At 45.5% G+C, this 71,424-nt stretch overlaps 1 protein-coding gene and 1 pseudogene across 1 annotated transcript; one reads left to right on the top strand and one right to left on the bottom strand.

Moving 5' to 3' along the window:
• The first annotated feature begins 27,180 nt into the window (after positions 1 to 27,180).
• On the top strand, positions 27,181 to 36,856 carry SRSF3 (serine and arginine rich splicing factor 3). The gene is made up of 6 exons (XM_025383652.1): positions 27,181 to 28,000; positions 30,244 to 30,451; positions 32,300 to 32,434; positions 34,589 to 34,627; positions 35,147 to 35,233; positions 35,391 to 36,856. Exons 2-6 carry the CDS (start codon positions 30,246 to 30,248, stop codon positions 35,416 to 35,418), a joined length of 495 nt encoding a protein of 164 aa, XP_025239437.1. The 5' UTR covers positions 27,181 to 28,000; positions 30,244 to 30,245; the 3' UTR covers positions 35,419 to 36,856.
• A 2,357-nt stretch (positions 36,857 to 39,213) lies between these two features.
• Positions 39,214 to 39,758, bottom strand: LOC112623311 (annotated as a pseudogene).
• Between the last annotated feature and the right edge of the window lie 31,666 nt (positions 39,759 to 71,424).

A 71,424-nucleotide genomic window follows, 5' to 3' on the forward strand; every position in this document is an offset into this window, starting at 1 on the left:
CACCGTCTTCGCGCACACTAGATTAAAGTGATCTGAATGTTCCCCCTCATTCTCACAAATTTTCATTTTTTCCGTGTTTCTTTGTTAATGGACTGTTTGCATGCAAATTTCCCTGTGTTTTTCCAGACATTGTCCAAAGTCATAATTGGAAATTATTAAAGCAGCAATCCCCCACGGTGGCCTGATAGTGGCCACACACCCTCCTTGTACAAGATTTCACCTAACAACCACTGAAGACACCAAAACAGTTTTCAGGGAATTCCTCTCATCCCCATTCCTAATTCCCAGGTGCAGTTATGTGGGGGCACAGCCCAGGGCCTGGGAGCCACAAGCTTCTGAATTCTCCAGTCACCTTCCCCTCAGTCCGAGAACCTGATCTCATCTGGAGGTAGATTCCTGCAAGCTTCATGTGTTGTCTTTGAGCGTGAGTCCTTTCTCTTTCCCACAGGATTGTGGTCCAAAAGCCAACAAAAGACTCCTTTCTCTTTGGTTTCACATTGTCCTAAGTTGAGACAACTTAGTTCACTGGGGAAAGGCTATGGAGAAAAGAAAATCCTGGGGATGAAACCCATAGTTGATATGCTAAAATAGCATCAGGGCACCATGCGTGTACTGTGGATATTGAGAATCTAGGGAAAACGGGCTTGGAGACAATAGATGAATCCAATTCTTACTTCTTAAGAACATGAATCCCCATGTTCTTAAGAAGTAAACAAATAGGTATAGCAGGAGGAGAAAGGATCATTTTGCTAGAGATTAGAAAAAAAAGTCTTGGCTGGGTGTGGTGGCTCACGCTTGTAATCCTAGCACTTTGGGAGGACGAAGAAGGCAAATCATGAGGCCAGGAGTTAGACACCAGCCTGGCCAACATGGTGAAAACCCGCCTCTACTAAAAATACAAAAATTAGCCAGGTGTGGTGGCGGGTGCCTGTAATCCCAAGTACTCGGGAAGCTGAGGCAGGAGAATTTCTTGAACCCCAGAGGCAGAGGTTGCAGTGAGCTGAGATCTCGCCACTGCACTCCAGCGTGGGTGACACAGCAAGACTCCATCTTGAAAAAAAAAAAGAAAAGAAAAAGAAAAAGAAGGTCTGTTTCATCTTCAATATTACAAAGAGGAATTTCTGAGGAGAAATGTGAATATTTTGTGATTGTTGAGTAGCAAAGGGTATAAGTCATTTGTAAATATTAACAAAAATAAGACATGTACTGATGCCTAAATGTAGCTAGCAACAAAGTTAATAATCACCCACAGATGTCCCTTTAATTACCTAATTAATCTAATTGCCTCCTACCTACGACCTTTCTCGTCCACATACCCCATTTATTTTTTCTTATCCAAACAAAACCCAATCACGCTAAACAAAAAGCCCACAGATAACCAAGAGAAGCCACAAGGTAGGGGAGGACTCCTATCATGTTGTTTTTGAAATCTGAATTAAGATACCTCCTTTTTAAGAAACTCAAACCCTAGGAAGAGAATATAAGATGTAAGTGGAAACTTTTCTGCAAATACTCTTGGTTCTCTAGAGGCAGGAACCGACCCCAGGGGCCTCTTACTTTTAGATAATCCCTCAGGACACAGCAGAATAAGTGCCAAGAGTCTGCCTGCAGGTGACTAAGAACTTGAAGCTGCAGGATAGTGTCTATCCAGCTGCCTTCTCTCGCAACACCAAAATGCACCTTGAAATCTGCCTTCCTTAGGCTGAGAAAGACTACAAAGGTGTGAAATGGTTAAGTATCTTTTCTTATTGACATCTACATGGTAGAAATCTGGCCTTTTGAGGCTCCTGCAAATGACTCTCTCCCATAATACTCTATCTGCCTTTGTTTTTTTGTTTATTTTTTGTTTTTTGAGACATTTTCGCTCTTGTCGCCCAGGCTGGAGTGCAGTGGTGCAATCTCAGCTTACTGCAACCTCCACCTCCTGGGTTCAAGAGATTCTCCTGCCTTAGCCAAGTAGCTGGGACTATAGGCGCCCACCACCAAGCCTGACTAATTTTTGTTTTTGTTTTGAGACGGAATCTCTCCCTGTTGCCCAGGCTGGAGTACAGTGGCAGGATCTCGACTCACTGCAACCTCTGCCTCCCGGGTTCAAGCGATTCTCCTGCCTCAGCCTCCCAAGTAGCTGGGATTATGGGCGCCCGCCACTATGACCTGCTAATTTTTGTATTTTTAGTAGAGACGGGGTTTCACCATGTTGGCCAGGCTGGTCTCGATCTCCTGACCTCACCATCCACCTACCTTGGCCTCCCAAAGTGCTGGGATTACAGACGTGAGTCACCGCGCCCAGCATAATTTTTGTATTTTTAGTAGAGACGGGGTTTCACCATGTTGGTCAGGCTGGTCTCGAACTCCTGACCTCAGGTGATCTTCCCGCCTTGGCCTCCCAAGTGCTGGGATTACAGACATGAGCCACCACGCCTGGCTGCCTTTGTTCTTGGATGCTGTATTTTCTTGTCTCACTTAGTGTTCTCTCTGGAGAGGCAGCTTCGGATAAACCAAAATAATTAGCCTCTAGAGAGAGCAGTTGCAGAGCTGAAGTGTAAATGAACTGACAAAATAATTTTTCTCCATATTATGTTCTTATCTCAAAACCATGATTAAAAACTGGCTTCTGGCTGGGTGCAGTGACTCATGCCTGTAATCTCAGCACTTTGGGATGCCAAGGTGGGTGGATGACCTGAGGTTAGGAGTTCAAGATCGGCCTGGCCAACATGATGAAACCCCGTCTGTACTAAAAATACAAAAAAATTAGCTGGGCGTGGTGATGGGTGCCCTGTAATCCCGACTACTCGGGAGGCTCAGCCAGGAGAATTGCTTGATCCTGGGAGGCAGAGGTTGCAGTGAGATGAGATTGTGTCACTGCAACTAGCCTGGGCAACAAGAGTGAAACTCCATCTCAAACAAGCAAGCAACAAAACAACTGGCCTCTAATTGAAGTATTTTATTATTTATTACCATTATTATTATTGTCAACAATCATATATTGAGTGCCTGCTCCATGAACATTGTACTAGGCCCTTCAGTTAGGTTGTCTCAGTTGATCTTCTGACAACCATGAGAAATAGGAATTTTTACCCTTATTTCAGAGATTAGAAACCAAGTGTCAGAAATGAATGGCAGATAGGCACAGATTAACCAGAAAGCAAATGAAGCTCAAGCCTCAAGCACTCTTCATTAGATAGGCTCTATTCAAGGCCCTATACCTAATTCTGTATCCATCATTTTGTTTTTTGTTGTTTTTGTCTTTGTTTTTTGAGACAGCGTCCTGCTCTGCTGCCCAGGCTGGAGTGCAGTGGTGCCATCTTGGCTCACTGCAACCTCTGCCTCCTGGGTTAAAGTGATTATCCTGCCACAGCCTCCAGAGTAGCTAGGATTACAGGCATGCGCCACCACACCTGGCTAATTTTTGTATTTTTAGTAGAGATGGGGTTTCACCATGTTGACCAGGCCGGTCTCAAACTCCCGAGCTCAAGTGATCCGCCCACCTCACCCTCCCAAAGTGTTGGAATTACAGGTGTGAGCCACCATGCCTGGCCTATTCTTCTTAAGAGGAGCTTTCAAAATTGCATAAGCTTTAGTCCCCACAGAATCTGGATCTGTCCCTGGTGTGGAGCCAGTATTTGAACCCAGCATTATCTGACTTTGAAGTCTGTGCTCTTTGCACAGTAGTACTGTTCATCATGAAATAGAAAAGTGAGAAAATACGACCTCTGCTCCCTAAATCTGCTGTAACTTGAATACTCCAACAAATTTAACAGAGCTCTCTGTTAAAATATTACTTGCATCACCCCTTTGGAGGGTCAAATATGTATCAGCAGATATTTATGTATTTGTTTATTTTTGAGACGGAGTTTCACTCTTGTTGCCCAGACTGGAGTGCAATGGCATGATCTCGGCTCACTGCAACCTCTGCCTCCTGGGTTCAAGCAATTCTCCTGCCTCAGCCTCCTGAGTAGGTGGGGTTACAGGTGCCCTTCACCACACCGAGCTAATTTTTTGTATTTTTCAATAGAGACGGGGTTTCACTATGTTGGCTAGACTGGTTTCAAACTCCTGACCTTAGGTGATCCACCCACCTCGGCCTCCCAATGTGCTGAGATTACAAGCATGAGCCACTGCACCCGGCCCAAGCAGATATTTATTTATCAACATGTGCCTGATAGGATGAGAGAGCCTCTGTGAGACAGGACAGACTGTTCAAAGGACAGACTTTGGACCTGGCTCCCTGGGTTGGAACCCTGTTTCTCCTACTTAGCAGTGTATGCTTAGGCAAGTTATTTAACCTCTTCATGCCAGAATTTCCTCTTCTGAAAAATTGGTGCAATAATAGTTCTTACCTCATAGGGGTTTGTATGTGTCTGTGTGTACACATATTAAATTAGTTTTAAAAGAGTCTTCCAAACTGTAGGTCAAGACCCATTAGTGGGCCATGAGATTGATTTAATAGATCAACCAGATTTAAAAAAAAAATAAAATAGAATTGGATAGAATATAATCAAATACAAGAACTCAGAATGTGTTACATAGTCAGGGCAGGTAATTATTTTCTGAAAGCTTTTATTTCTGTTGTGTACGGTATGAAAGTATGTGCAGGCTGGGCACGGTAGCTCACAACTGTAATCTCAGCACTCGGGAGGCCAAGGTGGGTGGATCACTTGAGCTCAGGAGTTTGAGACCTGTCTGGACAAAATGGCAAAACCCCATCTCCAGAGAAAAATATGAAAATCAGCCAGGTGTGGTGGCGTACACCTGTAGTCCTGGTTACTCAGGAGGGTGAGGTGGGAGGATGACTTAAGCCTGGGAGGTTGAGGCTGCAGTGAGCCAAGATTGCACCACTGCGCCATGGCCTGGGTGACAGAGCCAGAACCTGTCTCAAAAAAAAAAAAAAAAAAAGAAATAAATAAAAGAAAAGGAAGTATATAAGTATGTGTGTATGCATGAGTGTACTGCATTGCTCTGTAAACTGTATTTTTTTTTTTTTTGAGACAGAGTCTCGCTCTGTCACCCAGCCTGGAGTGCAGTGGTGTGATCTCGGCTGACTATAACCTCTGCCTCCTGAGTTCAAGCAATTCTGTAATTGCTGGTGCCTGTAATCCCAGCCTCCCGAGTTTCTGGGATTACAAGTGCCTGCCACCACGCCCAGCTAATTTTTGTATTTTTTGGTAGAGACGGAGTTTCACCATATTGGCCAGGCTGGTCTCAAACTCCTAACCTCAAGTGATTCACCTACCTCGGCCTCCCAAAGTGTGGAGATTACAGGTGTGAGCCCCCGTGCCTGGCCTGGACTTTTTCAATGCACATTTTTTTCACCCAAATAAAATCATAAGCTTTGTACTATTTTGTAACCTTTCTTTTTTGGTCAACAAACTCTTCCTTTTTACTCTTGTAAACTTTCACTTTATCTAATATCTATACCATATTCAGATCTCCCCCAAAATGTCCTTTAGTAGTAGTAGTAGTAGTATTTTATCTGTTTGTTGTTTTCTTTTTTTGTTTTGTGTTTTTTTGTTTGAGACGGAGTCTCGCTGGGTTGCTCAGGCTGGTTGGAGTGCAGTAGCGCGATCTCGGTTCACTGCAAGCTCTGCCTCCCAGGTTCACGCCATTCCCCTGCCTCAGCCTCCTGAGTAGCTGGGACTACAGGCACCCACCACCACGCACGGCTAACTTTTTTCTTTTTTAGTAGAGACAGCGTCTCATCGTGTTAGCCAGGATGGGCTCTATCTCCTGACCTTGTGATCCGCCCGCCTCGGCCTCCCAAAGTGCTAGGATTATAGGCATGAGTCACCGTGCCCAGCCCCAAAATGTCCTTTAGATCAAATCTGTTGAAATCAGTTTTTGTTGTTGTTGTTGAGATGGAGTCTCTCTGTCGCCCAGGCTGGAGTGCACTGGCGCAATCTTGGCTCACTGTAACCTTGCCGCTCGGGTTCAAGCAATTCTCCTGCCTCAGCCTCCCGAGTAGCTAGGGCTACAGGCTGGCACCACCATGCCCCGCTAACTTTGGTATCTTTACAAGAGACAAGTTTTCACCATGTTGGCCAAGCTGGTCTGGAACTCCTGACCTCAGGTGATCCGTCCACCTCGGCCTCCCAAAGTGCTGGAATTACAAGCATAAGCTACTGCGCCTGACCTGAAACCAGTATTGATGTAGGACTATTTGTTGATCTAATTGTCATGGCCTTTAGTCTCTTCTAATGCTTTTGTCATGATATTGACTTTCCAAGAGACCAGGCTCTGAGGCAGAATTTATTTCTTGCTTTTCCTAGCTTTTAGAGGCTGCCCACATTCCTTGGCTCATGGCCCCTTCCTCCATCTTAAAAGTTAGCAGTGTTGCATCTCTCTGATCATTCCTTTTTTCTTTTTTTTTTTGAGACAGGATCTGTTGCCCTGGCTGGAATTCAGTGGCACAATTACAGCTTACTGCAGCCTTGACCTCCTGGGCTCAAGCAATCCTCCCACCTCAGCTTCCCGAGTAGCTGGGACTACAGGTGTGTGCCACCATGCCCAGCTAATTTTTGTATTTTTTGTAGAAATGGGGTTGCACCATGTTGCCCAGACTGGTCTCAAACTTCCGAGCTTAAGTGATCCACTTGCCTCAGCCTCCCAAAGTGCTGGGGTTATAGGTGTGAGTCACCACAAATGGCTTTCAATTCTGTTTTTGAAGCCTTTCAACTAATTGAATCAGACCCACTCAGATTGGATAATCTTTCTTACTGAAAGTCGACTGATTATGGAATTTATAGCTACAAAAGACCATCACAGCAACACCTAGATATATTTGGCTGAATAACTGGCACTATAGCCTCGCTAAATTGACACTTCAAAAGGACGATCACAGGTACAATTTGATACGTTTTGATATACAGTCATGCAGTTCGTGGCAACGTTTCAGTCAATGACAGGCCACGTATAAGATGGTGGTCTAGATGGGTGCGATGGCCCATGCCTGTAATTCCGGCACTTTGGGAGGCCGAGGCGGGCAGATCATCTGAGGTCAGGAGTTCGAGACCAGCCTGGCCAACATGGTGAAACTCCATCTGTACTAAACATACAAAAAAATTTGCCAGGCATGGTGGCGCATACCTGTAATCCCAGCTACTCCAGAGGCTGAGGCAGGAGAATCACTTGAACCTAGGAGGCGGAGGTTGGAATGAGCCGAGATTGCACCACTGTACTCTAGCCTGAGTGAGAGTGAGACTCTGTCTCCAAAAAAAAAAAGACACACACACGCACACAAAAAAGATGGTCTGGCATGGTGGTTCATGCCTGTAATCCCAGCACTTTGGGAGGCCGAGGCTGGTGGGTCACCTGAGGTCAGGAGTTCAAGATCAGCCTGGCCAACATGGCGAAACCCCGTCTCTACTAAAAATACAAAAATTAGCCCAGCATGATAGTGGGCACCTATAATCCCAGCTATTTGAGAGGCTGAGGCAGGAGAACCATTTGAACCCGGGAGGGGGAGGTTGCAGTGAGCTGAGATCATGCCACTTCACTCCAGCCTGAGCAAAAGAGCAAAGTTCTGTCTCAAAAAAAAAAAAAAAACTTATAAAAGTAGCACACCTGGCACTATGGCTCATGCCTGTAATTCCAGCACTTTGAGAGACCGAGGCAGGAGGATGTCTTGAGTCTATGAGTTTGAGACCAGCCTTGGCAACACAGGGAGACCCCATCTCGCCAAAAAAAAAAAAATTAGCTGGGCCTGGTGGCACATGCTGTAGTCCCAGCTACTCCGGAGGCTGAGGTGGGAGGATCCCTTGACCACAAGGGTTCGAGGCTGCAGTGAGCTATGATCGCGCCACTGATTTCCAGCTTGGGCAACAGAGCAAGACCCTGTCTCTTAAAAAAAAAAAAAAAAAGTATAAAAAGTAAAAAAAAAGTTATAGTAAGGTAAGGTTAATTTATTACTGAAGAAAGAAAAAAAATTAAATAAATCTAGTGTAGCCTAAATGTACAGTGTTTATAAAGTCTACAGTAGTGTCCTAGGTCTTCACACTCACTCACTGACTCACCCAGAGCAACTTCCAGTCCTGCAAGCCCCATTCCTGACATATGCCCTATAGAAGTGTGCAATTTTAAAATCTTTTTTACTGTGTTTTTGTGTACCTCTCCTGTGCTAAAATATGTCTAGATATACAAATACCATTGTGTTAAAATTGCCTATAGTATTCAGTAAGTAACATGCTGCATAGGTTTGTTGCCTAGGAGGAATAGGCTATACCATATAATCTAGGTATGTGATACTCTATACCATCTAGGTTTGTTAAGTACATTCTTTTTTTTTTTTTTTTTTAGACAGTCTTGCTCTGTCGCCCAGGCTGGAGTGCAATGGCACAATCTCAGCTCACTGCAGCCTCTGCCCCCCAGGTTCCAGTGATTCTCCTGCCTCAGCCTCCTGGATAGCTGGAGTTATAGGCACACGCCACCACACCTGGCTAATTTTTGTATTTTTAGTAGAGATGGGGTTTCGCCATTTTGGCCAGGCTGGGCTTGAACTCCTGACCTCAGATGATCCGCCCACCTCAGCCTCCCAAAGTGCTGGGATTACAGGCATGAGCCACCGCACCTGGCCTGTGTAACTACATTCTATGATGTTCCCACAATGAGGAAATCATCTGACAATGTGTTTCTCAGAATGTACCTCTGTCCTTAAGCAATGCATGACTGTGTGTGTGTGTGTGTGTGTGTGTGTATTCCATCACCCCCAATAGTTTTCTCTTGCCCCTTAATAATTCTTTGCTTCAGCCGGGTATGGCCAAGATGGCGAAACCCCGTCTCTACTAAAAATACAAAAAGTAGCCGGGTGTGGTGTCAGGCGCCTGTAATCCCAGCTACTTGGGAGGTTGAGGCAGGGGAATCACTTGAACCCAGGAGGCCGAGGTTGCAGTCAGCCAAGGTTGCACCATTGCACTCCAGCCTGGGCAACAAGAGTGAAACTCTGCCTCAAAAAATAAATAAATAAATAAATAATAACAATTCCTTGCTTCTGCTCCTCCCACTCCACATCCTCAAATAGCCACTAATCTGTTTCCTGTCACTATAGATTAGTTTGCATTTCTAGAGTTTTATGTAAATGGAATCATGCACCTTTCTTTGACTTCTTTCACTCAGCATATTTTAAGATTGATCCATGTTGTTGCATATAATAGTAGTTCATTCCTTTTATTGCTAAGTGATATCCCAAATATACCACATTATCCATTTACCTACTAAATTATATTTGGGTTGATTCCTTTTTTTTCTTTTTTGGCTATTACATGTAAAGCTGCTATGAACATTCATGTACAAGTCTTTGTGTGGACATATGCTTTCATTTCTCTTGAGCAAATATCAAGGAGTAGAATGCCTGGGTCACAAAGTAAGTGTATGTTTAACTTTTTAAGAAATTGCCGAACTGTTTTCCAGTGTGGCTGTACCATTTTACATTTATACCAGCAATGCTTGAGGGTTTCATTTCATCCGTATCCTCACCAACACTTAGTATGGTCAAGCTTTCACATTTTAATTTGACCTAAATAGGTAGGTCACTTCATGATTTAAAAACCTATGGACAATTCTTGCTTGAAGGATTGCAAAATGCTTGCAATGCAAAATACTGATTTTGTATTTCTAACATTATTTCTCTATGGATTACCTGGCATTCTTTGATAAAATAGAGCCTTCTTTCATCAACTGATATGATGTAGTTACCCTAAATATATTTCCCACTGGAAAGGAAGGTAACATGTCTTTTTAATTACCAGTTTTCAAAATAAAGAGTTGTTTTAATCTTCACATACCTTTTTGATTCAGGTGGGTCATTCATTTTCTCTCTCTCTCTCTTTTTTTTTTTTTTAAGACAATCTTGCTCCGTCACCCAGGCTGGAATGCAGTGGTGTGTGATCTTGGTTCACTGTAACCTCGACCTCCCGGGTTCAAGCAATTCTCATGCCTCAGCCACCTGAGTAGCTGGGATTACAGGCATGCCCCACCATGTCCAGCTAATTTTTTGTATTTTCAGTAGAGATGGGGTTTTGCCATGTTGGTCAGGATGGTCTCGAACTCCTGGCCTCAAGTGATCCACCTGCCGTGACCTCCCAAAGTGCTGGGATTACAGGCGTAAGCCACTGTGCGTGGCCCTTATTTTTTATTTTTATTCTTTTTTGAGACAGGGTCTCGCTCTATCACAAAGGCTTCAGTGCAATGGCACAATCTTGGCTCAATGTAGCCTTGACCTCCTGGGCTAAAACAATCCTCTCACCTCAGTTTCCCAAGTAGCTGAGACCAGCACGCCTGGCTAATTTTTGTATTATTTGTAGAGATGGGATTTCACCACATTGCCCAGGTTGGTCTCAACTTCTGAACTCAAGCAATTTCCCTGCCTTGGCCTCGCAAAGTGTTGAGATTACAGGCATCAGCCCAGCTTTAGGTCGTTCTTGTTTTCTCCTTTTACAATACAAAATATATGACAATGAGACTCAAAAGAGTTTAAAGAAGTTGCTTGGCAGGGCGCGGTGGCTCACGCCTGTAATCCCAGCACTTTGGGAGGCCGAGACAGGAAGATCACAAGGTCAGGAGTTCGAGACCAGCCTGGCCAATATGGTGAAACCCTAGCTCTACTAAAACTATGAAAATTAGCTGGGCGTAGTGGCAAGCACCTGTAATCCCAGCTACTCGGGAGACTGAGGCAGGAGAATTGCTTGAACTCGTGAGGCGGAGGTTGCAGTGGGCCAAGATCGCACCACCATACTCCAGCCTGGGTGACAGAGCAAGACTCCTTCTCAAAAAAAAAAAAAGGAGTTGCTCAAGGTTTTAATCCCAGCCAACAACCAAGAATCCTGATAAGAATTTGCTTCTAAAATAAAAGCTCTCGGTTGGGTGCGGTGGCTCACATCTGTAATCCCAGCCCTTTGGGAGACCAAGGCAGGATCACTTGAGGTCAGGAGTTCAAGACTAGCCTGGCCAACACGGTGAAACCTTGTCTCTACTAAAAATACAAAAATTAGCCAGGTGTAGTGGTACACGCCTGTAATCCCAGCTATTTGGGAAACTGAGGCACGAGAATTGCTTGAACCCAGGAGGCGGAGGTTGCAGTGAGTTAAGATCATGCCACTGCACTCCAGCCTGGGTGACAGAGCAAGACTCTGTCTCAAATAATAATAATAATAAATAAAATAAAAGCTCTCGGTTGCCAAGGTACTTTGAAGATTTGTAACTGCATGCCTGTTACTGGACACCTGCTTCCTAGTAACATGGTCAGAGTCTAGTGAGAAACATTCACCTCCCTGCCATGAACTCCCTCATCTGGGCAAGGCCTCTACAGTCCTGTGTCTCACAGGCTGTTGTGTTCCCCTTTCCAGCACCTGCTGGCATAAGACAGAAACTGAACACTATTACCCAACAGGCCTTTCTCATGAAAGCCCTGTTCATTGTTTTCTGTTTTTCTTTCAGAAATTAAAATTAATTAGACCTCCTGGGCTCTTTTCCAAGCAAGAATAGAGGTAGAAAATAGTGGCCGGGTGCGGTGGCTCATGCCTGTAATCCTGGCACTTTGGGAGGCCGAGGCGGGTGGATTGCCTGAGCTCAGGAGTTCGAAACCAGCCTCGGCAACACAGTGAAACCCCATTTCTACTAAAATACAAAAAATTAGTCAGGCGTGGTGGAGTCCACCTGTAATCCTGGCTACTTGGGAGGCTGAGGCAGGAGAATTGCTAGAACCCGGGAGGCAGAGGTTGCAGTGAGCCGAGATCGTGCCACTGCACTCCAGCTTGGGCAACAGAGCAAGACTCCATCTCGTTACAAAAAAAAAAAAGTAGCAAGTGGCAGAAAAGCCAGGAATCTGAAAGAGGGACTAGATGGTGGAGTCAGCGAGGGACTCAGAAGCTAAGCGGGAGGGAGTTTCTGAGCCTGCCCTGGCTCAGAAGGCTGCCTGTGGGGGGGGGGGGGGGGGGGGGGAAAAAAAAGAAGCTAAAGGGTGGACAGGGTGATGGGAAGGCTCTGGAACAGAGTAGCAATTATTAAAATATTCAAATAGTTGTGTGTTCATTGGTAGATAGCAGCTGCTCTGAGACCTCACGCCAGTGCTTATCTTCCACCCATCCCCAGCACCCAGTCTCTTCTCTTGCCACCCTCTGATGACTGTTTTGATTAGTTAGGGTCCAGGCTGAACTGTGGTTAAATATTTTGAATAACTTCCTTGGGTGTGGACACAAACCAGATTGGAATTCTAACTAGTGTGATCTGGCAACGGTATTCTTTTTTTTTTTTTTTTCTTTTTGAGACGAGTCTCCCTCTGTTGCCCAGGCTAGAGTGCAGTGACGTGATCTCTGCTCACTGCAGCCTCCTTCTCCTGGGTTCAAGTGATTCTCCTGCCTCAGCCTCCCAAGTAGTTGGGACTACAGGTGCGTGCCACCACACTCGGCTAATTTTTTTGTATTTTTAGTAGAGAGGGGTTTCACCACATTGGCCAGGCTGGTCTTGAACTCCTGATCCATCCGCCTCGGCCTCCCAGAGTGCTGGGATTACAGGCGTGAGCTACCGTGCTTGGCCTGGCAACGGTATTCTAATTTGAACACAGTGTCACCAACCACTGTTTGCGAACATTCAGACAGCCTCAACTCTGTCTACCCTTGGGTCACAGACTTTTAGGTACTGGTGATGTCATATGTATTTCTCACTGTTGTGATCAAAAAGTTTGAAAAATCCAGATTAGAGTATTCCAGGTACAGAGGACTGAATGCAGAGATACACAGCTTGTTTCTGGAGAGGAAATATGAGATGCCTTGGAGGTAGGCAGGGGCCAGGTATGAAGGCCATGAGGCCCAGTGGAGAGTGCCAGGAGGCAGTGACACTCTGATATGGGACACAGAATAGAAAGATGGTGAATTGGGGCTCTGAAGCATGTTGGGGATGTGAAAAAGAAGCATGTGTGTTGGATGTATGGCTCGGGGTCAGGGAGAGCCCCTACTCCTCCAAAGATAAAGCAGAGAACAGAGGTCCTAAAAGCAGATGAAGTCCTTCATGGAGAGAGGCACACAGGGAGCTGGGAAGGGGCATGGGAGGGAATCCTATGGGCCCCCTGCATTAGCAGGCAGAGGAGGAAGAGCACTCTGGAGGGCACTGAGGAAGAGGTGCCCGAGAGATGGGAACGTGGAAACTGGGAGGGAGAATTAACCAGCTGAGATGCTGTGGGTCCAGTAAGATAAGGACTCAGACATCTGCTGGGCCCCAGAGGCAGTATGGGTCTATGGTTAGGTAGCCTGACTGCAGGGGTCAAATCTGGCTCTGGTAATTCTGAGCTCTGTGACTTTCGGCAAGTGTTTTAACCTCTTGTGCCTCCGTTTTTTTCCTTTATAAAATGGAGATAATAACATTTACCTGAGTTTCAAGGATTGGATGAGTGTGTGTGTGTGTGTGTGTGCATGCATGTGTGCGTGTGTAGAGGAGGGAGTGAGAAAAAGATAGAGACTGAAAGCCAGAAAGAGAGGGAGATTGAGAGAGAGATGCTCTGAACCAGGTTTAAAAAGTAGTAAATGAGCCAGGCGTGGTGGTTCACACCTGTAATCCCAGCATTTTGGGAGGCCAAGGTGAGCGGATCACCTGAGGTCAGGAGTTCAAGACTAGCCTGGCCAACATGGTGAGACCCCATCTCTACTTAAAATACAAAAAATTAGCCAGGCGTGATGTTGCACACCTATAATCCCAGCTACTTGGAGGCTGAGGCAGGAGAATCTCTTGAACCCAGGAGGCAGAGGTTGCAGTGAGCTGAGATTGCATCACTGCATTCCAGCCTGGGTAACAGAGTGAGACTCCATCACAAGAAAAAAAAAAAAAAAAGTAGCAAATGGGCCAGGCGCAGTGGCTCATACCTGTAATCCCAGCACTTTGGGAGTCCGAGGTGGGTATATCACTTGAGGTCAGTAATTGGGAGACCAGCCTGGCTAACATGGTGAAACCTCATCTCTACTAAAAATACAAAAATTAGCCAGGTGTGGGGGCAGGCGCCTGTAATCTCAGCTACTCGGGAGGCTGAGGCAGTAGAATCACTTGAACCTGCCATTACTGGGCATATACCCAAAGGATTATATATCATGCTGCTATAAAGACACATAAACACATATGTTTATTGAGGCACTATTCACTTTGTTCCAAAGATTTGGAACCAACCCAAATGTCCATCAATGATAGACTGGATTAAGAAAATGCAGCACATATACACTATGGAATACTATGCAGCCATAAAAAAGGATGAGTTCATGTCCTTTATAGGAACATGGACGAAGCTGGAAACCATCATTCTGAGCAAACTATCACAAGGACAGAAAACCAAACACCGCATGTTCTCACTCATAGATGGGAACTGAACAATGAGAACACATGGACACAGGGTGGGGAACATCACACACTGGGGCCAGCCGAGAGGTGGGGGAGGGGGGGATGGCATTAGGAGATATACCTAATGTAAATGATGAGTTAACAGATGCAGCACACCAACATGGCACATGTGAATATATGTAACAAACCTGCACATTGCACACATGTACCCTAGAACTTAAAGTAAAATAATAAAAAATAAAAATAAAAACAATAGAATACTTAAAAAGAAAGAAAGAAAAAAGAATCGCTTGAACCTGGGAAGTGGAGGTTGCAGTGATCGGACACTGCATTCCAGCCCAGGCGACAGAGACTCCATATCAAAAAAAAAAAAAAAAAGTGATAAATGCTACATACAAGCTTATGCTAAATTATGACAGCTATCACTTGCTGGGCCTGAGTTTTCTTGGCTACAAACTAGATTAGTGTGTAAACTCTAGAAACTCAGGGGAAAACAAGAAAAGAAAGAAAGCCATACTGGAGCTAAATAGACAAATATCTTTCAAAACACAGGATTAAGCACACACTAAAGATTGTGACATCTTGACATCTCTACTCTGCCCTCTTCAGTTGCTTCTTGTGGTTGCTTTTGAGGCTAAACTTACTTCCCTGTATTTGTGAGTTCCAGAGTGCCAGCTAGGGTCACCGAAACAAAGGTTTCTCATCTTCCAGCTGCACAAGCAATCCTTTTATTCTAGCCTGGATCCTTTGCCAGACCTCTTTGTAGGTCTGAGAACCAAATAAGGTAACACACACGAGGCAGGCATTGAAGTCCAGGCGCCACTGAGGGGGAAAAGAGGGTGGGGCTGAAATCGAAACCGGGAAGAGTCTTGGAGCTTAGGAACTGTGCTGCCTCAGAGGGCCCAGCACGCGAGGAAGGACGTCTGTCCATGTAACGTGGTGTTCCTTAGGGCTCTCTGAAGGAAAGGGGGGGCTGAAAAAGCAAACGGACATCCCCCAGAGACACCAAACGCAGGCAATTTCCAAGCATTGTTGCTTTCTTTTACTTTCTTTTTTTTTTTTTTTTTTTGTTTTTTTGAGACAGAGTCCCTCTGTTGCCCAGGCTGGAGTACAGGGGTGTGATCTCAGCTCACTGCAACCTCCCTTATGGCTGGGCTCAAGCGATTCTCCTGAGTTAGCCTCCCGAGTAGCTGGGACCACAGGCATGCACCACCATGACCAGCTATATATATATTTTTTTTTTGGTAGAGAGAGGGTTTTGCCATGTTGGTCAGGCTGTTGTCCAACTCCTGAGTTCAAGCAATCCAGCCACCTTGGCCTGCCAAAGTACTAGGATTACAGGTGTGAACCACTGCGCCTGGCCCAATCATAGCTGCTTTCTGCTTCTCAAGTGGACATCAGGCTCCAGAGTCTCACCTGGAATTTGAATCCCACCTTCATCCTTTTTTTTTTTTTTTTTTTTGAGACAGAGTTTCACTCTTGTTGCCCAGGCTGGAGTGCAATGGCACGATCTTGGCTGACCGCAACCTCTGCCTCCCAAGTTCAAGCGATTCTCCTGCCTCAGCCTCCCAAGTAGCTGGGATTACAGGCATGTACCACAATGCCTGGCTACTTTTCTATTTTTAGTAAAGATGGGGTTTCTCCATGTTTCTCAGGCTGGTCTCAAACTCCTAACCTCAGATGATCCGCCTGACTCGGCCTCCCAAAGTGCTGGGGTTATAGGCGTGAGCCACTGAGCCCGGTCTCCACCTTCGTCCTTTATAAACTGTGAGACCTTGGGCAAATTACTTAACTTCTCTGTGTCCTAGTTTTCATTTGTTTCAAGTACTACAATTACATTTTATAAATCAAGTACATTCCAGGAAAAACGACAGGGTGAAAATTAGTGTGTGTGCATGTGTGTGTCGGGGTGGGGTGTGGTTGCATGTGGAGAAATGTGTTGAGGGGGCGGTGTGTCAGGAAAGTAGAATTACCCAAATGTGCCCAGAAAACTCCCACACTTCGGTGTTTGTGAGATTCCCATTCCCAGATTGGCAGAAATAAGAGAATTAACTAACAATAGTTGGAAACTAATTGTGGACCAATTTAAAATGAAAGTTGTAAAGCCAACCTATTCTTTTAGGTGTTTTGGCTCTCTACTTCAGTAGAAAGAACTTTTATTAATTTTGCACCAAAATCTAATCATAGAAAATTAGGCTGGATATGGTGGCTCATGCCTGTAATCCCAGCACTTTGAAAGGCTGAGGCAGGGCTGGGCATGGTGGCTCATGCCTGTAATCCCAGCACTTTGGGAGGCCAAGGTGGGTGAATCACTTGAGGTCAGGAGTTGGAGACCAGCCTGGCCAACATGGTGAAACCCCATCTCTACTAAAAATACACAAATTAGCTGGGTGTGGTGGTGGTGCCTGTAATCCCAGCTACTGGGGAGGCTGAGGCAGGAGAATTGCTTAAACCCAGGAGGCGGAGGTTGCAGTGAGCCAAGATTGCGCTACTGTACTCCAGCCTGGGTGAAGAAGCAAGACTCAGTCTTGGAAAAAAAAAAAGAAAGACAGACTGAGGCGGGAGGATTGCTTGAACCCAGGAGTCAAGACCACCTTGAGCAATATGGTGAGACCTCGTCTTTACAAAAAGTGAAAAAATTAGCTGGGTGTGGTGGTGCATGCCTGTAGTCTCAGCTACTCCGAAGGCTGAGGTGGGAGGATTGCTTGAGCCCAGGAGGTTGAGGCTGTAGTGAGCTGTGATTATGCCACTGCATTCCAGCCTGGGTGACAGGGCAAGATCCGCTCTCCAAAAAGGAAAACAAGAAACAAGAAAAACAAAAATTAGACCAAACAGAAAACAGGAAAAAAAAAAAAAATTCCTCAACTGTCTTATCATCTAGAGCTAAGTGTTAAACTTTCATACCTTTTTTCTGTGTCTATATGTATGTACATAGGGACATACATATACACATATAAATACTGTATATTTGGAAAGCGGATCATGCCTGCATTGTTCTGCACCCTTTGAGGGGGAATGGTGAAAAGAGCTCTGAATTGCCAGACGTGGTAGCTCACGACTATCATTCCAGCACTTTGGGAGGCCGAGGCAGGCAGATCACCTGAGGTCAGGAGTTCAAGACAGCCTGGCCAACATGGTGAAACCCCATCTCTACTAAAAATACAAAAAATTAGCTGGACATGGTGGCGGATGCCTGTAATCCCAGCTACTTGGGAAGCTGAGGCAGGGGAATAACTTGAACCCAGGAGGCAGAGGTTGCAGTGAGCCGAGATCGTGCCATTGTGTTCCAGCCTGTGCAACAAGAGCAAAACTTTGTTTCAAAAGAAAATAAAAGAAGAACTCTGAATCTTCTTAAAACTCACTCAAGGCTGGGAGTGGTGGCCCACGCCTGTAATGCCAGCACTTTCGGAGGCCAAGTCAGGTGGATCACTGAGCTCAGGAGTTCAAGACCAGCCTGGGCAACATGATGAAACCCCCGTCTCTACAAAAAATAAAACACACACCCCCCAAAAAAATTAGCTGGATGTGGTGGCTCGAGCCTGTATTCCCAGCTGCTTAGGAGACTGAGGCAGGAAGATGGCTTGAGCCCAGGAGGCAGAGGTTGCAGTAAGCTGAAATTTCACCAGTGCACTCCAGCCTGGGCGACAGAGTGAGACCCTTCTCAAAACAAACAAACAAGCGAACCCACTCAGTGGCCCCTAACCTTGCCAGTTTCCTCACATACATAAATCCTCTTTTGCTGATTCAATGTTTTCTAATATTTTGATTCTATAATATACTTCGAGACGACTACACTTTCACAGGACACAACATGGTAAATGACAGGAAGTATAATTTGAATAGAATCATAAACTATAATCCGAAATGACGAGCCCTCATATGCTGACCCCATCCTTAAAATGTTAAAACAAAAACAAATATCAACAAGAACACTTTGTAAAGCAAGTTATAGGTTTCTGGCTATAGAATAAAGATCTGGGTAAATTTGTAATTTAAATTTAAAAACGTGACAAGCAATCAGATGCTATCAAGATGTTTTTGAATAGAACAGAAAGAAACAGGGAGCAAAGGTACAATCACTATGGGTCCTTGCATCAGTCTCTGTTCTAAAACCAAGGCTTACAGGATTGTGGCAAAGTCTCCGGGGAAGACTGTGAATGAGAGCTTTCATTTACTCATTTTTTGATGAACTTTTTAAAAAATTGGGCTGGCAAATGACTCACGCCTGTAATCCCAGCACTTTGCGAGGCCGAGGTGGGCAGATCACCTGAGGTTAAATTCAAGACCAGCCTGGCCAACATGGTGAAACCTCGTCTCTACCAAAAATACAAAAGTTAGCCAGGCATGGTGGCGCTTACCTGTAAGTGCCTTGGGAGGGTGAGGCAGGAGAATCATTTAAAACCGTAGCTATTCGGGAGGTGGAGGTTGCAGTGAGCCGAGATTATGCCACTGCACTCCAGCCTGGGCGACAGAGTGACTCCGTCTCAAAAATAAAAATAAAAATACTTACAAAACAATAAGGGAAATTTGAAAACTGATTGAATATTTGGTAATACGGAATTATTGTTTATTATTTTCGGTATAATAAACTTGAACTCCTGACCTCAGGTGATCTGCCCTCCTCAGCCTCCCAAAGTGTTGGGATTGCAGATGTGAACCACTGCGCCCAGCTGAAATTAATTTTAATATCGTTTACTTTTGTTTTTATTTTTTTTGAGACAGCGTATCTCTCTGTTGTCTAGGCTGGAGTGCAGTGGCGTGATCTCGGCTCACTGCAATCTCTGCCTCCCGAGTTCAAGTGATCCTCCCACCTCAACCTCCCTAGTAGCTTGGATTACAGGTGTTTGCCACCATGCCTAGCTAATTTTTGTATTTTTGATAGAGATGGGGTTTCACCATGTTGCCCAGCTGGTCTCAAACTCCTGAGCTCAAGCGAACTGCCTGCCTCGGTCTCCCAAAGTGCTGGGATTAGATGTGTGAGCCACTGTACTCAGCCCTTAATCTAGTTTTTTAACTCAGTACATCAAAACTATTTGAACTTGAAATCAAATGAAATAATTTATTATTTTTTAATACAAAGTCTTTGAAATCCAGCATGTATTTTTCATTTACAGCACATCTCAATTAGGACTAAACTTGCCACAGGTACCTGTGGCTACATATCAGACAGCACAATCCTAGATCAGTTCTCTAGGCTTCTCAGCCCTGCTCTGTGCCCTGGCCAACCAACCTCTAGACTTGTATCACTCAGCTCTCTTGCCCTCAGGCTTCCAGTTGGTTTTGAGCAAAAAATGTCACCATTAAAAGATGGGACAATGGAGAGAGTGGTTCTAGCCCCACACCCCCAAAACTGGGCTGCCACAGTTCCTCTATCTAAAGCTATAATAGCTCATCTCCCATGGCTACAGCACCTGGCTGCTTTTGGTAACCCTGCTCCCTTCCTTGCCCCATTGGGCCTAAGAGCTGCCTTTGGGATTGCCCTTTCTCCTATGGGTTTCCTTAACTCTGCCCACATCCCTGTACATAATTCCCTATATGGTTAACCGTTTAAGTGTGCCATCTGTTTCCTGCCAGGATCTTGACTGAACCATGTCGTTAGTGAACTGTTGTGATGGTTCATGCTCTTTTTTTTTTCTTTTTCTTTTTCTTTTTTTTTTTTAGATAGAGTCTCACTCTGTGGCCCAGGCTGGAGTGCAGTGGCACAACCTTGGCTCACTGCAACCTCTGCCTCCCGGGTTCAAGAGATTCTGCCTCAGCCTCCAGAGTAGCTGTGATTACAGGTGTGAGCCACCATGCCCGGCTAATTTTTGAGTTTTTTTTTTTTTTATTTTTTTGAGATGGAGTCTCTCTTTGTTGCCTAGGTTGGAGTGCAGTGGTATGATCTCAGCTCACTGCAACCTCCACCTCCTCGGTTCAAGCGATTCTCCTGCCTCAGCCTCCCTAGTAGCTGAGACTACAGGCGTGTGCCACCACACCAAGCTAATTTTTTGTATTTTGAGTAGAGATGGGGTTTCACAGTGTTAGAATGGTCTCGATCTCCTGACCTTGTGATCTGCCTGCCTCGGCCTCTCAAAGTACTGGGATTACAGGCGTAAGCCACTGTGCCCAGCCAATTTTTGTATTTTTTAGTAGAGATGGGGTTTCACCATGTTGGCCAGGCTGGTCTCGAACTCCTGACCTCAGGTGACCTACCTGCCTTGGCCTCTCAAAGTGCTGAGATTACAGGCATGAGTCACCATGCCCAGCCTGTGAAGGTTCATACTCTTTAAGACTTTCCTTCATGGGTACTTGAAGTCAATCACAATACTTAAAACATTAAATATTGTATTATTTATTTATTTGTTTTGAGACGGAGTCTCACTCTGTTGCCCAGGCTGGAGTGCAGTGGTGTGATCTTGGCTCATTGCAACCTCTGCCTCTGGGTTCAAGCGATTCTCCTGCCTCAGTCTCGCAAGTAGCTGGGATTACAGGCACGCACCATTATGCCTGGCTAATTTTTGCATTTTTAGTAGAGACGGGGTTTTGTCATGTTGGCCAGGGTGGTCACGAACTCATTAAAAGATGAGACACCTCAGGTGATCTGCCCGCCTCAGCCTGCCACAGTGCTGGAATTACAGCCACATTTTTTTTTTTTTTTTTTGAGACAGGGTCTTGCTCTGTTGCCCAAGTTGGAGTGCAGTGAAACAATCATAGCCCACTGCAGCTTCAAACACCTGTACTCAAGAGATTCTTGCCGTCTCAGCCTCTTGAGTAGCTAGAACTACAGGCACACAGCACCACTTTGCTAACTTTTTAAAAAAAAATTTTGTAGAGATAATAACAAAACTGCTGGTCTCAGAATCCCTGGCCTTAAGCGATTATCCCATCTTGGCCCCCCGAAACATAAAACATTAAACCAGGCTGGGCATGGTGGTTCATGCCTGTAATCCCAGCACTTTGGGAGGCTGAGGCGGGCAGATAACGGGGTCAGGAGATCGAGACTATCCTGGCCAACATAGTGAAACCCCGTCTCTACTAAAAAATACAAAAATTAGCTGGACGTGGTGGCGGGGGCCTGTCGTCCCAGCTACTTGAGAGGCTGAGGCAGGAGAATCGCTTGCAACTGGGAGGTGGAGGTTGGAGTGAGCCAAGATCACGCCACTGAACTCCAGCCTGGCGACAGAGCAAGAATCTGTCCCAAACAAACAACAACAACAAAAACATTAATCCTTATACAAAACTCTTAGTGCCTGGCCATCAGTAATTTATTTCTTTTCTGAAAATATTTTTTTTTGTGAGACAGAGTCTCACTATGTGCCCCAGGCTAGAGTGAAGTGGTGCAATCTCAGCTCACTGCCACCTCTACCTCCCAGGCTCAAGTGATCTTCCCATCTCAGCCTCCTGAGTAGCTGGGACTATAGGCGCACAACACCATGCCCAGCTAATTTTTGTATTTTTTTGTAGGTGTGCGGGGGGCGTTTTGCTATGTTGTCCAGGCCAGTCTCAAACTCCCAGTCTGAAGTGGTCCTCTCGCCTCAGCCGTCCAAAGTACTGGAATTACAGGCACAAACCACTGTGCTCAGCATTTTTTGTTTTAAATTTTAAATTAAAAAAAAAAAAATATATATATATATATATATATATGCGGCCAGGTGCGGTGGCTCACACCTGTAATCCCAGTACTTTGGGAGTGGGGAGTCTGAGGCGGGTGGATCACTTGAGGTCAGGAATTCCAGACCAGCCTGGCCATGATGGCGAAACCCTGTCTCTACTAAAAACAATTAGTTGGGCGTTGTGGCAAATGCCTGTAATCCCAGCTACTTGGGAGGCTGAGGCAGAAGAATCGCTTGAACCCAGGAGCCAGAGGTTGCAGTGAGCCAAGATCACGCCACTGAACTCCAGCCTGGGCAACAGAGTGAGACTCCATCTCAAAAACAAACAAACAAACAAATCTTAGATGTAGTGAACTGGTAACAGGTGAATTTTAGAATTGGAAGATAACTTAGTACCACGCTCTCAACTTGAGATAGTGAGAAGTCTGTGTCAGAATAATTTTTGTATTTGAAATCTTGGCTTGGTGTGGTGGCCATTTTGGGAGGCAGAGGCAGGAGGATCACTTGAGCCCAGGAGTTCAAGACCAGCCTGGTCAACATAGCAGGACCCCCACCTCTGTAAAATAAAATAAAAAAGAATTTTTGTATTTAGAATCTTTCTGATGGCAAGTGACAAGAAAAAACCCACCTCAAAGTGGCTCAAGCTACTTTGAGGAAACTGTAGGAACTTGTATGGTGATCTCTCTGTGGTAGTAAGTCTGGTTCCAGGACCCCTGAGGATACCAAAATCCGAGGATGCACAAGTCCCTTATATAAAATGTAGTATTTGCATGTAATCTATGCACATCCTCCCTTATAATTTAAATCAACTCTACATTAATTATAGCTAACACAATATAGGTAAATGGTTGTTATGCTGTATTGATACTGTTGTATTATTTTTTATTCTTTTAAAAAATATTTTTGATCTGCAGTTGGTTGCGGGAACCTGAGGATACAGAGGGCTGACTGTACGTTCAAATAACTGGGAATTCAGGCTGGGCTTCGTGGCTCACACCTGTAATCCCAGCACTTTGGGAGGCTGAGGCAGGCAGATCACCTGAGGTCAGGAGTTGGAGACCAGCCTGGCCAACACGGTGAAACCCCGTCTCTACTAAAAATAACAAACATTAGCCAGGTGTGGTGGTGCATGCCTGTAATCCCAGCTACTCAGGAGGCTGAGGCACAAGAATTGCTTGAACTTGGGAGGCGGAGGTTGCAGTGAGCTGAGACCTCGCTGCTGCACTCCGGACTATGCAACAGAGCAAGACTCCAACTCAAAAAAAAAGAAAAGAAAAGAAAAAAGAAAAAGAAAGAAGAAAGAAAAAGAAAAAATAATTGGGAATTAAGAAAGTGGAGCTGGGTTCAAGGCTTCTTAAACAAGACTCTCCATGGCTCCTTATTTCCCACCTTGCAGTTCTCCTTCCCACTGTGTTAGGTCTACCTCAGGCTGCTTCTTCCCTCCTGGAAACAGGCTGGCTGCCCAGGTCAGGACTGTGCTAATCAGGGGAAATAGCACACCTCTCTCTGGTTGGCCTGTGAACAGTGCTGGACTCAGCAGCTGACTGGTCTGACTGGATTACTCATCCTCATTCCTAATGGTAGGGGAGGCGCAAGGGAGGGACTAAGAACTTGGGTGATTTAATTAATCCAGAATGGTTACCTCCCTACCCCTGAAAAAGAGGGGTATAGGACCCAACCACATTCAAATCAATAATATGTACTACTTGTGAGAAGGGTGGTTTCCCAAAGAAAATCAAGAGATATTCCTACAACATAATGATTCCCATTCTGTGTCTGTACCAAAAACTCTGATATGTCTCCTTGAAGCTTCACATATTCGAGGGTCCAGACAAGAGTTGTGGTCATATAAGTTTAAAGGAAGATTAAAATACTCCACAGGACCAGGTGTGATGGCTCACATCTGTAATCCCAGTACTTTGGGAGACCAAGGTGGGCAGATCACTTGAAGCCAGGAGTTTGAGACCACCCTGGCCAACATGATGAAACCCCATCTCTACTAAAAACACAAAAATCAGCCCGGCGTGGTGGTGCACACCTGTAGTCCCAGCTACTCGGGAGGTTGAGGTAGGGGAATTGCGTGAACCCGGGAGGTGGAGGTTGCAGTGAGCCAAGATTGTGCCACTGCACTCCAGCCTGGGCAACAGAGTGAGACCGAAAAAAAAAAAAAAAAAAAAAGAAAGAAAAGAAAAAAAACCTCTACAGCAAGTGGACAATTTATTTGTCTGAAGTCACTAGAAGATGAAAAGCTGTGGATGGCCAGGGGAGGTTCAGAATGTTTTCGTTACTAGAGGTGGAGGGATTAAGAGAGTTCCACTGAAAGACAACACACTTGACTAGCACCACACACACAAACAAACAAAAAATAGGAAAAGTGGTAGGAAAGAATGGGAAAATGAGATGGTCAAAGTTTTAAAAGGCCAGCATGTATGTATGTATTTATTTATTTATAAGACAGAGTCTCATTCGACTGCACTGGAATGCACTGGAGTGCAGTGGCACGATCTTGGCTTACTGCAGCCTCAACTTCTCGGGTTCAGGCGATTCCCCCACCTCAGCTTTCCGATTAGCTGGACTACAGGTTCCCATCACCACGGTTAATTTTTTGTATTTTTAGTAGAGACAGGTTCTCCCCATGTTGCCTAGGCTGGTCTCAAACTCTTGGTCTAAAGTGGTCCACCAGCCTAGGCCTCCCAAAGTGCTGCGATTACAGGTGTGAGCCACTGCACCCAGCCGGCCAGCAGTTTGAAAAGCAGTGATTGTGCCAGACGATTTACATACATCATTTCTCTTAATTAAATAATTTAACAGCCCAGCGCGGTGGCTCATGCCTATAATCCCAGCATTTCCGGAGACTTGTTTGAGGTCAGGAATTAGAGACCAATCTCAGGAGTTGGATTGATCTCAAACAACTCAAACAACTCTCCCAAGGCAGTAGAATTGTTTGAGGCCAGGAGTTCGAGACCAACCTAGGCAACAAAGTGAGACTCCTCTATAAAAAGTCAAAAAATTAGCCAGGCACGGTGGCTAATTTTAACCTATGAGGTCCAGCCCACGAGGTCCAGGTTGTGGTGTGTGAAGTTTGCTCCAATGCCCTCCTGCCTGAGTAAGAGAGTAAGACCTTGTCTCAAAATAAATAAATAAATAAGTAAATGAAAGAAAGAAAGGAAAAAAAAAAAAAAAAAAGCCCAGGTGCTGTGGCTCACGGCTGTACTCCCAGCACTTTGGGAGATAGAGGATGGTGGACGGTTTTGAGCTAAGGAGTTTCAGATCAGCCTGGGCAACATGGTGAAATCCTGTCTCTACAAAAAATACAAAAATTAGCTGGGCGTTTGTGCTCGCGCCTGTGGTCCTAGTTGTTGGGGAGGCTGAGGCAGGAGAACTGCTTGAGCCTGGGAGGTGGAGGTTGCCGTGAGGCAAGAACGAACCACTGCACTCCAGCCTGGGTGACATAGCCAGACCCAGAGTCTCAAAAATAAATAAATAAATAAAAATAAACAACTATGTATTGCTTGACTGCTGTGTCGTTTCCAAGCCCTGGGGATGCAGGTGTGACCACAATTGGCCAAAGTGACAAAACCTAACAGCTGTAACCCTGCAAGACTGGGGTTATTTTATACAGAGGAAACACAGAAGTTAAACATTCTTCTCAGGACGCTTCAGCTAGTAACTAGCAGTGGGGGCTGGGGCCAAATCCAGGACTGCCTGACTCCAGAGCCTTTGATTTGATAGAAGGAAAGAAAATGAAAAAGAGGAGAAAAGCTTACATAGAGGAGGGGAACAAATCAAGGCAAATATAAATGAACCAGAAAAAAAAAAAAAAATCCAGATGAGAGAGAAATAAGAAAAGGTTTGCTAGGAACCCCTACCCCCCTTTTACAGGTGAGGAAACTAGGCTGAGATGTAATAAATCTGTATTTTTCCTTTGCTGTAGATAAACCTTTAGAACCACAATAAGAGGTAAGGCTTCAAAAGAAAAATATCTGGGAAAGTTAAAACATAATAATTGGCTGGCCAGGTGTTGTGGCTGAGGCCTGTAATCCCAGCACTTTGGGAGGCCGAGGCGGGCAGATCGCTTGAGGTGGGGAGTTCGAGACCAGCCTGACCAGCATGGTGAAACTCCGTCTCTACTAAAAATACAAAAATTAGCCGGGTGTGTTTACAGATGCCTGTAATCCCAGCTACTCAGGAAGCTGAGGGAGGAGAATTGCTTGAATCCGGGAAGCGGAGGTTGCAGTGAGCCGAAGTCACGCCATTGCACTCCAGCCTAGGCTACAGAGCAAGACTCTCTCTCTAAAAAAACAAAAAACAAAAAACGGAAAAACGTAATAATTGGCATATCTTTCAGCTAAGAGGGTATAAATAAAAACACAGGTTCTTTTTCTCTCTCTTTTTTTTTTGAGACGGAGTCTCGCTCTGTCACCCAGGCTGGAGTGCAATGGAATGATCTCAACTCACTGCAACCTCTGCCTCTCGGGTTCAAACAATTCTCTTCTCTCAGCCTCCCGAGTAGCTGGGATTACAGGTGCGTGCCACCACGCCGGACTAATTTTTGTGTTTTTAGTAGAGATGGGGTTTCACCATATTGGCCAGGCTGGTCTTGAACTCCTGACCTCAGGTGATGGGCCCGCCTTGGCCTCCCAAAGTGCTGGGATTACAGGCGTAAACCATCACACCCAGCCTTTTTCTCATTTTTTTTTAGAGCAGATATAACAAGTAAATTTAGCAATACGTCAGACTAGAGTGAAAGGGGTTTAGGGTGGGGGTATATTTGGGGGCAGGAGACTAGCTGAACTGTTCAGGAAATCTTGGTGATTTTTATTTTCTTCCTTTTTTTTTGACACGAAGTCTCGCTCTGTGGCCCAGGCTGGAGTGCTGTGGGAGGATCTCAGCTCACAGCAACCTCCACCTCCTAGGTTCAAGTGATTCTTCTGCTCTCCTCCCAAGTAGCTGGGATTACAGGCGCCCGCCACCACGCCCGACCAATATTTGTATTTTTAGTAGAGACGGGATTTCAGCCTGTTGGCCAGGCTGGTTTTGAACTCTTGACCATGTTGGCCAGGCTAGTTTTGAACTCTTGACCTCAAGTGATCTGCCTGCCTCGGCCTCCCAAAGTGCTGGGATTACAGGCGTGAGCCCGGCGCCCGGCCCTAGGTGATTTTTCTAAGCTTATCACAGTCTCTCTCCCCTTAGAGTTAATTATTCTTGTGGCTCTGTCTTTCTAAGGGAAGTGGTCCGGACAAAATACATGCCAGGCAGTGCAAGGGCTGCTAGGAGAAAGGCCCGAGATACCCCTCCCGGCATTCGCTTGGGGGCCCACAATTTACATTCAATCTTCTTCAGAAACTTCCTTTTCCCGGTGTTTGCTAAAGGTGATAGTTTCCAGGTCACCTGACCGGTCTCCTTTGCTGTCAGCGCCAAGTCCTGCAAGTTTGCGTGAGAGGCGAGAAACCAGCAAGAGTTGGGCAAACTTTTCAAACCAGGTTTTTCCTTCAGGGTGGAATCTAGGCGGCCACAGTCTGGTGCCAGCTGGGTCACAAACAGCTCCGTGACCTGTTTGTAAACGCGATGCTCTTAGGTCCAGCCTAACCGCTCACAAGGGTGAAGCACTTAATTAATTCATCTCTTAATCTTGTTAGGAGCCAACGGCTCCTATTAGTGTTTGGGCGTGACGGGGACGGTGCTGTTTATGAAGTCCCAGCCCATTTGGAGGTTAGGAAGAGGGGTCTGTGGGTAACTTGAAGGTCGACACATTAGGAAGAACGCTCGAGGGAGCGCCAGGCCTGTTACAACGAGCGCGCGCCGGCGCACTTCTCCACCCACCCGGCGCAACCGCCAGAGCGCGCTCCCAGCAACCGCGGCTCTCGCTGCGTTTGTAGCCACTACGTCACGGCCTCTTCTGCTTCTCATTGGGCGAGTCCGTCCAATCATGTGATTCCAGTATGGCGTATAAATAAAGGCGAGGAGAAGGCGGTGGTCCGCCATTTCGTGGACGCCGGGTGAGCGAGAGCATTGGTGGGTGTTGGGCCGGAGGAAAGCAGGAAGACCCATCGGAGCGTGTGGATTTGAGCCGCCGCATTTTTTAACCCTAGATCTCGGTAAGAGACCAGCGAAAGAGGGAGTGAGGTGGAAGTGGAATTTAACCGTACCAAAGAGGAGCCAGGCCCAATGGCGGCGCCAGATTGAGACAAAGAGGCGCCGCCGCCATTTTGTGACGTTCAGCACGGGGCGGTGGCGGGGGTTCCCGGCCCATCAGAGGGTTTCCTAGTCTTGGGGTGGAGGTGTTTATATTCCTCAGTGGGTGATGAGCCAGGATAGGGGGTTACCCGGGAGTTGGGAACCACAAAGGGGACCGATAGCCGAGTTGTATTCCAGGTCGCGGCCTTTTTATGTTTATGGCGCCTTTTTTTTGGGCCCATCATTTAATTGGGAAGCTCCTCGGAATGCTTTTGTAAAGTCACTAACCAAGACTGGACCTTTTAGTTCATGTTAAATGGCCCCCGTAATCACCTTTACTTTCATGTAGTTTCAGTTTTTGCAGCCTGAATCTAATCACTTTTTTCTAAGACCGAACGATCTTCCTTGAACTTAAGATTCGTTCTTTCAGCCGCCTCCCATTAAAATGTAGGCTTAAGACAGGTGCCAGCAGTGTTTTTAAAGATTTTCACCAGTGGTTTGATCTTAGAACTCCTGGGCACAGGGTGTGGTCACAGCAAGTAGGATGTGTCTGGACTGGATATTTTAATTAGACAAGCCCAGAGTAAGAAGAACGTGGTGTTTATGGAAAGCACTTCAGCTAAATTATTGAGTATATGGTTTTTATGTAATTGAAACTGGTCTACAAGTTTATCAGATTCATCGCCGAAGTGACGACTAAGTAATAAAGCTTAATCAAATGTAAGTCCGCCAAGGAAAAACAAAAAAATAAGTCCCCAAAGTGCAGTGAATTTTTGAGTAGCAAATACCTCTTTGTAACTTTTTATTAAAGTAAAATTATCTCAAAGTGGTATTCAGTATAATCAGTGTTGTGTAATCATCACTTACACGTAGTTCCAAAACATTTCCGTCACCCCCCACCGCCCCCAGGAGACTCCTACCCATTGAGCCCTTACTCCCAGTTTCCCTGTCCCACTTCCTCCAGTCACTAGCCACCACTAATCTGTCTCTCTGAACTTAGCTATTTTAGATATTTAGTATTTATGGAATCGTGTATTTTTATGTCTGGCTTCTTTAGCGTAATGTTTTCAAGATTTTCCAACGTTGGAGCATTTGTCAGTACATCATTCTGAACAATACTCATTTTATGTCTATACCACATTTTGCTTATCCGTTTCTGTTGATGGACATTTGGGTTAACACCTTTTGGCTACTGTGAATAAGTGCTGCTATGAGCTTACGTTTAAAAAAAAAACTGGAAAGTTGGTCTCGTTGCTTGAGAAATTCTTACTGCATAAGACTTTGGTCTATTTAATGACATGTGATAGCAGCCTTGTTCCTATGATTTCAAATGACCAAAATAGGCATGCATTTATTTATTTTTATTTTTTTGATGATGGAACCTCGCTCTGTCGCCCAGACTGGAGTACAGTGGCGCGATCTGGCTCACTGCCACCTCCGCTTCCCGGGTTCAAGCGATTGTTCTGCCTGAGCCTCCCGAGTAGCTGGGACTAAAGGTGTGCGCCACCATGCCCGGCTAATTTCTGTATTTTTAATTGAGACGGAGTTTCACCATATTGGCTAGGCTGGTCTCGAACTCCTGACCTCGTGATCTGCCTGCCTCGGCTTCCCAAAAGTGCTGGGATTACAGGCGTGAGCCCGGTCCATGGGCATTTTTTTTTTTTTAATGAAAAGTTGGCTTTTTATTAAAGCTGATACGTTTTGGCTTATGTAGGCACTTTGAATCCCTTTCCTGGTAGTGTAACCTAAAGGACTAGCTTTCTTCATCATTGTTGTATTTGGTTTTGAGTCCCCAACAGAACTCTTTTATACTTTTCTAGAAATGCTTTATTTTGGGGATTAAATAAAATAACAGGTTAAGTCTTTAACTCACGGCCCAGATGATGGTAAATGCTCCTCCAGTGTTCTCACGTTCCAAGGAAGCTGTTTTTTCCTTCACTAATTGCTGGCTTCCTGAGGGTCAGGAGAGTAAAAGTTATGGGGGAATGGGTGCTTAGCAGTAACATTTCTTGTTTGGTTTCTAGCATTTTGGAATTAAGTTTTTTTTCTCTTTACATGCTACCTTAAACTCTTTTGTGCACCATAATGGAATTCTTTCTAAGGATCTGTGGTTTTAACTGTAGATGTTTAGATAAATGAATATTTTTGGTATTTTTCATTACAGAAATGCATCGTGATTCCTGTCCATTGGACTGTAAGGTTTATGTAGGCAATCTTGGAAACAATGGCAACAAGACCGAATTGGAACGGGCTTTTGGCTACTATGGACCACTCCGAAGTGTGTGGGTTGCTAGAAACCCACCCGGCTTTGCTTTTGTTGAATTTGAAGATCCCCGAGATGCAGCTGATGCGGTCCGAGAGCTAGATGGAAGGTGATTTAAATTGATACAAATGTATTGCTTGTATTTTTCATATTTAAAATGTACAGGATATGTGGCTCTTAGATCTGGCTTTCCCAATCACCGGCCAATTGTATCTTTAGATACAATTGGGATTTTTTTTTTTTTGAGACGAGTCTTGCTCTGTCACCTGGGCTGGAGTGCAGTGGTACGATCTCGGCTCACCGCAGCCTCCGCCTCCTGGGTTCAGGTGATTCTCCTCCCTCAGCCTGCTGAGTAACTGGGACTATAGGCGTGTGCCATTATGCGGGGCTGATTTTTGTATTTCTAGCAAAGATACGGTTTCACCATGTTGACCAGGCAGGTCTCGAACTCCCGACCTCAGGTGGTCTGCCTGCCTGGGTCTCTCTCCCAAAGTGCTGGAATTACAGGTGTGAGCCACTCTGCCCAGCCAGGATCAAATATTTTTAAGAGTAGTTGTGAACTGATACTTGTTTAAAAAATTGTTTTCAAAATGGTTACGCGGGTTTGTTGTATCTTTACTTTTATGTGTTTGAAATACTTATTCCAGAAAGTGAATCAGTTACTATCTCCCTTTGTGTTAATAGTGTCCTGTTAGCTGGCTAAGTAAGGCCTGAGTATTGACCTTCATGCCCACACCCCCCTTTCCTCATCTTTGGAAATATAATGGAAAAAAGGGTCTGAGTGTTCACTGTAAAGCTACATGAAAGGTTGGTCAATTCAAGCAGGTCGTAGTAAAGTTTTCCAGGGCTCACCTCTTCCCAGTCACTGTCCAAATATGATAGCTTATCTAAATGTAATGACTGGTTGTATGAAGGGTGAGAAGTAATGGTCTTTTCTACTACTCTGAGCTATAATTTCTTTTTTTAAAAAAATGTATATTATTTAAAAAATAATACAGATGGCGGTCTATGTTGCCCGGGCTGACTTCAAGCTCCTGGGCTCAAGCCATCCTCCTACCTCAGTCTGTCTGAGCGCTGGTATTACAGGAGTGAGCCACCTCACCTGGCCACAGCTATAATTTGTTCTGTGCTGACTATTGAGGGGAGAGGGTACTGTAAAATGGCCAAAATGGTTGTCTTGTCTTGAGCCCATTTTTTACTTGGAGTTGGGCGGGGGGAGACCAATAAATACAGCCTGACAAGTAACTGAAATAAGTGCTGGGACCTCAAAGGAAGAAGTCGTAATGAAGATACAGAAGAACTTGTTTTTCAAGGATAAGTGGATCTTCACACTTAAATTGCAACTGTTAACAAATTAATATTGAGCTCAGTAGTCAGACTGGCTCTAACAATTAGGCAATTAAAATAGAAGTTGGCTTCCTTGTGAATTGGTACTTTAGAAAATCCTATTTAATTGTTTAATTTGAAATTAATTGAAATTTTAATTTGAAACTGAGAAACAAACTTATTTTGTTTTTCAAGACAGAGTCTTGCTCTGTTCCCCAGGCTGGAGTGCAGTGGCGTGATCTTGGCTCACTGCAACCTCTGCCTACTGGGTTTGAGCGATTCTCCTGCCTCAGCCTCCTGAGTGGGATTACAGGCATGTGCCACCACACCTGGCTATTTTTTGTATTTTTAGTAGAGCCAGGGTTTCACCATGTTGGCCAGGATGGTGTCGAACTCTTGACCTAGTGATCCGCCTACCTCAGCCTCACAAAGTGTTGGGATTACAGGCGTGTACCACCATGCCCGGCCAAAGCTCACTTTATATTAGTAAAAATAAGGGAGCTAGAAATTTGGTATTAAATTTCACATTCAGATGTGTTCTTTGCAGAATAGCCAACTGGGAGTACTTTTGGCTTTAATACACAAGTCAGAAAGTTAGGCTGTTTTAAGTTTAATATCTTTGCTTCCTCAGAACACTATGTGGCTGCCGTGTAAGAGTGGAACTGTCGAATGGTGAAAAAAGAAGTAGAAACCGTGGCCCACCTCCCTCTTGGGGTCGTCGCCCTCGAGATGATTATCGTAGGAGGAGTCCTCCACCTCGTCGCAGGTACTTGAGAGAAAGCTTGTTTAGAGGTATTGGTGTAATGGAGTAGCTAGTAGGAGCAGGTATTTCTCTTAAAAGTTTGTTGGTGGGTTTTAAACTTTGGAAGAATCGGAGGTTTCTATGAAACATTTGTTGGGTGTAGTTTGGGGTATGTGAGTTGTGCTGAGTGTTGGCTTTTGTCTTTAGGTCACTGTTCATGTTGGTAGTCAGTAACTTCTATCTTGGATCTGTCTTCTAGTTCATCTTTCTAGTTGCATCTTTCCAAATCTTCCCTTATACTTCAATTTAGGCCTTTTTCCATTTCTTGGCTCCATAATGACAAACATTACATTCAACTCTAGCTCTTCACAAATTTGTGTTTTCTACTACTAGCACAATTGTAATATTTATCAAACAGGCAGCTGTTTTAATGTTACAACTGGTAAAGTAGAAATCATTCTGAAACTAACTTAAGTCACTGACCAATAAAGGGGGCTAAAAAAGACGTAATCCCAGTCATCTGTTCTTCAATCCCAAATAGGAGAAAATTCAGTTTTTTTATAATTGAAAATGGCATCATTCTTGGACCAGGCAGTATTGTCTGGTTGCTAACTCCACATCTCCTCAGACCTCCAAAATAGTTTCTATAGGACTAAATTTGCCTCTTACAGGTGAGTGGAGTCCTTCTAGGAGACAGGAGTTCAAAATCTTGCCCCTTTTGCTATTTTGAAAAACAACAGCACACTGTTGCCCATCATAATAAAGAGTATTTGTTAGCTAATAGATGGTTGTACTGATGGCTTGTTTTTCATTTTTTTTTGTGCTTTTTGGTCCATCTATTAATAAAAATGAACCCCGTTACAGAGTCACCATCATGTCTCTTCTCACCACCCTCTGAATCTGCATTAGCCAGTCAACTAGCCCTTTCAGCGTCATGTGACCAGCGCGCCCCATTCAGCTTGGCTGGTGTCGTTTCACATGACCCAGGCTGGCCAGTCGTCAGGTTGCACCGCCCTTTGGTTCCCGAGCATGCTGTTTTCTCTCAGCCTTCTCTCCAACCTTAACCAAATCGGCAGCAGCCACCTCGACCGCCCACACATTCCTGGCCAATCAGCTCAGCTGTTTATTTACCAAATGTCTTCACAACAACTACAGCAGCAGCCTTCGGCTAACAAAAAAGCAGGAAAAATCCACAACACCCCCTTCGCCAACCAACTAAATCCAACGCAACATCTGGCAAAACCTTTTCAGCAAATTCTTCCTGGCCGTCAGTCCGGCAGCCTCACCTCACCATTTCTAGCTTGTTGAAACCCAAAACTAGTAAGTTTTTCCTGCTTATACAGTTTACTGCTGGTTAAAATAAGGAGTAAGCGGCTTAAAGTAATTCTTTTTTCTGGATCAAAGGCTGGCTGTGCATAATTGAATGGTAACGTACATATATATTGCTTGAAAAACTTTTAAGGGTGATAGGGAACTCGTAATGTAACTAGACCTTCAAGTGAAACTTATTTGCATGTGCGAGATGCCAAACTAAAAAATTTTAATATCTCTAACAGATTAGCTTTCTTTTCTGGCAAAAATTTGTTGAATCCTATCACCTTTAAATGGTTTTACTAACAGTTTCAAAATTTAAAATTTTGGGGTTGAAGTGTGGGCCAAGCTAAGGTAATTTTGGTAAGCCTAAACACACTCTTAAATGTGACGATCACAAATGCAGTTCTAATGTACCACTTAATGGCATCAATATTTACACCTACCGCGTTTTCACAAAATTACACTATCCACCTGGTACCTAAGTCTTGTCATGGACTTACAGGTTTGCATGGGTTCCAAATACTGGTTTATGGTACTGTTTTTGGAACTACTTGTGGGACTATATTTTGGTGTGGTGTTTGGGTAGTGAGGTTAGTTTGACATGAAGTTTTGCATTGGACAGATCTGCTGTGAAGCATTCTTTGTTAAAGTGAATCCATGGTTGGAATACCTGCTTTTCACTTGAGCTTTTTGTTCCTTAATCCTTCTGTGCCTTTTTTTTCTTTTCTTTTTTTTTTTTGGACGATGGGTGCCAGTTCTTCGGCACATTCACTGGGCCCAACAGTGAGATTGAAAAGTTGGGAAATGCCTCACGCCATAAATACTAATTGATGATGAGCCTAATTTTCCTGTTTCTGCTTTTAGATCTCCAAGAAGGAGAAGCTTCTCTCGCAGCCGAAGCAGGTAAACGACTACCTTTTTTGGCTACATTCTTAGAAATGGCGGTGTTTCTGCTGTTCTTAAACTTTTCCAGATGGCTTGGTTAATGGGAATAAACCTTGGCTTTAATAGTGAACAGGTTGTAAGGATGAGTCACTTTTCTTTGAGTTTTCAAAGACTTTTTAGAAAGTATTTAGTTTTTTTGAAAAAGAGGGTCTGTCACCCAGGCTGGAGTGCAGTGGTGTGATTATAGCTCACTGTGTCCTTTAACTCCTGTCCTTGGAGTGATTCTACCTCTTCAGCCTCCTGAGTAGCTCAGACTACAGGCACATACTATCACACCTGGCTAATTTATTTTTTGTGGAGATGGGATCGATCTTTGTTGTCCACTCTGTTCTCAAATTCTTGGCTTCAAGTGAGCTTCCTGCCTCTGCCTCCCAAAACATTGGAATTATTGGCATGAGTCACCATGCCAGATCAAGAGAATATTTACGTATAATTTTATCATACCTCATTGGTCCTAATGTTTTTTCTGTCGTTTAGGTCCCTTTCTAGAGATAGGAGAAGAGAGAGATCGCTGTCTCGGGAGAGAAATCACAAGCCGTCCCGATCCTTCTCTAGGTCTCGTAGGTAAGATCTTAAGATAATTTATATTTAAGACTTTGCATACATAGTATGCTAAGACCTTTTTTGTAAGCCATGAATTTTTTACTTTAAAAGTCTATTTTGATACATCACTAAGTGTTACCAAGTTACAAATGTAATGTTTTGTTTTCTGTTTTTTTAGCCGATCTAGGTCAAATGAAAGGAAATAGAAGACAGTTTGCAAGAGAAGTGGTGTACAGGAAATTACTTCATTTGACGGGAGTATGTACAGGAAATTCAAGTTTTGTTTGAGACTTCATAAGCTTGGTGCATTTTTAAGATGTTTTAGCTGTTCAAAATCTGTTTGTCTCTTGAAACAGTGACACAAAGGTGTGATTCTCTATGGTTTGAAATGGATCATATGAGGCATGTAATACCAAGAATTGTTACTTTACAATGTTCCCTTAAGCAAAATTGAATTTGCTTTGAACTTTAGTTATGCATAGACTGATAATAAACCTCTAAACCTGCCCAGCAGAAGTCTGATTTTTTTTTTTAAATACAGAAACAACTGGCAAAAAAACTAAGATTTACTTTTTTTCCATAGCTGGGATATAGGATGCAGCTATAGTTGAATAAGCAGTCTTTAAAAACTGCTGTGAAACACAAGCCATCAGGTAAAAAGAAACGCTGAACTATTAAATTAGAGGTTTTTGAAAAACCCAACTTTCATCCTGGGCAGAGGTTGCCTAGTTGGTATAGAATCTGTTATTCAAGAAAGTTTACCTTTGCTTTAGGTCATAAGTTCCTTATTTGATTGCTGTATATGGATACATGGCTGTTCGTGACATTCTTTATGTGCAAATTTGAGATTTCAAAAAATGTCCTGCCAGTTTAAGGGTACATTGTAGAGCCGAACTTTGAGTTACTGTGCGAGATTTTTTTTCATGCTGTCATTTGTAATATGTTTTGTGAGAATCCTTGGGATTAAAGTTTTGGTTACAAATTATTGTTTAACTTGAAAGCCTGTTTTTCCTTGCAAACTCAAATCTGTGAGCTTGGTACCAAGTCCAGGTATAACATTCCTATTGGAAGCCATACTTATATTTTCTTGTAAAGTGCTTTTGAATTAATAAAATATTAGCATAATGGTGTAATAGTCAGTTGAACCCACTGTTAACCATTGTTCTTATCCCATGGGAAGCAGTTGGTTACACGATTCTTATTTTATAAGAAACACAGCTGAGAGGCACTATGGATTAGTCTTCTGAAGTGAAGGGAATATAGATGTCACCTAAGTGATAGTTAACACTTTTTTTTTTTTTTTTAAGGAGTAGAAGCCAGTTCAGGGTCCATGTTATTTAGTGACCAACATTTTAAAGTATAGCAGCAACCTGGTACTTAAACACAAAGTAAATTGCCCATTAACAATCATTTTTATCTTTAGCATGAAAACTTTCCACAGGTCTAAAAATTGCTTCCATTTTTTAATTTGAGGTGTTGCATGGGAATTCTAAGCTGATCCATCATGATGTAAAGTTCACAATATGGTTCAAATGTAACAGTGCAGAATTGAATATGGAGGCATGCATAACCTTCCTCTTAGAAAATGGGAGGAGTTGTAATTTCAAATTTTTGTGCAATTAGATTAAATCATAATGCAACAGTCTTGTGGCTTAGTTTCCTTAAATATGCTCTTTCAAGATAGTTTTGGATTATGCTGTATTGACTGTCTTAAATATGAAAGATAAGTCATTGCATTAAGAGTTCAAGCTATATGAATATATTAAGATACATGGCCGAAATAATTATTAAATTATTTCCACGTTTTACACAAATCTCGCGGGGAGAATTGGTGTCAGGAAGATTCAGCCTTGAAGTTAAGCATGTTAACTTTAAGAGCTGAGATCTAGCTACTTCACTCCAGCCTGAGTGAAAGCATGTTCAAGAAAGACACTTTTCAGACTGCCTGTTGATTTACTGCGAACTCTAGCATTGGACATTTTGTCTTTCAGTATTCCCACATAGCCTAAAAACTGTTCCTGTTAGGAACAAGGCAAGATAGCTAAGAAGTTATGGAAGCCACGCAATATGTCAATTACATTGCTCTTATAAATGGAGAACTTACATGGGCATTTTTTGGAACTATATGCCCAAAATATGCGGGCTCTTAAATTGGAAGGGTTTCTGTAAAAAGGACAGTCAGTTATGGGTATAATATGGCTAAGAGGAATAATACAGAACCTGAAATAAAAGTGACTTTACCAGGGAGTTACCCTGACTTAAGTGACTTACAGTCCCAGTTTGCAGTTACTTTAACTAGCAGCCCTAGCACAACCTCAAGACTTAAACTTTAGAACATGGACATTGTTAAAGCTTTGAATTGCACATTTAGATTGTGGCTCTTTGGAAGTTTTAAAGTTCCTGTAATTTCCAAAATAACAGGTCACATTAACCAGTCTTGTCCATATTCTGGGTTGAGTGTAAAACTGAAAGAAATCACAAAACTGAACTCAGACCTGTGGTTTAAGGATTAAGGTGTTCACTAGAAATCACTATTATTAACACTTGATGGCAGTGTAAAGAAACATTAAGGATTATAGTTGGTTATGTTTTCAAAGATACTGGCTGAACGTGGTGGCTCATGCTTGTAATCCCTAGCACTTTGGGAGGCTAGGGCGGGTGGGAGTATCTCTTGAAGCCAGGAGTTTGAGGCCAGTCTGCCCAGCATGACAAGATTTACATTTCAATTTTTTTTCTTTTTTAAAGGAATATTTAGCTTGATCTGGTTCACAGTTTATTGTGGGTTGCTTCTGACCTCCATGTCTTTCACAGAAAGTTGAAAATAAGGAAGTTGTAGTTGACCAAGCACAGGTACCCTGTATCTACCGTATGAGTAGGTCTTAGAGATCCTTACAAACATGCGATCTGTCAATGTCCATGACACCCCCACCTTATTAGACTGCAGTCAGTCGCTCTCACTCAAACCCATATGTGAGTGGGAAATCCAGGGTATTACTATATTGATTTTAGTACAGTGCTGCTTAATTAGGAATTTTGTGGGATTGAAGAGGTATTTCAGAATAGTTACAGCCAGACTCCTGGCTGTAACTATTGACTTAGTTTTTCAGGGTGACCTAACCCTGTGTAATTTTGAGGAGTTCTACATGATAAATACTCATGGTGATGTGAGAACCACTAGTTTAGTATATTGTCCAAGTATGTTTTTTTCAGAGTTCTGAATGAGATTTAGTTGTCATATCTAGTTGGTGGTAATCTCTTATAGTTGTATATTTTTGTATTGCCAGATTGTTGCCTTCTGGTTTTCCATCTTTTCGAGAAAGATTTCTAATTAAAGTTACTGAAGAAAAACTGGGTTGGAAGTATATTTTTCTCTAAATAATCCAGTAGTGTTGAATTTGATTTTATATGTCCACACTAATTTTTTTCATCCTGTTTTATTAAGGATTCATTGGGTACCTGAAGAGAATGCAGCTGTAGACCCCTTAAGGTTCTGAGACCAAGATCATTGAAATTTGTTTTGACTGGGCACGATGGCTCATGCCTGTAATCACCATACTCTAGGAGGTTGAGGCAGGCGGATCACTTGTGGTCAGCAGTTAGAGACCAGCCTGGTCAACGTGGTGAAATCCTGTTTCTACTTACAAAAATTAGCCAGGCGTAGTGGCAGGCGCCTATAATCCCAGCCACTTGGGAGGTTGAGGCAGGAGAAGCGCTATTCCTGGTGGTTGGAGGTTGCCGTGAGCTGAGATCTAGCCACTTCACTCCAGCCTGAGTGAAAGCGAAACTCTGTCTCCAAAAAAAAAAAAAAAAGAAATTTGTTTTGGTTAGCCTAGTATAATTGCTTAGTTTTGTCCATGCAACTTTCCCCTTGTTGGACTGTAGTACTTCATAATACAGTATTTGGATTCTTATTTAGTATCGTATTTTCTATGGATTTGATGAAGGTACCAAAAATGATTCCTAAACTAACACATGAAATATATGTGCGAAACATTGGTGTATTTTTTTTTTTTTTTGGCTGTAAGTTTATTCAATGCAAAAGAATCCTCTCCAATTTTACTGAGGTGGCCAACCACGTGGTCCATGACCAAATCTGCCTCTAAACTGAAATTCGGTTGCTGACCCAGCCCCAGCCTCGGCTTTCTTGTCGGCACCAGGTGGCACAGCACTCCGTCTGTAGGTATCTCTGTCAGCTTCGCCTCTTGTGAGCTTTGCAGGTCGCTCACCCTCCAGACCTTTAGGCCGAGGCCTGCCAGTCTGGACAGCTACAGCATAGGGTGGCAGGCACAGTCTCCGGGGGCAGATGAAGGTAATCACGGAGATACCCTCATTGGTAAGGTACCAGTAGAAATGTCTCCAGGCAAACTTCCTTCACGTAGCCTCGGGACTTGAGAGACTGCATGGCCTTCATGACATGAAGACGAAGGTTGGACACATTCTTGTCTGCCAGCTCCGGGTGCTTAGGCATGTGGACATCCTCGGCCACCATGACTCTCTCCTTAAAAAGGAGTTCATAAATGGCAATCTGGTTCTTAGGCATCAACATCTGGCAGGTCTCTGCCACGCACTGGCTTCATCCTCTCACTCTCCCTCTGACAATCTTCGCCAACCAGCGGCCCCCTACCCCATAAAATAAGCCTCCAACCCCTGTTGCTACTCAGAAATGGGTGTGGGGGTAGTGGGAGAAAGGCCCTCTGCCCGCATCCTGGGGAGGAGCAGCGGATAAGGCGGCAGGATGGCCCGGATGGGAGCCGATGGAACTGGAACTCCACCAACATTGCTTTTTTAATCTTTAGGTCTTCCTCGTTTCTGATATAAGGCATTGTATGGTTGTTTTACTACAAAAGATGTAGAATATGGCCATGTAGTGCCTCACTGTAAGTTAGTACATGTGTCTTGAGCAAATGGAAATATCAAAACATTGATACTTCTCCCTAATCATTTGGAAGGTCCCGAGATGGAGACTGTTTACAGGGCAAAATTAAACCTTCCGGAAAAGTCTATAGGTTGGAGTCTGCTTTTGAAAGCCTTGATAATTTGTGGTTGGGCACCTTTGTTTCAGTATATGCCTCATTCAGATTTCATCTGGGGCAAGTTAGCATTCTTGTTTGTGTTTTGTTTTTTGAGACCAGTGTTGCCATGGCTTACTGCAGCCTTGGCCTCTTGGGCTCAAGCATTCCTCCCACCTCAGTCTCCCAAGCAGCTAGGACTACAGTCACACACCACAAAAATGTTTTTTAAGAGATGTGGTTATGTTTCCCAGGCTGGTCTGGAACTCCTCAAGGGATCCTTCTGCCTCAGCCTCCCAAAGTGCTGGAATTACAGGCCTGAGTCACCTTGCCCTGGCCAAGTTAGCATTGTTTACTGTTTTTTTATTTGCTCACAAAGCCCCAAAATGTCAACCTAAGGGGAATGCTATTGAAGTTGTTGCCTAATGCTGCCTGGAGCAGGGCAGCGGCGGGAGGGGGTGGGGTGGAGATGTGCAATTTATATTGGTCATTTGGAGAAGGAAATCTTCAAGTATTTAAAAAAAAAAAAAAAAGTTGTATAAGTCTTGAGACATAGAAATTTATTTTTTATTTAAATTTTTTTTTTGAGATGGAATCTGTTACCCAGGCTGGAGTGCAGTGGCTTGATCTCGGCTCACTGCCACCTTCGCCTTGTGGGTTCAAGTGATTCTCCTGCCTCAGCCTCCCGAGTAGCTGGGACTACAGGCACGTGCCACCACGCCCAGCTAATTTTTGTATTTTTAGTAGAGCCAGGGTTTCACCGTGTTGGCCAGGCTGGTCTTGAACTCCTGATCTCAAGTGATCTGCCTGCCTCGGCCTCCCAAAGTGCTGGGATTACAGGCATAAGCCACTGCGCCCAGCCTAGAAGTTTCATTTTTGAAAGAATAACTCCTTTGGGAAACAATTCTAAATCTTAAGCTCAGGCAGCTGGTAACTTTTAAACACCTCGTCCAGCTGGCTCTCTGCCACCAGAATCTCATAGTTACATTTATTTTTAGTTTAGATAAAACTACCTATGTTATGTTTTCAATGAAAGTATTTTATAAATACAAATTGGAATGTTGATTTGTCATTTAACTTTTTCATATTTTCCTCACATGTCAAAAGACCATGACACAAGCCACTTAGGAATGGGATATGGTGATAAATCATAACACCAGCTCAATATCTAGAAATAAAAATCTATATAATATTTGTGTTTGACTGGAGTGCAAGTTTAGGCTGTTGACCTTTAGCAATTCATTTTCACCCCAGTTGTCTTTTTTTTGTTGTTGGTTGGTTGGTTGGTTTTGAGACGGAGTCTCTCTGTCACCCAGGCTGGAGTGCAGTGGTGTGATGTCAGCCCACTGCAACCTCTGCTTCCCAGGTTCAAGTGATTATCCTGCCTCAGCCTCCCGAGTAGCTGGGATTACGGGTATGAGCCGCCATGCCTGGCTAGTTTTGTGTTTTTAGTAGAGAACGGTGTTTCAGCCTATTGGCCAGGCTGATCTGGAACACCTGACCTCAAGTTATCTGTCTGCCTTGGCCTCCCGAAGAACTGTGATTATAAGTATGAGCCACCATGCCTCGTCTCACCCCAGTTTTTAAATTTTCGTATTTTTGAAGCACATTCTTGCTCTGTCACCCAGGTTGGATGGAGTGCAGTGGCACCATCATATCTCACTACAACCTTGACCTCTTGGGCTCAAGTGATCCTCCAGCCTCAGCCTCCTGAGCAGTTGGGTGGCAGATGCTTGCCATTACACCCAGCTAGTTTTTTTTGAGATGGAGTCTCGCTCTGCCGCCAGGCAGTGCAGTGACATGATCTGGGCTTACTGTAATCTCCGCCTCCCGGGTTCAAGCAATTCCCCTGCCTCAGCCTCCCGAGTAGCTGGGACTACAGGTGCACGCCACCATGCCCGGCTAATTTTTTTGTATTTTAGTAGAGACAGGGTTTTACCATGTTGGCCAGGATGGTCTCGGTGTCTTGACCTCATGATCTGCCCACCTTGGCCTCTCAAAGTGCTGGGATTACAGGTGTGAGCCACTGCGCCCAGCCCCAGGCAGTTTTTTGTGAGATGGTATTTCACTGTTGCCCAGGCTACGCTCAAGGACCCCCCCAGCCTTGGCTTCCCAAAGTGTTGGGATTATAGGCATGAGCCACTGCAACTGGCCATCCCAATTCCGGAGCTCACATTCAAATGATAAGGAAAGACTAACGAATCTGAGGTGAAGAGGAAGAAATAAATGCCTTAATCCTGAAATACGGGTTTAGAGGCAGAAACAATTGAGAATGTAAACTGCACTAGGATTGAGGTAAAACGGTTTATTTAAGCCTTGAGTTTGAAGTGGGTCCAAATCTGATTGGTTTTTTACTTTCCTTCAGCCATGTACTTGAACAAGCATGTTTAAGACAACTTGTCCAGCTTTAATACTAACAGGAAAACCAAGAAGTTGGGAGTATTAGAGTGCATCGATGAAATAGCTGGCTCACTCATTCTAGCTGCTTGGAGTTTAATGAGGACAGGTTTATTGAGCTGGCAGTCTTGGTTAGATTTCAGTTGGCAATATATAGCAATCCATTTGACATGAAATTGGCCTCAAAGAGTGAGGTTTGAAGAGGTCACGTGCTTTGCAAGTTGGAGTATGAACACGTTGACAAGGAGAGGGCTAAGAACTGAATCATTGAAAGTATCTGCCTTAGGCCAGGCGCTGTGGCTCACACCTGTAATCTGAGCACTTTGGGAAGCCAAGGCGGGTGGATCACCAGAGGTCTGGAGTTTGAGACCAGCCTGACCAACATGGAGAAACCCCATCTCTACTTAAAAAAAAAAAAAAAAAAATTAGCCAGGCGTGTTGGCATATGCCTGTAATCTCAGCTACCGTGGGGAGGCTGAGCCAGGAGAATCGCTTGAACCTGGGAGGCGGAGGTTGCAGTGAGCTGAGATCGTGCCATTGCATTCCAGCCTGGGCAACAACTCCGTCTCAAAAAAAAAGTATCTGCCTTTTAGGTTGCTGGACATTTCAGTGAAGACAGTTGGAGTGGTCAGGAAAGAAACTATGTCGCACCATTTCTGCCAAATGAGAGCCATTTTCTTTATTTTTTGATGATAAAGGATTTTTTTTTTTTTTTTTTGGTAGAGCCATTTTCATATGTGCTGTTGAACCACTTGAGAGGTATCTGGTGTATTTTTAAGTAGAGACAGGGTTTTGCCATGTTGGCCAGGTTAGTCCTTGGACTCTTGGCCTCAAGCAATTCACCCGCCTTCCAAGGTGCTGGGATTATAGGCGTGAACCACCGCACCCAGCCCGAGGTTATTTGTTAAAAGGGCAGAAAATGTTCCATATGCCTTACGTGTCCTACTAAATATAAATAATGATTGTGTTTAGAACCCAAGGCAGCCTTGACTCCAAAACCCTTGTTTTCTGTTCCATTACATTTTAACTTTCTCATCCCAATCATAAAATGCCATTTTGTTGCCACTCGTTGATTGTCAGGATTTAGAGCATGTCTTCTCAATTATAAAGCATGCTTGTAGTAAAAAAATTGTACAAACACTGGAAAATAATTACCTCCTCCAGTCTTTTATAAAGGTAACTTAAGACTTTTATGTATTTTTCTCATGTCAACTCATCTGTAATTGTGTATTCTAAAAGTTACGCATTTATGATGAGCAAGTATTTATACAGATAGAAATGCTAATCATTGTATCAGCTTCCTTTTTATACATCTGAAGCATGTAAATCTAAGGTGTATATATAGTGTATAGACCTATAGTATATGCTATTATATGGGCAGGTACCATAATTGTTTAAGAAGTCAGTTAAGACGTTTCTTTTTTTTTTTTTTTTTTTTTTTGAGATGGAGTCTTGCTCTGTCGCCCTGGACTGGAGTGCAGTGGCCTGATCTCGGCTCACTGCAAGCTCCACCTCCCGGGTTCACGCCATTCTCCTGCCTCAGCCTCCAAGTAGCTGGGACTACAGGCGCGCACCACCACGCCCAGCTAATTTTTGTATTTTTAGTAGAGACGGGGTTTCACCGTGTTAGCCAGGATGGTCTCGATCTCCTGACCTCGTGATCCGCCTGCCTCGGCCTCCCAAAGTGCTGGGATTACAGGCGTGAGCCACCGCGCCCGGCTCTTTCTTTTTTTTTATTTTGCGATGGAGTCTTCCTCTGTTGCCAGGCTGAAGTGCAGTAGTGGCGATCCTGGCTCACTGCAGCCTCCATCTCCTGGGTTCAAGTGATTCTCCTGCCTCAGCCTCCCTAGTAGCTGGGACTACAGGCGCGTGCCACCACACCCAGCTAATTTTTTGTATTTTTTTAAGTAGAGACGGGGTTTCACCATGTTGGCCAGGATGATCTTGATCTCGTGATCCGCCTACCTCAGCCTCCCAACATGCTGGGATTACAGGCGTGAGCCACCGCACCTGGCGGTTTTTTTTTTGAGACGGAGTTTCACTCTTGTGCCCCAGGCTGGATGGAGTGCAATGGCAGGATCTTGGCTCCCTGCAACCTCCACCTCCTGGGTTCAAGCGATTCTCCTGCCTCAGCCTCCCGAGTAGGTGGAATTACAGGCACCCGGCTAACTTTGTGTGTGTGTGTGTGTGTGTGTGTGTGTGCGCGTGTGTGTTTTGAGATGGAGTCTCGCTCTGTCGCCCTGGCTGGAGTGAAGTCGTGTGATCTTAGCTCACTGCTACCTCTGCCTCCTGGGTTCAGGCAGTTCTGCCTCAGCCTCCCTAGTAGCTGGGACTACAGGCGAGTGCCACCACGCCCGGCTAATTTTTTTTAATGTTTTTATTGGAGACGGGGTTTCACCATATTGGCCAGGCTGGTCTTGAACTCCTGACCTCGCAATCTGCCCACCTCAGCCTCCCAAAGTACTGGGATTACTGGCATGAGCCACTGTACTCGGCCAACTTTTGTTTTTTTGAGATGGAGTTTTGCTCTTGTTGCCCAGGCTGGAGTGCAATGGCGCAATCTTGGCTTACTGCAACCTCCGCCTCCCAGCTTCAAGCGATTCTCCTGCCTTGGCCTCCCAAGTAGCTGGGATTACAGACATGCACCACCATGCCCGGCTAATTTTGTATTTTTAGTAGAGATGGAGTTTCTCCATCTTGGTCAGGCTGGTCTTGAACTCCCGATGACCTCAGGTGATCTGCCCACCTCAGCCTCCCAAAGTGCTGGGATTACAGGTGTGAGCCACTGCGCGCGACCAATTTTTTGTATTTTTAGTAGAGATGGGGTTTCACTATGTTGGCCAGGCTGGTCTCGAACTCCCAAGTTTATGATCCACCTGCCTTGGCCTCCTAAAGTGCTGGGATTACAGGTGTGAGCCACTGTGCCTGGCAAGACGTTTATTGACGGGCCTGCCTAACTTTGTCCTGAGGGATGCCAAAGGGCTGCACAATTTAATACAACAATGTTGCTGTTGTCAGGGAAGATGAAGCTGTGCTCGTGGAACGGTTGGCATTGTTTCAGTCTGTCCACATTACTAATCTTGTGGGCATGATTGAAAGCTGTAACTAGCTGCTGTTGCTACAGTAGACTGGGTTTCCACTCTAGTTTTAACTGTTAGACATGCTAGGACAACACATTGGTGAGTATTGAGTTTTGGATGAGAACTGGTAAACATCAAACAGGGAAGACTTTTAAATTAGCTTTCAGTCTTACAGAGAAAAGTATACAAACCTTTTCTCTCTCTCTCTTTTTTTTTTTTTTTTCCCCCAGAGATTCATGAGCTCTTTTGTTTCAAAATGATAGCCCAAGTTAGGAGACTGTTGTGTCTTATTTCTGAGTTGTTGGTGAAAAACTAGTGGTCAAAGTTAAGTAGACAAATTTAAGTGCTCACTTATTTGGTAATTAAAGCTGTTTTTCTTCCCAGCATTTTGGGAGCCTGAGGCAGGTGGATTGCCTGAGCTCAGGAGACCAACCTGGGCAACATGGCAAAACCCCGTCTCTACAAAAAATACAAAAATTAGCTGGGCATGGTGGCATGTGCTTGTAGTGCCAGCTACTCAGAAGGCTGAGGTGGGAGGATCGCTTTGAGCCCAGGAGGTACAGGTTGCAGTGAGCGCAGATTATGCCACTGCACTCCAGCCTGGGTGACAGAGTGAGGCCCTGTCTCAAAAACAACAAAAAACAAAAACAAAACCAAGCTCTCTACAGCAGCTGGCAAACTGTTGACCTGGAAGAAAGCTCCATTCCTTTCCTCGAATAATTTTGATTAATTCTCAACAGAAGTGGATGGAAGGAAAGGTTTTTACTTACTCTGTGTGTCATCCAAGACTGGTACCTGAACCAATGCCAGCTCTTGGGTATGACAGCAGTTGGCAGGAATAAAATGATTCAAAAGGGTGTCAGTAGTAAGGTTGATGTGAGCAACTCCATTTATTGAGGAAGAGATTTAAGTTCAGAGGGGCTTGGCAAGTTGTCTAACTTTGCAGCCCAGTGGTAATTGAGCTGGAACTGTAAATTTGGTTGCAGGACCAGGTGTAGATAAACTGGAAAGGGCTTCAGAATCGATAGTGCAAATTCTGTGTTTAGAGATGAGAAAGTGGATTTGTTCAAGGTCACACAGGGACACAGTGGCAGAGAAGGGCTCTGGTGCCTCAACAGCAAATCCAGGGCTTGTTATAGGGAGCAGTGTAATGTTAAGGCCATGAGGCTTGGAAACAGCAGCCCAGATTTGAATCCTTGCTTCCTTACAGCTCTGTGACTTTGGGCCAGTTGTGTAATCTCTGGGTTTTCATTTTTCTCATCTGTAAAATGGTTATAATAGGAAGCAACTATTCCCTATTGTTAATATCAAGAATATAGTGTAATGCAAGTAAACCAGTCAACACAGGGCATAGCACACCGCTCAGTAAATAATAGGTGTTCTGTGCAGGCTTGTGTTGGCATGCAGTAAGCACTCAGCTAATGGCTTAAGAATGGCTCCTTTGGGTGCTGGGCAGGCAGAAATGACCCTAATTTGCCTGCTGGGAGTGTGCTTCCACTGACCTTGCTCCTCCTTAACCACTTTTGAATCTGTCCAGTTTCGAAGAGTACGGAAGGGGGACTACTGAATCGAGTGGTCCAAGGTCAAGAGGGACATTTGTGGACAGACAAGTTTGGGCATATGTTAAGAAAGGGGATTCTGAAGGGATAGGCAGGTAGGAAAGATGGTGTGGGTTAAAACTGCTAAATAGCTGTTTTAAAACTGTGTTTCCAATGAGGCTGCCTTGAGTTCAAATTTTTGTTTTTTGGCTGTGTGCTGAGGGCAAATCACTTCCTTAGTTTCCTTGTTTGAAAAGTTGGGGGATAACAATATACTTCACAGGGTATTCATGCTGTCTTCTCTCCCCGTTGCTGCACATTGGAATCACTTGGAGCACGGTGGCTCATGCTCGTAATCCCAGCACTTTGGGAGGCCCAGGCGGGCAGATCATTTGAGGTCAGGAGTTCGAGACCAGCCTTACCAACATGGCAAAACCCCATCTCTACTAAAAAAAAAAAAAAAAAAAATTAGCTGGCCGTGGTGGAGCACGCCTGTAGTCCCAGCTACTGGGGAGGCTGAAGCAGGAGAATTGCTTGAACCTGGGAGGCGGAAGTTGCAGTGAGCTGAGATCGTGCCACTGCAATCCTGCCTGGGCAGTCAAGATTAAAGTCTGTTTCTGATGCCACAGAAGTGCAGTTGGTCACTTTGACCCAGTCTGTCGTAAGGAAGAAAAACACCCTTTAATCTGAAGAATGTGATTCCTTTTAAATTATTAGGACCAGAGAGGCATTTAACAGCAGTCCTGTCTTCACTCCCTCCTTGAGCTAAATAATTACCTCTTGAAGTCACTTGCCATGTGGATTCTAGACTGTGACGCCAAGTACCATAAAATGCCATCGTCCTAAAATTCAACAGTGGATAGCCAATCACTAACCAATGTTATTTCTGTAAACCAATGAGCATTCCTGACAAACAACTTTTGTAATCACCTGTCTTCTGATTCATCCTTTTTTCTGTAAAAACTTGAGCCTGTCCTTTGATGGAATATTCTCCAAGGCAACCTGGAAGTGTGTCTCAGGCTGCAATCTTCAACCTTGACCCAAATAAGCTACCTGGACCTGCTGTTTGCCTTTTTACCCTAATTCTCCCCAGGCATGCCTAGATAGGAAACAAGCCACATCTCTGCCCTCAGCCTGGGCCCCTGCTGCCTGATACCTGCCCATCCCTGTTTTTGCTCCATAAACTTGCTGGGAAAGGTGCCTAGTTCTGTTTCTCTAGAGGCTGTGGTGCCAGACTGGAAACTACCAGTTTCCCGGGCGTGTGCCTTGGTGTCACCGAACAGCCAGATGAGACTTGTCACCAGAAAATGCTTTCCTTTGCTCCTTTGTTAAACACACTCATATTGCCAGTACTGGGGATATCCCCTGAGCAAGGTGTAGGAGAGAAAAAGTAGCCAACCAGATAGGAAGAAAACTGAAGTAGAATTAATAGATGCCAAGCACATGAATGATGCTTTTTTTTCCATCAACCTTGTGACATTGGAATTATCTCCCAGTACTCAAGAAGCTCAGAGACGAAAAGTGGTCTTGACTTAATCAGACATGGGCCCCTTTTTTGTAAAAAAAAAAAAAAAAAAAAATTTGATAATGACCCTTGACACTTCTGAAGTGAAATCCATTTTCTATATGGATTATAGAAATGCAAAGCCTTAACAATAATATAAAAATACACAAAAAACAGTTTATAAAATAAACGTTCTGTATGTAAATATCAGATATGAGTGTGCCAGAAGATGTAAGTCAGGCCGGGGCATGGTGGCTCAGACCTGTAATCCCAGCACTTTGGGAGGCAAAGGCGGGTGGATCATCTGAGGTCAGTAGTTTGAGATCAGCCTGGCCAACATGGCAAAACCCCGTCTCTACTAAAAATACAAAAACTAGCCGGGCGTGGTGGCGGGTGCCTGTAATCCCAGCTACTCAGGAGGTTGAGGCAAGTGAATTGCTTGAACCCAGGAGGGGGAAGGAGGTTGCAATGAGCTGAGACTGTGCCACTGCACTCCAGCCTGGGCGACAGAGCGAGACTCCATCTCAAAAAAAAAAAAAAAAGATGTAAGTCAGACGCTTGAACCCACTTGAAGCCATTTTGTGCTTTCATGTGCCTACGGGAAAATTAAGAGTGTACGGGAAAAGAGTGGAGGCACATGTAGAAAACCACCGTGGAGACTCGAGTCAGAAAGTCATGATAGAAAAGTTATTTGACTGTAATAAGAGGAGAAAAAAGCCAGAGAAGTGGGGATAACATAGCAGGACAAACAGACTGCTGAACTGGAGAAAATGAGGAAGTGTGATATTTTTCACACATAAACTGGGCCTTAGAGTTGTTATGTCAGATAACTCCCGTTTTAACACGGGTGGTGTAATGATGTACCTATCTTGGAGTTAATGAGGATTAATACAGGCATTCCTTTTTTTGCACTTCAAAGATAATTGTGTTTTTCACAAATTGAAGATTTGTGGCAGCACTGCATCAAGCAAGTGTTTGGCATTATTTTTCCAACAGCACGTGCTCACTTTGTATCTCTGTGTCACATTTTGTTAATTCCTGGAATATTTCAGACTTTTTTTTTTGAGACAGAACCTCCACCTGTTGCCCAGGCCGGAGTGTAGTGATGCAATCTCTGCTCACTGCAACCTCAACCTCCCAGGTTCAATTGATCCTCCCACCTCAGCCTCCTGAGTAGCTGGGATATGGGTACAGACCACCACACCCAGCTGATTTTTCGTATTTATTTTAGAGACAGGGTTTCACCATGTTGCCCATGCTGGTCTCAAGTTCTTGACTCAAGCAGTCTGCCTGCCCTCGCCTCCCATTGGGATTATGTGTGTGAGCCATTATGCCTGACCTCAAACTTTTTCATGATTATTACTATACTTGTTATGATGATAAGTGATCTTTGATGTTACTATTGTGATTTGTGGGTGGCGGGGGGTTCTGTGAACCACACCAATACAAGATGGTCAACTGAATAGATAAATTTGTGTGTTATTACAAAAATTAGCTGGCCGTGGTGGCGGGTGCCTGTAGTCCCAGCTACTCTGGAGGCTGAAGCAGGAGAATTGCTTGAACCCTGGAGGCGGAGGCTGCAGTGAACTTAGATCATGCCACTGCACACCAGCCTCGGTGACAGAGTGAGACTCCACCTCAACAATAAAATAATAAAGATAAATGTGTGTTCTGCCTGCCTCACCAACCAGCCCTTACTCCTCTACTCTGTCGTCGGGCCTCCCTATTCCCTGAGAAACAATATTGAAATTAGGCTAATTAATAACCCTACAATGGCCTCTTAAGTATTCGGATGAAAGGAAGAGTGACACATCTCTCACACTAAATCAAAAGTTGAAAAGGAGTAAGCTTAGTGAGGAAAGCATGTCAAAAGCCTAGATACACCAAAAGCTAGGCCTCTTCTGCCAAACAGAGGAAAATTTCTTGAAGAAAATGAAAAGTGCTACTTCAGTGAATACATGAATAAGTGAAACAGCCTTATTGAAGAAAACTTTGGAGCTAGCAGAGGTTGGTTCATGAGGTTTAAGGAAAGAAGCCATTTCCATAACATAAAAAAGTACAAGGTGAGTTGGGCGCAGTGGCTCACGCCTGTAATTCCAGCACTTTGGAAGGCTGAGGTGGGTAGATCACCTGAGGTCAGGAGTTTGAGAGCAGCCTGGCCAACATGGCAAAACGCCGTCTCTACTAAAAATACAAAAATTAGCTGGACGTGGTGGTGCACACCTGCAATCCCAGCTACTTGGGAGGCCAAGGCAGGAGAATTGCTTGAACCCAGGAGGCAGAGGTTACAGTGAACCAAGATCATGCCATTGCACTCCAGTCTGGGTGGCAGAGCAGGACTCTGTCTCAAAAAAAAAGCAAACCAACAACAACAAAAAAAGTGCAAGGTGAAGCAGCAAGTGCTGATGTAGAAGCTGCAAGTTATCCAGAAGATCTACCTAAGATAATGAATGAAGGTGACTACACTAAACATCTTCATTGTAGAAAAAAGCCTTCCATTGGAACAAGATGCCATCTGGGACTTTCATAGCTAGAGAGGAGAAGCCAATGCCTGGTTTCAAAGCTTCAAAGGACAGTCTTAGCTCTTGGTTTTTGTTTTGTTTTTGGGACAGGGTCTTGCTCTGTGGCTCAGGCTGGAGTGCAGTGGCACAAACACGGCTCAACCTGGGCTCAAGCGATTCTCCTGACTCAGCTTCCCGAGTAGCTGGGACCATAGGTACATGCCACCATGCCCGGCTGATTTGTAAAAATTTTTTGTAGAGATGGGGTCTCACCATGTTGCCCAGGAGACCAGCCTGGTGAGACCCCATCTCTCCAAACTCCTGAACTCCTGGGTTCCCTGGCCTCCCAATGTGCTAGAATTGCAGGCATGGAGCTTCCATGCCCCACCCAGGCTAACTCTCGTTGAGGACTAATGCAGCTGGTGGAAGCCAATGCTCATTTATTGTCCTGAAATTCTCAAGACCCTCAATTGTGCTAAATTTACTCTGCCTATGCCCTATAAATGGAACGAAGCCTGGATGACAGCCCATCTGTTTATAGCATGGTTTACTGATTTTTTTTTTTTTTTCCCAGACGGAGTCTTGCTCTGTCACCCAGGCTGGAATGCAGTGGTGCTATCTCGGCTCACTGCAACCTCTGCCTCCCAGGTTCAAGTGATTCTCCTGCCTCAGCCTCCCAAGTAGCTGGGATTACAGGCGCTTGCCACCACGCCCGACTAATTTTTTGTATTTTTAGTAGAGCTGAGGTTTCACCATGTTGGCAAGGCTGGTCTTGAACTCCTAACCTCAAGTGATCCGCCTGCTTCAGCCTTCCAAAGTGCTAGGATTACAGGTGTCATCCACTGTGCCCAGCCAGGTTTACTGAATATTTTAAGCCTACTGTTGAGACCTGCCCATAAAAGATTTATTTCAAAGTATTACTGCTCATTGACAATACACCTGGTTATGCAAGAGCTCTGCTGGAGATGTACAAGATTAGTGGTTTCATACCTGCAAACACAACATCCACTCTGCAGCCTATGGATCAAGGAGTCATTTCAGCTTTCACATCTTATTAAGAAACACATTTCATAAGGCTATACTGCTATAGATATTTATTCCTCTGATAGATCTGGGCAAAGTAAACTGAAAATCTTTTGGAAAGGATTCCCTGCTCTACATGTCATTAACAACACTTGCGATTCATGGGAGGTGGTCAAAATATCAACATTAGCAATTTGGAAGAAGTTGATTCCAACCCAGATGGATGACTGAGGAGTTCGAGACTTCAGTGGAGGAAGTAATGACAGATGTGATGGAAAAAATAGCAAGAGAACTAAAAACGGAGCCTACAGATGTGACGGAATTGCTGTAATCTCTGATAAAACTCGAACGGATGAAGACTTGTTTCAGTGGATGAGCAAAGAGTGGTTTCTTGAGATGGAATCTATTGCTGAAGGTGCTGTGCACATTGTTGAAATGACAACAAAAGGTTTAGAATATTGCATAAACTTAGTTGAAAGAGCAATGGCAGAGTTTCAGAGCATTGACTCCAACTTTGAAAGAAGTTCTACTGTGGGTAAGATGCATATAGTATCAGATGCTATAGAGACATCTTGTGAAAAGAAGAGTCAGTTAATGTGGCAAACCTCATTATTGTCTTATTTTAAGAAATTGCCACAGCCACCCCAGCCTTCAGCAACCGAAATCCTGGTCAGCAGCCATCAACACTGAGGGAAGACCCTCCACCAGCAAGGTTATGACTGGCTGAAGGCTTATACGATTGTAAGCATTCCTGGGCTTAAGTGATCCTCCTGCCTCACCTCCTGAATAGCTGGGACTACAGGCCCACACAACTATGCCTAGCAATTTTTTTTTTTTTTTTTTGAGACGGAGTCTTGCTCTATCGCCCAGGCTGGAGTGCAGTGGCGCGATTTCCGCTTGCTGCAAGCTCTGCCACCCGAGTTCATGCCATTCTCCTGCCTCAGCCTACTGAGTAGCTGGGACTGCAGGCGCCCGCCGCCACACCCGGCTAATTTTTTGTATTTTTAGTAGAGATGGGGTTTCACCAGGATGGTCTTGATCTCCTGACCTTGTGGTCTGCCCGCGTCGGCCTCCAAAAGTGCTGGGATTACAGGTGTGAGCCACCGCACCTGGCTTTTTTTTTTTTCTTTTTTGCGACAGAGTCTCATTCTGTCACGCAGGCTGGAGTGCAGTGTGCGATCTTGGCTCACTGCAACCTCTGCCTCCTGGATTCAAGTGATTCTCCTGCCTCAGCCTCCCAGGTAGCTGGGATTATAGGCAGCCACCACCATGTCCTGCTAATTGTTGTATCTTTAGTAGAAATGGGGTTTCACCATGTTGGCCAGGCTGGTCTTGAACTCCTGACTTCAGGTAATCCACCCGCCTCGGCCTCCCAAAACGTTGGGATTACAGGCGTGAGCCACTGTGTCTGGCCTGTATTTTTTTTAGAGACAAGGTCTTACCATGTTGCCCAGGCTGGTCTTAAACTCTTGGGCTCAAGCCATCCACTTGTTTCGGCCTCTCAAAGTGCTGGGATTACAGGCATGAGCCACCATGCCCAGCTCCTGTACATTTTAAAATATATAATGCTTTTGCACACTTATGGTACAGTGTAAACATAACTTTTATATACACTGGGAAACAAATTGTGTGACCTGCTTTATTGAAGTGGTCTGGAACTGAACCCATGTATATCTGAGGTATGTCTGTATGTGAAGTGTGCACATAATGTTTCCTTGCACTAAGTTCTCCAGCTTTTGGATTTTTTTTTTTTTTTTAATTTGGAGTCTCCCTCCATCACCCGGGCTGGAGTGCAATGGCGCGATCTTGGCTCGCTGCAACCTCTGCCTCCTGGGATCCAGCGATTCTCTAGCCTCAGCCTCCTGAGTAGCTGAGATTATAGGCACCTGCCACTATGCCTAGCTAATTTTTTTGTATTTTTAGTAGAGACGGGGTTTCACCATGTTGGCCAGGCTGGTCTTGAACTCCTGACCTCAGGTGATCCACCTGCCTCGGCCTCCCAAAGTGCTGGGATTACAGGCGTGAGCCACCACGCCCAGCCAGGTTTTGAAAAATTTAAAGCACTTCTTATATTTTATACCTGTAACGGATTCAGTCTTGTGGGCATGGGCAATTCTTTGTGTGCCAGACATTTAATATCTTTGTCCTCTTCACCCTACAGCCAGTTAAGCTTCCTAGCCAGTGTGACAATCATTTAAAAAAAAAAAATTGGCTGGGGACACTGGCTCATGCCTGAAATCTCAGCACGTTAAGAGGCGGAGGTGGGAGGATTGCTTGAGCTCAGGAGTCAGTCTCGGCAACATAGCAAGACCTTGTCTCTATTAAAAATAAAAAATCAGCCGGGTGTGGTAGCACGTGCCTGTTATCCCAGCTACTCTGGAGGCTGATGTGGGAGGACCGCTTGAGTCTGGGAAATCAAGGTTGCAGTGAGCTGTGATTGCATCACTGCACTCCAGCCTGGGTGACAGAGTGAGACCCAGTCTCAAAAAAAAAAATGCTCAGCCACCCACTAGGAGGCAGTACTACCCCATCAAGAATGGGCCAGACTTTTTGCCTGAGGTTGCACATCTCTTCAGGAATTGAGTCTGCATTGACTTTTCCACCATGACAATAATAACACATTAACAAAGATAATGGTAACGATAATTACTGATACTTGAGCTGTATGTATCAGCATTTTGCTAAGCATTTTACATACCACCCACTCACTTGAACCTAACCACTTGAGGGAGGCTCTGTTACAAACTATTTTGAAACCAAGGCTTAGATCCAAGACCCATGTTAAGTGCTTTGTGAGGAAGGGGTTGTACTGAAGTGCTCGAAGAATGGGATTTGGATAGGAAGTTGGATATATGAAGAGCCAGGTGCATAAAAACACAAAGGCAGGAAACTAAAAGATTCCATGTTGACAGGTGTAAAGCCCTATGAATTTGTTCAGAGCTTTAGAATGGTAGGTAGACTAGTAGAATGTCAGAGCTACAGGGACCTTAGAGATCATCAGGGATGGTGATTTCCTTTTTCTTTTCTTTTTTTTTTTTTTTTGAGACTGAGTCTTACTTTATTGCCCAGGCTGGAGTAGAGTGACATGATCTCAGCTCACTGCAACCTCTGCCTCCTGGGTTCAAGCAATTCTCATACCTCAGCCTCTTGAGTAACTGGGATTACAGGTGCCCACCACCACATCTGGCTAATTTTTTTTTTTTGAGACCAAGTCTTGCTCTGTCACCTAGGCTGTAGTGCAGTGGTGCAGTCTCAGCTCACTACAAGCTCCACCTCCTGGGTTCATGCCGTTCTCCTGCCTCAGCCTCCCTAGTAGCTGGGACTACAGGCACCCGCCACCACGCCCGGCTAATTTTTTGTATTTTCAGTAGAGATGGGCAGATGGGTTTTCACCATGTTAGCCAGGATGGTCTCGATCTCCTGACCATGTGATCTGCCCGCCTTGGCCTCCCAAAGTGCTGGGATTACAGGCGTGAGCCACTGCACCTGGCCAATTTTTGTTTTTTTAGTACAGATGGTGTTTCACCATGTTGACCAGGCTGGTCTGGAACTCCTGACCTCAGGTGATCTGCCCACCTCGGTCTCCCAAAGTGTTGGGATTACAGGCGTGAGCCACCACACCCAGCCAGGGATGGTGATTTTCAAACTTTAAATATAGTTAAAATTTTTGGAATGAAATCTTATGTAGCATACATAAAACAGCTTAAAAATGGTACAACTATAAAAAGTATAGGTTCTAATAGATAGTATTGGCTTATAAAGACAGGAAAAATCCAATTTCCTTTTGTTATTTTGGTTGTACAGAGAAGTACAAATGGTAACATTTTTTAACACTTTATTTTGCAATCCCCAAGGTGACAGGATAGGAAGGTCCACCCCACAAACAACCTAGAAGCACAAACAACCTAGAAGCACAAACAACAGAAGAACATCACCCCAACATGTTTATAGGCATTTGGTTGAATAGGCTTTATGTGGGGAAAAAACCCAGAAAACTTAAAAATTGTTAGATGTGTATATATTTTTAACTCAATCAAGTGCCTGTGGGCCCTCTGCAGCCATAGTGGGAGAAGTCCTTATACTGCCCACACCTTCATGCTACAGATGAAGAGCCTGAGGCCCAGGGAGGAGGAGGGGGTGGCTGAGACTCAGGGAGCGTAGGGGGGCCATCTCCAGGGGCTCGGCCTCCTGCCACCCCATCCAGTGCTCTTTCTGAGTGACCAGTCATGACATCTGGTATGGCAGTGTGCCAGAGCCTGGCTGTTCAACCCCTCACCCTGAGAGGGCTCTGGCCACTTGCCCATCTCCCTGGCAGATAAAGCCTCAGACAGATGGCAAACAGTACTTGGCTCCAGGAATCAATTCAGGTCTGATTCACCAGCGGTTTGTGCCCGAGCCAGCCCTACAGGCTGTCTGCTTTCCACTCTTCTCTCACTCACTACCCTCACTGTGGCAAGGTTGGGAGTCTTGAGCAACAGGCAGATACCTGTGATCCTGAGAATTGCACTGGCTTTTTTTGAGACTTTTTTGAGGCAGAACTTGTCTGCCTCATTCCTCTGGGTGGCTCAGAGCGTTACCCCATCAGCTGCAGTTTCAGTATCAGGGTGGGGCAGTGGTGTAGGGTGGGGCACCGTGCTACTAGGGCTAGCCCTGTTGGCTGCAGACACATTGGCAACAGGTGGTGGTTCAGGGGCACAGAACAGGTGGATTACACACCTCCAGGATAAAATGCCATTTAATGGCATTTGCCTTTTGAAAGAAGCAATCTACTTACAAATGGCAGGACCCTTTTTATTTTCTTTTTTGAGAAAAGCATTTTATTAAAGCATTTATTAAAATTTTATTAAGTCCATATTTGGAGATATGTTTTAGCAAAGTATAATTAGCATTTTTTGTTTAGAGGATGAATTGTGTTGCTACTCAATAGAAGGAGAATATGACATGCAAACAGTGCTTTTATGCAGAAACATGTGTTTTCGTTTTTGTTTTTGTTTTGAGACAGAGTCTTGCTCTGTTGCCCAGGCTGGAGTGCAGTGGTGCAATCTCGGCTCACCTCTGCCTCCTGGGTTCAAGTGATTCTCCTGCCTCAATTTCTCAAGTAGCTGGGGCTACAGACATGTGCCACCATGCCCAATTTTTGTATTTTTAGTAGAGACAGGGTTTCGATATGTTGCCTGGACTGGTCTCAAACTCCTGACTTCAAGTGATCCACCCACCTTGGCCTCCCAAAGGGCTGAGATTACAGGCGTAAGTCACCGCGCCTGGCAGCAGAAATATGTTTTAAAAGTACGTTCAGGCCAGGCGCAGTGGCTCTCGCCTGTAATTCCAGCACTTTGGGAGGCCGAGGCGGGCAGATCACAAGGTCAGGAGATCGAGACCACCTTGGCTAACACGGGGAAAACCTGTCTTTACTAAAAATACAAAAAACTAGCTGGGCGTGGTGGCGGGTGCCTGTAGTCCCAGCTACTCAGGAGGCTGAGGCAGGAGAATGGCATTAACCCGGGAGCAGAGCTTGCAGTGAGCCGAGATCCCACCACTACACTCCAGCCTGAGAGAGAGCCTGGGAGATTCCGTCTCAAAAAAAAAAAAAAAAAAAGTACGTTCATACACTGAAACTTTTCCGACTGGACACAATGCTGCTATTTAATAATACATTTTCTTGATCTTAGAAGAACCCAGAGCAGGTCCCCCGGGAGCAGGTTCCTAGCGGATCACCAGTGGGAAGGCTTTTCTCAGAGGCTCTGAGTTAGTGTCTCAGCAGAGAGAGGAAGCTCTGCTGTCTCGGAGTGGCAGTGCTCACCTTGCTGCTGCCGCCACACATCTGTGTGCTCCTTCCTGGTACAGCACCATCACCTCGGGCTCTCGTAATAGTGAGGGCTTGACTCCTTCGAGAACCTCAGTCTCCCCAGCTGGAAGTGGCAGCCATATGCCTCCCTTTCAGGCTTGTTGGGACAAAAAGATGAAGTCACATAGGTAAGCATCAACAACTGTGCCTGGCACAGAGGAGGGCCCTGAAAGTTGCCAGGCTCAGCGTTTTCCTTCACATTATCAGCTCTGCTCCACCCCCTTTAATTACTCACTTTTATAATAATTCAAAGGTAACCCATGACCATGGTAGAAAAATTGGAGAGCACATATAAGCAGAAAAAGGAAAAAAGTGACCCGATAGCTTCTGGTTTTTCTAGCCTGTTTTCTTTATTCTGGGTGCTTGGTATGGGAAGTTTCTTCATTTGTGTTTAGAGGGTGTTGTAGAGATGATATCATGGTCCCACTTTGCAAACGAGACAACTGAATTCCAGAAAGAGGAAGTGCCTTCCCCAAGGTCATGCAGATAAGGTTAAGCTGGGTTGAAACCCACAGCTTGAGTCCAAGCCCAGCACCAGAATATCAGGACTACAGAGGCGTTGTACACGGGTGGGTCACAGATACCTGTCCCTGAAAAGCCCATGATACGGTATTTCCCCTGAAGTACTTAAACATTCGCCACTGAAGACATCCTGCTTTGTGGCTTGCCCCATCCTGAAGTCCTGGGAGTGAACAGTTTGTGAATAAACCACCTGATTAGGTAAGGGGTGTTGGCCCCTGAGTTTTGCTCCCCCAGGGACATTGAGTATGCACCGTCCGTGGATTTGCCAGCATGTAAGTGCTATCATTCTGGGCTTTCCCTTCACTTTTTTTAATTTTTTTTTATTTTTTGAGACAAGGTCTTGCCCTGTCACCCAGGCTGGAGTGCAGTGGTGTGATCTTGGCTCACTACAACCTCTACCTCCTGGGTTCAAGTGATTCTCCCGCCTCAGCTTCCCAATGAACTGAGATTATGGGTGTGTGCCACCATGCCCAACTAATTTTTGCATTTTTATTAGATACAGGGTTTGGCTATGTTGCTAAGGCTGGTCTCGAACTCCTGGCCTCAAGTGATCTGCCCACCTTGGCCCCCCAAAGTGCTGGGATTATAGGCATGAGCTCGGCCTCCCCTCACTTTAAAGGATGCTCCTTACCCTGTTTTTGTTTTTGCTTTCTTCTGGTCTTTCCTGTGGCAACTGTCTTGGGGTTCCCAGCAAATATTTCCATTTTTTCCTAAAAGAAGTAAGCATGCACATTTCACTAGCTAAAGTACACTCCAGTGTTAAAATTATGCATGGAAAATGGGTGAAGTCACCCTGGCAACATGGCAAAATTGCATTTTTACAAAAAATACAAAAATCAAGGCCATGTGCTGTGGCTCACGTCTGTAATCCCAGCACTTTGGGAGGCCGAGGCAGGCAGATCACTTGAGGCCAGACATTCGAGATCAGCCTGGCCAACATGGTGAAACCCTGTCTCTACTAAAAATACAAAAAGGAGCCAGGCATGGCCGGGTGCAGTGGCTCATGCCTGTAATCCCAGTACTTTGGGAGGCCGAGGCCAGTGGATCACGAGGTCAGGAGTTCAAGACCAGCCCAACTAATATGGTGAAACCCCGTCTCTACTAAAAATATAAAAATTAGCTGGGCATGGTTGGGGGACACCTGTAGTCTCAGGTACTTGGGAGGCTGAGGCAGAAGAATCACTTGAACCCGGGAGGCAGAGGTTGTCTTGAGCCGAGATTGCGCCACTGCACTCCTGCCTGGGCAACAGAGCAAGACTCTGTCTCAAAAAAAAAAAAAAAGAAAAAAAGAAAAAAAACCATGCGTGGTGGTGCACGCTTGTAATCTCAGCTGCTTGGAAGGCTGAGGCACATGAATCACTTGAGCCTGGAAGGTCAAGGCTGCAGTGAGCTGTGATGGCGCCACTGTACTCCAACCTGAGTGAAGAGCAAGACCCTGTCTCAAAAACAAAAACAAAAACAAAGGATGAAGTCACGTAGATTTTGGGCAAAGAGCAAGACCCTGTCTCAAAAAACAAAACAAAACAACAACAACAAAAAACAAAGGATGAAGTCACGGAGATTGTGGGCAAATTGTTTCCCAAAATCTGTTAGCATAATTCTACAGAATGTCAAAAAGACAAAGACATCCTCCAGTAAACCCTAACTGTTTGATGGTTGTAAGTAATCACTTGAGATGTGACCCCCATAGGGCTCTCCCCAAGGGGAAGGTGGCATACCCACCCATCTCCTGTGCCAACATGGGGTTCATATCTCCCGGTAGCCCTGAAGCGAGGGTCAGGTGAAGGAAGTTGGGATCATCATTTACTCAGTTTACCCATCTGTAGAAAGGGGGTATTTGGGCTGAAGGTGGCCCGTAACTCACAGGATGATCTGTCCCCTCTTCACGCTGCACCCTGCAGTGAGGGGAGCAATGACTGAGTCTCAACCACTGCTTTAGGCAGCGGGGGTCCTTGATAAGGAGATAAGTCTGCCACACTGGGACTAGATGGTCCTTGAGGTCTTTTCCAGCACTGATATTTTAGGATTCGGTGACTCCAGAAGAGCAATAAGGCCGTTGTGAGGAGGGCAGATCCAGAGGATGATCTTCCTGGAGGGGAGAGGAAAATGTTCAGTGCGTACAGTGGGTGATGGTTCATCTGAAGTGGCATCAGGCTGTACAACAAGCAGGGATTGTTCTGCAGGGGTCAGGCGAATGTTAGTATTTGATCAAGATTGGAATATTCTCCTAAAACCTACTTGATCCTCATAGAAAAGTTCCTATCCCCATTGTGCAGATGTGGAAACTGAAGCTTAGAGATAGAAAATGAGACCCCAGGGTGAGGCAATGGATGGCTAGGACTAGAACCCAAGGCAGGCTCCTAGGGCTCCTGCTTTTCCAGCACGTATCTACCATGCATATGTGCTACTAACAGGCCTGGCGCTAGGATTCACATCACTTGAGAGGCTGCTTGGTGAACATGGACACCCACGAAAGCCCTGGAGAAGGCAGGTTCTTTCTCAGAAATGGCCAGTGGGTGTCAAGGTCACAGTGCGGGAGAAGGACCAAGGAGGACTGAAGGCCACCCAGGCCGGGATTCATCTCCAGCAGCCTGTGGGTGACCGCTCGTCACCCAGATCGGGATCAGGAAGGTTCTGAACAACACCTCTAGGGAACACATGGGGATCGAGGTCCTATGACCGTCTCGGGATCTGAAGATCTAGATTTGGCTTCTGGCAGTATCATGATGCAAGCCTGGGCAAGTTACTTTGTTCCCTGGACCTTGTTCTCTTCATCTGTAAAATGGAACTAATTATATTACCTCATTGGGCTATTAAAAGGCCTGAAAAAAAAAAAAAAGCATCCAAAAACAATGTTTACTGAGCACTAGTAGTGCCAGGCACTCTTCACTTGTATTAACTCATTTGATATTCATAAATTTTTTTTTTTTTTTTTTTTTTTTGGAGACAGAGTCTTCCCTCTATCGCCTAGGCTGGAGTGCAGTGGCATGATCTTGGCTCACTGCAACCTCCACCTCCCAGGTTCAAGTGATTCTCCTGCCTCAGCCTCCCAAGTAACTGGGACGACAGGCACATGCCACCACACCCAGCTAATTTTTTGTATTTTTAGTAGAGACGGGGTTTCATTGTGTTAGCTAGGATGGTCTCGATCTCCTGACCTCGTGGTCCTCCCACTTTGGCTTCCCAAAGTGTTAGGATTACAGGCGTGAGCCACCGCACCCGGCCCACAAAAATTTTAGAGAGTAGGTGCTATTGCTATCCCCATTTTAGGAAACACAGAAGTTAGTTCCAGCCACAAGGAAGTGGCTTCATCCATCATCAAGAAGTTGATTCCAGCCCACATGGATGGCTTTGAGAGTTCAACTACTTTAGTGGAGGAAGTAATGAAAGATGTGGTGGAAATAGCAAGAGAACTAAAAGTGGAGTCTGGAGATGTGACAAGCTCTAATTTTAGTTCTCTTGCTATTCCCACATGTCCGTGGTCCAGGATCTTGAGTTTATGTTCAGGAAATAAGAGTCAGTGAAAACGTGCAGTCACTTTCATAATCATTAATGCAGAGATTCTCAATAAACTCTTAAGGTGCCACCACACTCCAACATGTTTTATCCGTTAACCCTGTCCCCAAAAACATAAAGTAACACATTCAGTTTGTTACAGAAATAGTAATAAGGCAACACTATGCAATACTATGTGTACTATGCAACACTTTGCAATACCAAAATCCATGCCTACAAAGCACTGCACAAGAACACACACAAATAAAGGATATACTAGAATGGCTGCCTGTGGGGTGGGGGCGTGGAAATGACAATGGAGTGAGGGAGGAATACATGAAGCAAGAGGTGACTAGCCAGGACCAATGATGACAGCCAGCCATCACCTGGGGAATAGGAGGGACTCATCCCACTGCACCTGAGGACTAAAAATAAAATGGAATGGAAACAAGACCCCGGATGAAATCACTTGGCCTGAAATACACTGGCCCTGGGCTCAAAGAGGAAAAGTGGGGACACATCCTGGGCTGCCTCATCAAACCAGGAGTCTGCAAGAGCGTCCCTGTGTGTGTGTGGAGGGGGTGAGGACAAAGGGAGGGTCAACCACACCCAGTTCTGTGAGCTCAAACAGCAGACCAAAGGCCACAGGCAGAGCCTCCAAGGCCTTAGGGAAGGAGTGAAGAGAAAGGCCTGGGTGGTCAGTGTCAGAGGTTGCACAGTCACCTGCTGTCACGCCTAGTTCACCAAGGTTTAGCCAAATGCACTATTAGGATGTCAAGAAAATATGGATATAGGGCAACAATCCTATGATTGTATGATGACTGTAGGCTTGATCATCTTAAGGGTTCTGCCATACGCTGGTCCAGTTGGCGCGCCCACCCGTCTCCCGTGCCAGTGGAGTGTGCCTGTGAAACAGCAGTCAGCTCTTCTGGTGGCCCTGAGGATCAGGGTGAAGGAAGAGAGGATCTTCATTTAGTTAGTTTGCCCCTCTGCAGGAGGAGAGGAGTTGGATACAAACCTCTCCTAACAACCCGCCTGGCTACTGGAACCTTCCTGAGAAATGCGGTTAACCTCTGGGCACAGAGCCCGCAGTTCTGGGCTCCCGTCACAAGGGGGCAGGATGGGGTAGAAAACAGGTTCTCAATTCCAGGCCTTGGACCCGTCAGGTTTGCTGGCAGGGGCAGGAAGCATGGTGGGGTCGGGAGTGTGTGGTGGTTGATGAGGGAACCAACCATCGTCCTGCAAGAGTGGCTTGTTTATTAAACATGAAATGAGGGAAAAGCCTAGTAGCTCCATTGGATTGGAAAGAACAGCAGAGACAGGCGTCATTTTCTAGAAAGCAATCTTCACACCTGTTGGTCCTCACCCATTGAATGTCCTCAACCAATCTCTAACACAGAAATAAGTGACCATGTGTGCACGCGTGTGTGCATGTGTGAAGGTAGGAGTGCAAATGTGTCTATATGGGAACATATGTGATTGTATGTGTGTAATTATGTGTGACTGGCAGCGTGGGGAGTGCTGGTTGGAGTGTGGTGTGATGTGAGTACGCATGAGTGGCTGTGTGTATGACTGTGAGGGGAGGCGGAAGGGGAGAAGTAGCAGGCTCAGGTGTCGCCAGAGAGGCTGGGAGGAAACTATAAACCTGGGCAATTTCCTCCTCATCAGCGAGCCCTTCTGGGGCAATAGGGGCAGAGCTCAAAGTTCACAGAGATAGCGCCTGGGAGGCATGAGGCAAGGCGGAGGTATTGCGAGGGGGGGGCAGAGGGTCTGACACTTGAGGGGCTCTGATGGGAAAGGAAAGGCCCACACTGAATTCCACTTAGCCCCAGACCCTGGACCCGGCGGTACTGGCTTCCAACCATACCAACCAGTTCCAAGTGGTGCCGGCAGAAGTTAACCTCTCAGCCTCAGTTTCCCCACCTGTAAAATGGCAGAAGTAACCAAGCTTACCTTCCCGGCAGTGTGTGAGGATGAAAAGAGCTATGTACATGATGCACTTAGAAGAAGGTCTAGAGTGTGAGTGGTACTCGTCTGGTGAATGTGGAGAAGACATTCTAGGCAATGAGGCCTGGGGAGAGCCTGGCCCATGGCTTCCACTCAGCAAGGTCAGTCTCCTGTCCTCTGCACTCCCAGCCTTCCAGAGAGGACCTTCCCAATGGCAAAATGGGCTTTCTCAAGAAGTGGTGAGAGTCCCATCCCTCGGGTGGGGGCAGGGATGGCAGTGGACAAGCCTGCCTGGAGGGAACTGTCAGGCTGATTCCCAATCCAACTTCAGCTTCCAACACCTCATCCTCCAGGCAGTCTTCGTTCTTGGCTCTAATTTCGCTCTTGTTTTCTTTTTTCTTTTTTATGGAGAACTGGGTGGGGAGCTTTTGGTGTCATTGGGGATTGCTTTGAAATCCCTCTCTGCCTCACACTGGGAGCTGGCTTGAGTCAACTGGTCTCCATGGAATTTCTTTTTTTAGTGTGTAAACAGCTAAGTTTTAGGCAGCTGTTGTGCCGTCCAGGGTGGAAAGCAGCCTGTTGATGTGGAACTGCCTGGCTCAGATTTCTTGGGCAAACAGATGTCGTGTCTCTCAACTCACCAATTAGGAAGCCCAGAAAATGTGGCTTGGAGACCACATGTCTGGTTATGTCTAGTAATTCAGATGGCTTCACCTGGGAAGCCCTTTCTGAATGTCATAGCCACAAGATAAAGGACGTATATATAGTAGCTAGTGTGCTCCACTTCTTAGGGGCCATCCCTGGAGGTGGTGAGCACTAAGTGCCAGGAAGAGAGGAAACTCTGTTTTGGAGCCAAAGCATAAAAAAAAAACCCTTAGCCACAGACCACTGAACATTTGTTTTGTGCAGGTTCTGAGCCCAGGGAGGGCTTCTGAGGGGAGGGGCCGCTGGAGCTGGTAGGAGTTATGTGAGATGGGACAAGGGCCCTTTAAGAGGTGGGGGCGGCATGAGCAAAGGCAGAGAGGTGGCAATGTACAAGGTATGTCATGGGAAAGAGTTTGGCTGGAACAGAGTTCACAGAATAGAAAAAATCAACACTATTAATTGAGCCTCTGCTACACGCTCAACATTGTTCTAGTCACCAAGATAGGTTTGGTATACAAAGCAAAATCCATCCTCTATGGACATTTTAGTGACTAACGACAATATAAACAATAAAAATGAACAATTATTGGGAGCTCAAAACATGTCAGGCACTATTTTAAGTATATATTTATTCATTTAATCCTCAAAGCACCCACATGAAGTAGTGGCATTATTATTCCCATTTCACGGATGAGGAAGTAAAGGCATTGAATGGTGGAGGCAGAATTCAAACCCAGAGCCCATGTGGTGACCATAATGCTCCCCTACTCCACGACCCTCAATAAGAAAGTGGCCAAAAGTCCAGTTGGCCAGGAAATAAGGGCAGGTCTGGAGAGTGGTGAACGCTGGGCAGGGGGAGTGGGGAGCTGGTGGTTTTGGAAGATTAATCTGGAAATGTGTGGAGTTGATGGGAGGACAGGTAGCTGGAGGGATATGGGCCCTCGTTCGGGAGCAGAAAAAGAGTGAAGACAGAGAATAATCAGTATAGGGCTTGGAACATTTCTCAGGCCATATCTTAACAGGAATTAGTGAACTTGGCAGAAATCATTCCCTCCCTGGTCAAAGTGGACTGATTACCAGTTCACCGTGGATTATGTTTTTATTTTTATTCACTGAAATTCATGAAGAGAGAGAGGGCCTTTCTGGGGCTCCCAGGCTTGGCCAGATGATGTGATGATTCTTTGCATAATGTCCAGCCTCAGGCCTTCTCTCCGGATTCTCTCAGCCGATCCCCAAACTTGGTGTTTAGGTGAGTCATACACGCACTCCCATTCCCCACTCTAACCCACCCCCATCCCCTCTTCCCTTCTGTGCATGGCTGGGCCTTTCACATTTCTTTTTTCTTTGAGATGGAGTCTTGCTCTGTCACCCAGGCTGGAGTGCAGTGGCGCGATCTCGGCTCACTGCAACCTCCGCCTCCTGGATTCAAGCGATTCTCCTGCCTCAGCCTCCCGAGTAGCTGGGATTACAGGTGTGCCACCACACCTGGCTAATTTTGTATTTTTGGTAGAGAGAGGGTTTCATCATGTTGGCCAGGCTGGCCTTGAACTCCTGACCTCAAGTGATCTGCCTGCTTTGGTTTCTGAAGGTGCTGGGATTACGGGCATGAGCCACTGTGCCTGGCCCACATTTCTTTTTGAGAAATCCGGACACCAGCCCCTTGGTGGCCAGTCTGCAGACCCCTTGCATGGCCAGAGCCACACTTTTACGCAGGTGACACCACTGCTCTTGTCTCCTTGTCTGCCCATCACTGCCACACCTGATCCAGACTCCCACAAGCACAAGCCCGACCCCTGTTCCAGCCTCTTCCAGTTTTCCTCCGTGTTTCCTGAATGGATATAGGATCTCACTGTGCCTTAGGCAAGAGCAGCCAACTTTATTTTTGGCTGCTGTCAGTTCAGCCTCTTAGAGTGCCCCTCCCCACACCTTCACACGTACCACTGGGCACATGGCTTTGCCAAACCTCCTTTTCACTGTGCACTGCCCGGAAGCTCAGAAGGGCCTGGACCCTCAGGCACCTGGTGACCCTACCCACCAGGGTCCATTCTTCCCTGGAGTCCCCCCTGCCCTCCCCTCTCCCTCCCACCCTAGCTCTGCTCTGTCCCTCAAAACTCAACTCCAACTTCAGGAACATACCTCCCTCCGGGCCAGGGCAGGGACAAGGGGTTAGGTGCTCCCATGAGCTGGGAACGACGTCAAGAGCTGATTTCAAGATTGTTCTTTAAGAACTTCCTCAGCCTGGCTGGCATAGGCCTTGAGGGCTGGGAATTCCCGCCTGGGAATCTTTCCAATATTCTGCCAGCTGTTTCTTCTCTTTCAGTGGTTTTATTATTTTTTTCTTTCTGTTCCAACTCCTCCTTTCGCTTTCAGTACGGGAGCTCACGCAGAATGGTGGAGGAGGGTGGGGACCTGGCATTTGCTGAGTTAGGAGCTGTGGCCAAGGCCAGCTGTGCCAAGGGAGAGGACAGGATACAGGAGGAAACGGGGCTGGGTGCAGCGGCTCGCGCCTGTAATCTCAGCACTTTGGGAGGCCGAGGCGGGCGGATCACCTGAGGTCAGGAGTTTGAGACCAGCCTGACCAACATGGAGAAACCCCGTCTCCACTAAAAATGAAAAGTTAGGCCAGACACAGTGGCTCACACCTGTAATCCCAATACTTTGGGAGGCCAAGGTGGGCGGATCATGAGGTCAGGAGTTCAAGACCAGCCTGGCCAACATTGTGAAACCCTGTCTCTACTAAAAATGCAAAAATTAGCCGGGCATGGTGGCACGTGCCTGTAGTCTCAGCTACTCGGGAGGCTGAGACAGGAGAATCGCTTGAATCCAGAAGGTAGAGGCTGCAGCGAGCTGAGGTGGTACCACTGCACTCCAGCTTGGGCAACGGAGTGAGATTTTGTCTCAAAAAGGAAAACAACCACCACCACCACAACAACAGCAAAATTAGCCGGACATGGTGGCATATGCCTGTAATCCCGGCTACTTGGGAGGCTGAGGCAAGAGAATCACTTGAACCTGGGAGGTGGAGGCTGCAGTGAGCCAAGATTGTGCCACTGCACTCCAGCTTGGGCAACAGAGTGAGACTTCATCTCAAAAAACAAAACAAAACAACAACAAAAAACACATACAAACAAACAAAAAAACAAAATTAGCCGGGTGTGGTGGTGCATGCCTGTAATCCCAGCTACTCGGGAGACTGAGGCAGGAGAATCACTTGAACCCGGGAGATGAAGGTTACAGTGAGCCAAGGTCATGCCACTGCATTCCAGCCTAGGTGACAGAGCAAGACTCTGTCTCAAAAAAAAAAAAAAAAAAAAAAAAAAAAAAAAAAAAAAAAGGAGGAAACAGGAGTGGAACAGAGGAAGTGAGACCAGCACCAGGGCGGCCTCTTGTTTTTCTGGGGATTTTTACGTCATTCAGCTCTGGGCATAAGGCCTTGTTTCCAGAAGGGCCCTGTCAAAAATGCACATCTATTACTTGGGAGAATGACACATTAACCCAGTAACTCCAATTCACATGTCAGATGTGCTAGCTGTTGCCTACAAGCAGAGATCAAATAGAAGGGCAGAGGGAACAGCTACGTTTCGAGGGAGAGTGTGGGAAGGGTTGGGGGCGTGTGGAGTACTTGCTTGGGGAGGTGCCACAGAGCTCTGAGCAGCTAGAGGACAGTGAGGAGGTAACAGACACCTGGGAATTTGGGCCAAAAGGATAAATCCCTACCTGGGAAGCCTTTTTTTCACTGCATAATAAGGCTCCAAGAGGGAGTAGCGTCTCTTGGTGAGATCATCTCCTTGGTGTGATATTGGGCATCATAGCACCTGACCATGACACTGGGTCTCCAAGGTGGGTGGGTCCCTTGGACAACTTCCTGGTGAGACAGCCACTGGTCTCCAGCATCAGATAAAGATTAAATTCAGCCACATGTAACCGAAAAGGCAAGTCAGTCGCTTAAACCAGAGAAAGTTTGATTTTTGTTTCACATAAAATAATTCTGGAGGCAGACAAAGCTAGGACTTATGCCGGGGCATGGTAGCTCACTCACACCTGTAATCCTGGCATTTTGGGAGGTCAAGGAGAGAGAATCGCTTGAGCCCAGGAGTTTGAGACTAGTCTGGGCAACAAAGCGACACTCCATCTCTACAAAAAGTAAAAACAAAAAAAATTAGCTAAGGCGTGGCGACATGCACTTGTAATCCCAGCTACTCTGGAGACAGAGGTGGGAGGAATTCTTGAGCCCACGAGGTCAAGGCTCCAGTGAGTGGTGATTCCACCACAGCACTCCAGCCTGGGCAACAGAGCAAGACCTTATCTCAAAAAACAAAACAAGGTCAAACGCAGTGGCTCATGCCTGTAATCCCAGCACTTTGGAAGGCCGAGGCAGGTGGATCACGAGGTCTGGAGTTCGAGACCAGCTTGGCCAACATGGTGAAACTGGACTTCCTTTCGTCCTGGTCTTAATTCCCCACATTACCACTTGTGCTTCCTGGGCTTACCTCCAAAATCCTTGCCTTGGGGTTGGCCTCCGGAGGATCCCAAACCAAGATGCTTATATTATTGAGCACTTACTGTGTCCCAGGTGCCTCACAGGCAGGCAGTGTCTCAGTTTTTCCTCAAACCTGTGTGGTGGAATGCCATGAAGTCCCATTTTAGGGATGAAGCTAAAAAGTCACCCATCACTAGAGCCAAGACTCAAACCAGGCTGATCATTTTGGTTGTTCGGTTGTTCGTATGTTTGCTTTTGGAGGGAGGGTCTCACTCTCACTCTGTTGCCCAGGCTGGAGTGCAGTGGCACCATCTCAGCTCACTGCAACCTCCGCCTTCCAGGTTCAAGTGATTCTCGTGCCTCAGCCTCCCAAGTAGCCACCACACCCGGCTAATTTTTAAAGTTTTAGTAGAGACCGGGTTTCACCATGTTGGCCAGGCTGGTCTCGAACTCCTAAACTCAGGTGATCTGCCTGCCTCAGCCTCCCAAAGTATTGGGATTACAGGCATGGGCCACCTTGCCCAGCAGGCTGATCATTTTGTGATATCTCCTTAGAGCAGATACCTAGACCTGGATCCCTGGGTCATAGCAAGTACATTTCTAGACTTTTGACCTGTTCTGCCAAACTGCCCCTGAATTAAGTCAAACCCACTTGTTTCCCTGTCCCCACTGGCAGTGTGGGGGCCCCTCACTTCTCATGTCCTTACAGCCAAGGGCTCTCAGCTCTTTCCAACTCAGGCCCTGTGAGGACATTCCTCTGGAATACATATTTTAGAAAATACAGAGCATTAATATTAACTAGCTGTATACTAGCAGACGTGCAATATCTGTCTGCAAGTTGAACTGAAAGGCTGTGAAACCAAGTGGATGAGCTCCTGACCTGAGAACGGTTGTCTCCTCGCTGCCCTCCTGCCTTGGCTGGGGGTGCAGCTTCTGCCCATCTCCCCTCCCTGGAGCCAGGTGGACAGAGGGGCATGGGTGGGCAGATGGAAAGGGAGGTGAAGGGTGGAGGAGGAAGGGCACGGGGATGGGAACTGTGTGGTGCGGGCCTGCGGAGGGAATCTTCGATGGAACAGCTTCGGTCCCTTCCAGCACATTCCCTTTCCTGGCAGAAATACTGCTGGGATAGGGAGTGAGCTGGGAGTGTGACAACGCCCCCATCTCTTCCCCTTAGATGTCTGAAGAGCCAACCTGCCACTCCCGCATTCCAGGCATGTCAAGTTGGCATTCCAAATGCTAGGGGTGGCAGGGAAGGCATATGAGCAGCTGGAGAGGGGCATCGGAACCTGCTTCACAAGCATGTGCAACTGCTACTTCAGTGTCCCTAGAGAGCAGAGAACCCTACACGATGGCTGCAGGACGGGGCGTTCCCACCTTACCCCGTCTTATCAGACCCCCTCACTGGGCTTTCCAGCTTTCCAAACACTTTCACATCTGGGAACGGCTTTGATCCTTTCACAGCCTGTAGGAGGGCTGAGCCACAGGATATTATTACCACATTTTACAGATAAGGAAGCTGAGGCTCTGATTAAAACGATAGTTCGAAGTCACATGCTATAGCTCAAGAATTCTGCAGCCTCTCCTACTAATAACCATATCATGGTGAAAACACATTCCCTGAACATGATTACATGCCGGGCACCGTATAAGGCTCTTTATCCAAGTTATGCCCTTCAGTCCTCCCAAAACCCTCTCGGGTGGAGAGTCAACTGCATCTGACAGAGCTGGGATTTGAACCTGGGCTGTTGGACTCCGTACCCAGGCAATCTCAAAGTACAGTCCCCAGACCGGGAACATCAGCTGAGAACTTTTGAGAAATGCACATTCTCAGACCCCACCCTAGACCTGCTAAGAAACTTGGGGCGAGGCTCTACAGCCCCTGGTTTAATATGCCCTCTAGCTGATTCTGATGCACTCTGAAATTTGAGAATTGCCATCAAAATACATTCTTTAATTGGTGGATTTTTTTTTTTGAGATGGAGTCTTGTTCTGTCACCAGGCTGGAGTGCAGTGGCGCAATCTCAGCTTACTGCAACCTCTGCCTCCTGGGTTCAAGTGATTCTCCTGCCTCAGCCTCCCAAGTAGCTGGGATTACAGGCGACCACCATCACGCCCAACTAATTTTTGTATATTTAGTAGAGACAGGGTTTCACCATGTTGGCCAGGGTGGTCTCGAACATCTGACCTCAGGTGATCCACCTGCCTTGGCCTCCCAAAGTGCTGGGA

The sequence above is a fragment of the Theropithecus gelada genome, chromosome 4 (assembly GCF_003255815.1).
Source record: "Theropithecus gelada isolate Dixy chromosome 4, Tgel_1.0, whole genome shotgun sequence".
NCBI lineage: Eukaryota > Metazoa > Chordata > Mammalia > Primates > Cercopithecidae > Theropithecus > Theropithecus gelada.

Excerpts from the sequence above, each read along its gene's own strand:
- SRSF3 (XM_025383652.1), top strand. The coding sequence starts at position 30,246 with ATGCATCGTGATTCCTGTCCATTGGACTGTAAGGTTTATGTAGGCAAT. Across the intron at positions 30,452-32,299 it reads GTCCGAGAGCTAGATGGAAG|AACACTATGTGGCTGCCGTG; the intron begins GTGATTTAAATT and ends TTGCTTCCTCAG. Across the intron at positions 35,234-35,390 it reads TCCTTCTCTAGGTCTCGTAG|CCGATCTAGGTCAAATGAAA; the intron begins GTAAGATCTTAA and ends CTGTTTTTTTAG.